Below are 72089 nucleotides of genomic sequence, written 5' to 3' on the forward strand. Positions count from 1 at the left end.
ACTCATTCACATGTGTGGATACATAGACAAAACACTATCCCTAGCAAGCCTCTAGTTGGCTAGCCAGTAGATCAACGATAGTCAGTGTCTTCTGATTATGAACAAGGTGTTGTTGCTTGATAACTGGATCACGTCATTAGGAGAATCACGTGATGGACTAGACCCAAACTAATAGACGTAGCATGTTGATCGTGTCATTTTATTGCTACTGTTTTCTGCGTGTCAAGTATTTATTCCTATGACCATGAGATCATATAACTTACTAACACCGGAGGAATACTTTGTGTGTATCAAACGTCGCAACGTAACTGGGTGACTATAAATATGCTCTACAGGTATCTCCGAAGGTGTTCGTTAAGTTAGTATGGATCGAGACTGGGATTTGTCACTCCGTGTGACGGAGAGGTATCTCGGGGCCCACTCGGTAATACAACATCACACACAAGCCTTGCAAGCAATGTGACTTAGTGTAAGTTGCGGGATCTTGTATTACAGAACGAGTAAAGAGACTTGCCGCTAAACGAGATTGAAATAGGTATACGGATACTGACGATCGAATCTCGGGCAAGTAACATACCGAAGGACAAAGGGAATGACATACGGGATTATATGAATCCTTGGCACTGAGGTTCAAACGATAAGATCTTCGTAGAATATGTAGGATCCAATATGGGCATCCAGGTCCGGCTATTGGATATTGACCGAGGAGTCTCTTGGGTCATGTCTACATAGTTCTCGAACCCGTAGGGTCTGCACACTTAAGGTTCGACGTTGTTTTATGCGTATTTGAGTTATATGGTTGGTTACCGAATGTTGTTCGGAGTCTCGGATGAGATCACGAACGTCACGAGGGTTTCCGAAATGGTCCAGAAACGAAGATTGATATATAGGATGACCTCATTTGATTACCGGAAGGTTTTCGGAGTTACCGGGAATGTACCGGGAATGACGAATGGGTTCCGGGAGTTCACCGGGGGGGGGCACCCACCCCGGGGAAGCCCATAGGTGTTGGGGGTGCCGCACCAGCCCTTAGTGGGCTGGTGGGACAGCCCAAAAGGGGCCTATGCACATTGAGAAGAAAATCAAAGAGAAAAAGGAAAAAAAAGGAGGAGGTGGGAAAGGGAAGAAGGACTCCACCTTCCAAACCAAGTAGGACTCGGTTTGGGAGGGGAATCCTCCCCCCCTTGGCTCGGCCGACCCCTTGGGGGTTCTTCGACCCCAAGTCAAGGCTCCCCCCTCTCTCTCCTATATATAGTGGGGTTTTAGGGCTGATTAGAGACAACTTTGCCACGGCAGCCCGACCACATATCTCCACGGTTTTACCTCTAGATCGCGTTGCTCCGGAGCTCGGGCGGAGCCCTGCTGAGACGAGATCATCACCAACCTCCGCAGTGCCGTCACGCTGTCGGAGAACTCTTCTACCTCTCCGTCTCTCTTGCTGGATCAAGAAGGCCGAGATCATCGTCGAGCTGTACGTGTGCTGTACGCGGAGGTGCCGTCCGTTCGGCACTAGATCGTGGGACTGATCGCGGGACGGTTCGCGGGGCGGATCGAGGGACGTGAGGACGTTCCACTATATCAACCGCGTTCACTAATGCTTCTGTTGTATGGTCTACAAGGGTACGTAGATCACACATCCCCTCTCGTAGATGGACATCACCATGATAGGTCTTCATGCGCGTAGGAAATATTTTGTTTCCCATGCGACGTTCCCCAACAGTGGCATCATGAGCTAGGTTCATGCGTAGATGTCTTCTCGAGTAGAACACAAAAGTTTTTGTGGGCGGTGATGTGCGTTTTGCTGCCCTCCTTATCTTTTCTTGATTCCGCGGTATTGTTGGATCGAAGCGGCTCGGACCGACATTACTCGTACGCTTACGAGAGACTGGTTTCATCGCTACGAGTAACTCCGTTGCTCAAAGATGACTGGCGGGTGTCAGTTTCTCCAATTTTAGTTGAATAGGAATTGACTGAGGAGGTCCTTGGATGAGGTTAAATAGCAACTCATATATCTCCGTTGTGGTGTTTACGTAAGTAAGATGCGATCCTACTAGATACCCATGGTCACCACGTAAAACATGCAACAACAAAATTAGAGGACGTCTAACTTGTTTTTGCAGGGTATGCTTGTGATGTGATATGGCCAACGATGTGATGTGATATATTGGATGTATGAGATGATCATGTTGTAATAGATAATATCGACTTGCACGTCGATGGTACGGCAACCGGCAGGAGCCATAGGGTTGTCTTTATAACTAACGTTTGTGCTTGCAGATGTGTTTATTATTTTGCTAGGATGTAGCTTTAGTAGTAATAGCATGAGTAGCACGACAACCCCGATGGCGACACGTTGATGGAGATCATGGTGTGGCGCCGGTGACAAGAATATCGTGCCGGTGCTTTGGTGATGGAGATCAAGAAGCACGTGATGATGGCCATATCATGTCACTTATGAATTGCATGTGATGTTAATCCTTTTATGCACCTTATTTTGCTTAGAACGACGGTAGCATTATGAGGTGATCTCTCACTAAAATTTCAAGACGAAATTGTGTTCTCCCCGACTTTGCACCGTTGCTACAGTTCGTCATTTCGAGACACCACGTGATGATCGGGTGTGATAGACTCAACGTTCACATACAACGGGTGCAAAACAGTTGCGCACGTGGAACACTCGGGTTAAGCTTGACGAGCCTAGCATGTGCAGACATGGCCTCGGAACACATGAGACCGTAAGGTCGATCATGAATCATATAGATGATATGATTAGCATGGGGATGCTTACCACTGAAACTATGCTCAACTCACGTGATGATCGGACTTGAGCTAGTGTAAGTGGATCATGAACCACTCAAATGACTAGAGAGATGTACTTTTTGAGTGGGATTTTAGCAAGTAATTTGATTAAGTTAAACTCTAATTATCTTGAACATAGTCTAAGTCCACTTTGAATATATTTGTGTTGTAGATCATGGCTCACACGACAGTCACCCTGAATTTTAATACGTTCCTAGAGAAAGCTAAGTTGAAAGATGATGGAAGCAACTTTGTAGGTTGGGCTCGTAATCTTAAGCTAATCTTACAAGCTGGGAAGAAGGATTATGTCCTTAATGCTGCGCTAGGAGATGAACCACCCGCTACGGCTGATCAGGATGTTAAGAACGCTTGGTTAGCACGTAAGGAGGACTACTCAATAGTTCAATGTGCAGTCTTGTATGGCTTAGAACCGGGACTTCAACGTCGCTTTGAGCATCATGGAGCATTTGAGATGTTCCAGGAGTTGAAGTTTATCTTTCAGAAGAACGCCCGGATCGAGTGGTATGAGACCTCCGATAAATTCTATGCTTGCAAGATGGAGGAGAACTCGTCTGTCAGTGAACATGTGCTCAAAATGTCTGGGTACTCAAACCGTCTAGCTGAGCTGGGGATTGAACTCCCGCAAGAAGCTATCACTGACAGAATCCTTCAATCACTGCCGCCAAGCTATAAAGGCTTTGTGTTGAACTACAACATGCAAGGGATGAACAAGTCTCCCAGCGAGTTGTTTGCGATGCTGAAAGTCGCAGAGTCTGAACTCCGTAAAGAGCATCAAGTGTTGATGGTGAATAAGACCACTAGTTTCAAGAGAAACGGCAAAGGCAAGAAGGGTAATTCGAAGAAGAGCGGCAAGCCTGTTGCCAATCCGACGAAGAAACCCAAAGCTAAACCTAAGCCTGAAACAGAGTGTTACTATTGCAAGGGTATGAGTCACTGGAAGCGCAATTGCCCCAAGTATTTGGCTGATTAGAAGGTGGCCAAAGAAAAATCAGGTATATTTGATATACATGTTATTGATGTGTACTTAACCGGCTCTCGTAGTAGTGCGTGGGTATTCGATACCGGTTCTGTTGCTCATATTTGCAACTCGAAACGGGAACTGCGGAATAGACGAAGGCTGGCGAAAGATGAAGTGACGATGCGCGTGGGAAATGGTTCCAAGGTTGATGCAATCACCGTCGGCACAGTCTCACTTCAGTTACCATCAGGATTAGTTATGAACTTAAATCATTGTTATTTAGTGCCTGCGTTGAGCATGAACATTATATCTGGATCTTGTTTATTGCGAGACGGTTACTCTTTTAAGTCAGAGAATAATGGTTGTTCTATTTGTATGAGTAACATCTTTTATGGTCATGCACCCAATGTGAGAGGATTGTTCATATTGAATTTTGATAGTGATACACACATACATAACATTGAGACCAAAAGAGTTAGAGTTAACAACGATAGCGCCATATTTTTGTGGCACTACCGCTTAGGTCATATTGGTGTAAAGCGCATGAAGAAAATCCATGCCGATGGACTTTTGGAGTCACTTGACTTTGATTCACTTGACACGTGCGAACCATGCCTCATGGGCAAGATGACTAAAACTTCGTTCTCCGGAACAATGGAGCGTGCAAGTGACTTGTTGGAAATCATACATACCGATGTGTGTGGTCCGATGAGCATAGAGGCACGCGGCGGATGTCGTTATTTTCTCACGTTCACTGACGATTTGAGTAGATATGGTTATGTCTACTTAATGAAGCACAAGTCTGAAACATTTGAAAAGTTCAAGCAATTTCAGAGTGAAGTTGAAAACCATCGTAACAAGAAGATCAAGTTCCTACGGTCTGATCGTGGGGGTGAATATCTGAGTTTCGAGTTTGGTGCTCACTTAAGACAATGTGGAATTGTTTCACAATTGACACCGCCTGGAACACCACAGCGTAATGGTGTGTCCGAACGTCGTAATCGTACTTTATTAGAGATGGTACGATCTATGATGTCTCTTACCGATTTGCCTTTATCATTTTGGGGTTATGCATTAGAAACAGCTGCATTCACTTTAAATAGGGCACCATCAATATCCGTTGAGACGACACCATACGAACTGTGGTATGGCAAAAGGCCAAAGTTGTCGTTTCTTAAAGTTTGGGGATGTGATGCTTATGTCAAAAAGCTTCAGCCTAAAAAGCTGGAACCCAAAGCGGAAAAGTGCATCTTCATAGGTTACCCAAAAGAGACAGTTGGGTACACCTTATATCTCAAATCCGAGGGCAAAGTGTTTGTGGCTAAAAACGGAGCTTTTCTCGAGAAGGAGTTTCTCTCGAGAGAATTGAGTGGGAGGAAGATAGAACTTGACGAGGTTGTCGAACCTCTCATCCCTCTGGATGGTGGCGCAGGGCAAGGGGAAACCTCTGTCGTTGCGATGCCGATTGAGGAGGAAGTTAATGATGATGATCATGAACCACGCAGGTCGACGAGACCACGTGCTGCTCCAGAGTGGTACGGTTATCCCGTCTTGTCGATCATGTTGTTAGACAACATTGAATCTGCAAATTATGAAGAAGCAATGGTGGGCCCAGGTTCCAACAAATGGCTAGAAGCCATGAAGTCCGAGATAGGATCCATGTATGAGAACAAAGTGTGGACTTTGGAGGTACTACCTGAGGGCCGCAAGGCTATTCAGAACAAATGGATCTTTAAGAGGAAGACGGATGCTGACGGCAATGTGACCGTTTATAAGGCTCGACTTGTGGCAAAGGGTTTTTCACAAGTTCAAGGAGTTGACTACGATGAGACATTCTCAACCGTAGCGATGCTTAAGTCCGTCAGAATCATGTTAGCAATAGCTGCATTTTTCGATTATGAAATCTGGCAGATGGATGTCAAAACGGCGTTCCTTAACGGTTTCCTTAAGGAAGAGTTGTATATGATGCAACCCGAAGGTTTTGTCGATCCTAAGAATGCTAACAAGGTGTGCAAGCTCCAGCGATCCATTTATGGACTGGTGCAAGCATCTCGGAGTTGGAACAAACGCTTTGATGAGGTGATCAAAGCATTTGGGTTTATACAAGTGGTTGGAGAATCTTGTATTTACAAGAAAGTGAGTGGGACCTCTGTGGCGTTTCTAATATTATATGTGGATGACATATTGCTGATTGGAAACAACGTAGAGTTTTTGGAGAGCATAAAGGATTACTTGAATAAAAGTTTCTCTATGAAGGACCTAGGAGAAGCTGCTTACATTCTAGGCATTAAGATCTACAGGGATAGATCAAAACGCCTGATAGGACTTTCACAAAGCACATACCTTGATAAAGTTTTGAAGAGGTTCAAAATGGAACAGTCCAAGAAAGGGTTCTTGCCGGTTTTACAAGGTACGAGATTGAGTAAGACTCAGTGCCCAGCAACTGATGAAGGTAGAGAGCATATGCGCTCCGTCCCCTATGCTTTAGCCATAGGTTCTATCATGTATGCAATGCTGTGCACTAGACCGGACGTCAGCCTGGCCATAAGTATGGCAGGTTGGTTCCAGAGTAATCCAGGAGTGGATCACTGGACGGCGGTCAAGAATATCCTGAAGTACCTGAAAATGACTAAGGAGATGTTTCTCGTGTATGGAGGTGACGAAGAGCTCGCCGTAAAAGGTTACGTCGATGCAAGCTTTGACACAGATCCGGACGACTCTAAGTCACAAACCGGATACGTATTTATTCTTAATGGGGGTGCGGTAAGCTGGTGCAGTTCCAAGCAAAGCGTCGTAGCAGATTCTACATGTGAAGCGGAGTACATGGCTGCCTCGGAGGCGGCTAAGGAGGGTGTCTGGATGAAGCAGTTCATGACGGATCTTGGAGTGGAGCCAAGTGCACTGGATCCAATAACCTTGTTCTGTGACAACACTGGTGCCATTGCCTTAGCAAAGGAACCAAGGTTTCACAAGAAGACCAGACACATCAAACGACGCTTCAACCTCATCCGCGACTACGTCGAGGAGGAGGACGTAAATATATGCAAAGTGCACACGGATCTGAATGTAGCAGACCCGCTGACTAAACCTCTTCCACGGCCAAAACATGATCGACACCAGAACTGTATGGGTGTTAGATTTATTACAATGTAATTCACATGGTGATGTGAGGGCTAGATTATTGACTCTAGTGCAAGTGGGAGACTGTTGGAATTATGCCCTAGAGACAATAATAAATGTATAGTTATTATTATAATTCCTGTATCAAGATAATAGTTTATTATCCATGCTATAATTGTATTGAATGAAGACTCATTTACATGTGTGGATACATAGACTAAACACCGTCCCTAGCATGCCTCTAGTTGGCTAGCCAGTTGATCGATGATAGTCAGTGTCTTCTGATTATGAACAAGGTGTTGTTGCTTGATAACTGGATCACGTCATTGGGAGAATCACGTGATGGACTAGACCCAAACTAATAGACGTAGCATGTTGATCGTGTCATTTTGTTGCTACTGTTTTCTGCGTGTCAAGTATTTATTCCTATGACCATGAGATCATATAACTCACTGACACCGGAGGAATGCTTTGTGTGTATCAAACGTCGCAACGTAACTGGGTGACTATAAAGATGCTCTACAGGTATCTCCGAAGGTGTTAGTTGATTTAGTATGGATCAAGACTGGGATTTGTCACTCCGTGTGACGGAGAGGTATCTCGGGGCCCACTCGGTAATACAACATCACACACAAGCCTTGCAAGCAATGTAACTTAGTGTAAGTTGCGGGATCTTGTATTGCGGAACGAGTAAAGAGACTTGCCGGTAAACGAGATTGAAATAGGTATACGGATACTGACGATCGAATCTCGGGCAAGTAACATACCGAAGGACAAAGGGAATGACATCCGGGATTATATGAATCCTTGGCACTGAGGTTCAAACGATAAGATCTTCGTAGAATATGTAGGATCCAATATGGGCATCCAGGTCCCGCTATTGTATATTGACCGAGGAGTCTCTCGGGTCATGTCTACATAGTTCTCGAACCCGTAGGGTCTGCACACTTAAGGTTCGACGTTGTTTTATGCGTATTTGAGTTATATGGTTGGTTACCGAATGTTGTTCGGAGTCCCGGATGAGATCACGGACGTCACAAGGGTTTCCGGAATGGTTCGGAAACGAAGATTGATATATAGGATGACCTCATTTGATTACCGGAAGGTTTTCGGAGTTACCGGGAATGTACCGGGAATGACGAATGGGTTCTGGGAGTTCACCGGGGGGGCACCCACCCCGGGGAAGCCCATAGGTGTTGGGGGTGCCGCACCAGCCCTTAGTGGTCTGGTGGGACAGCCCGAAAGGGGCCTGCGTGCATTGAGAAGAAAATCAAAGACTAAAAGAAAGAAAAAGGAGGAGGTGGGAAAGGGAAGAAGGACTCCACCTTCCAAACCAAGTAGGACTCGGTTTGGGAGGGGAATCCTTCCCCCCTTGGCTCGGCCGACCCCTTGGGGGTTCTTGGACCCCCAAGGCAAGGCTCCCCCCTCTCTCTCCTATATATAGTGGGGTTTTAGGGCTGATTAGAGACAACTTTGCCACGGCAGCCCGACCACATATCTCCACGGTTTTACCTCTAGATCGCGTTTCTGCGGAGCTAGGGCGGAGCCTTGCTGAGACGAGATCATCACCAACCTCCGCAGCGCCGTCACACTGCCGGAGAACTCTTCTACCTCTCCGTCTCTCTTGCTGGATCAAGAAGGCCGAGATCATCGTCGAGCTGTACGTGTGCTGAACGCGGAGGTGCCGTCCGTTCGGCACTTGATCGTGGGACTGATCGCGGGACGGTTCGCGGGGCGGATCGAGGGACGTGAGGACGTTCCACTACATCAACCGCGTTCACTAACGCTTCTGCTGTACGGTCTACAAGGGTACGTAGATCACACATCCCCTCTCGTAGATGGACATCACCATGATAGGTCTTCGTGAGCGTAGGAAAATTTTTGTTTCCCGTGCGACGTTCCCCAACAGTTGCCCCCCGGTGTGAGGAATATGCTGAAGTTATCTATTACAACTGTGGGGATCCAAGACATCACAAAGCTGCATGTCTAGTGCCCAATTCCCGCTTTATCTGTAAGAATGGGGATCATGAGGTAGACAAGTGCCCTATGAGGCACCAGCCTCATCACACAGCCAAGTACATTGGCAGTTCCACAACTGGGTTAGGCTTTTACCACATTGAGCTTTGATGTCAGCTGTGCTTCCCTGGCAACGGCGCCAAGAATAGTCGTGTCGACGGCACCAGGAATCCTTCTGCTGCGGCTACGCCTTAAGGGACTTCCTAGGCAAATATGCAAAGGATTTCCCCCGTGGCCTTGGAGCCTTGCATTGGTGTTCCCTCGAAGCGGAAAGGGTGATGTAGCACAGCTGTGGTAAGTATTTCCCTCAGTTTGAGAACCAAGGTATCAATCCAGTGGAGGAGTATCACAAGATCCTCCACAAACACAAAAGCTTGCTCCCAACGCTACGAAGGGGTTGTCAATCCCTTATAGATTGTTCGCCAAGTGAGAACTGAAAGCAACAAAGTATCAAAGCAAAGTAAAAGCGGAGGTGTAAACGATGGATGTGAATAGACCCGGGGGCCGTAGTGTTTACTAGTGGCTTCTCTCATGGAAGCAAGTAGATGGTGGGTGAACAAATTACGGTCGAGCAACTGATAGAACCGCGCAAAGTCGTGACGATATCTATGGCAATGATTATATCTATAGGCATCACATCCAAAACAAGTAGACCGATACTTTCTGCATCTACTACTATTACTCCACACGTCGACCGCTATCCAGCATGCATCTAGTGTATTAAGTCCAAAAAAACAGAGTAACGCGTTAAGCAAGATGACATGATGTAGATGGACAATCTCATATCAACGACAGAGCCCATCTTTTTACCTTTGATGGCAACTACTTAATGTGTGCCTTGCTGACCCTACTATCACTGGGAAAGGTCACCACATGGTAGAACCCAAAACCAAGCACTTCTCCCATTGCAAGAATCATAGATCTAGTTGGCCAAAAAAACCAAGACTCGGAGAGACTTACAAGGATATCAAATCATGCATATAAGAAATCAGCAAAGACTCAAATATATATCATAGATAATCTGATCACAAATCCACAATTCATCGGATCTCGACAAACACACCGCAAAAGAAGATTACATCGGATAGATCTCCATGAAGATCATGAAGAACTTTGTATTGAAGATCCAAGAGAGAGAAGAAGCCATCTAGCTACTAACTACGGACCCGTAGGTCTGAAGTGAACTACTCACGAGTCATTGGAGGGGCGATGATGATGATGAAGAAGCCCTCCAACTCCAAAGTCCCCTCCGGCAGGGTGCCGGGAAGGGTCTCCAGATGAGATCTCGCGGAAACGGAAGCTTGCGGCAGCGGAAAATTATTTTTGAGGCTCCCCTGATTTTTTGCTGTATTTTAGGGAATATATAGGCCAAAGATCTAGGTTAGGGGCGGCCAGTGAGGCCACAAGCCCTGCCACTGCCGCCTCCCCCTGGTGGCGGAGTGGGAGCTTGTGGGCTCCTTGGAGCCACCTGGCTTGGCGCACAACCCCCCTGATCTTCTTTCGTTCGGGAAAAATTCATTTCAGGGATTTTATTCCGTTTGGACTCCGTTCCAAAATCAGATCTGAAAAGAGCCAAAAACACAGAAAAAAACAAGAACTGGCACTTGGGACTGAATTAATAAGTTAGTCCCAAAAAAGAAATAAAAGGTACATAAAACATCCAAACATGACAAGATAACAACGTGAAACCATCAAAAATTATAGATAGCTTGAGACGTATCAAGCACCCCCAAGCTTAACTCCTGCTCGTCCTCGAGTAGGGAAGTGATAAAGAATGAATTTTTGATGCTTTCATGCTACCTAGAATAGATGTCCTTTGTAACTCCTCTTATGTCACGTGAATGTTCAGATCTATTAGATTCAAAACAATAGTTTTCTATTGACGTGGAAACAATAATAATTCAAGCAAACTAGCAAGGTAATCATGAATTTCAAAATAACAAGGCCAAAAGAAAGTTATCCCTACAAAAGCATATAGTCTGGCTATGCTCTATCATCATTGCACAACGAATTTAAATCATGCACAACCCTGGTATTGGCCAAGTAATTGTTTCACACCTTTACTTTCTCAAACCTTTTAAACTCTAACGGAATACATGAGCATGAGCCATGGTTATAGCACTATACATGGTGTGGAATGTGGTGGAGGTTGCAAGACAAAAAGGAGAAGATAGTCACATTAACTAGGCATATCAATGAGCTGTGGAGATGCTCATCAATAGATATCAATGTGAATGAGTAGGGATTGCCATACAAATGATGCACTAGAGCTACGAGTATGTGAAAGCTCTTAAAGAAAACTAGTGGGTGTGCATCCAACTTGCTTGCTCACGAAGACCTAAGGCAATTTTGAGGAAGCCTATCATTGGAATATACAAACCAAGTTATATAATGAAAATTTCCCACTAGCTATATGGTGGTGACAAAACGAGAGACTCTCAATCATGAAGATCATGGTGCTTAATATGCACAAGTGTGGAAAAAGTGGTAGCACTGTCCCTTCTCTCTTTTTCTCTCATTTTTTTATTTTTTTCGTGGGATCATTGGCCTCTTTTTTTTCTTTTTTTTGGTGGGCTTCTTTGGCCTCTTTTATTTCCTCACATGGTACAATGCTCCATTAATGATGATCATCACACTTTCAACTCAAAACTTAGAGCAACTATGACTCTATATGGAATGCCTTCGGTAGTGTACCGTGGCAATGATCTAGCATGTCATAGACATCAATGGAAACATCATGCTAGCTATCTTAGGATCATGCAATGGAAATGTAGACGTGGTGGCACATGTCATGGTGGTAGTTGCATGGCAATATATCTCGGAATGACTTTGAAAAAGCCATAGTAGGTAGGTATGGTGGCTGTTTTGAGGGAGGCTAATGGTGGGTTTTGTGCACCGACGAAAGTTGCATGTCACTAAGAGATAGTGATGGTGGGAGGTGAAAGTGCATCTAAACCATGGACTCAACATTAGTCATGAAGAACTCATATACTTGTTGTAAAAGTTTTATTAGTAATCAAAACAAAGCATTCAACGCATACTCCTAGGGGAAGGGTTGGTAGGTATAAACCATCGCGCGATCCCGACCGCCACGCAAAGGATGACAATCAATAGAATAATCATGCTCAGATTTCATCACATAGCGGTTCACCATACGTGCATGCTACGGGAATCACTAACTTCAACACAAGTATTTCTAGATCCACAACACCTTACTAGCATGAATTCAATATTACCATAACTAGAACTCAAAACTAATTGAGATGAATCAAACTTTTCTAACTATTCAATGCACATGAAGGTGGAAGTTTTCGTATCCCTTTGGATAACTACCCCTTTTGAGACTACTTTCAAAGCATAGATCAACTACCAAGCCATACACCATTGTGCTCTGAAAGATATAAGTGAAGAACATAGAGCAAAAGTATCTAGCTCAAAAGATATAAGTGAAGCACATGTGAGCTGAATTGTCTACCAAAAGATATAAGTGAAGCTCGACAAAATCACGGTGAGTGCATGTCTCTCTCTCTAGGTGTGCAGCAAGGATGATTGTGACACAACAAAAATAAAAGACTCCTACGATACAAGACGCTCCAAACAAAATCACATTACATGTGGTGAATAAATATATAGCCCCAAGTAACGTTACCGATGGATTGAAGACGAGAGAGGGGATGCCTTCCCGGGGCATACCCAAGCTTAGGCTTTTACAACATCCTTGAATCTCTTGGGGTGCCTTGGGCATCCCCAAGCTTGAGCTCTTGCCACTCTTTATCTCTTTGTCCATAAGAACTTCACCCAAAACTTGAAAACTTCACAACACGAAACGTAAACAGAAACTCGTGATAACATTAGTATGAGAAAGCAAACCACCACATCCTTAGGTACTGTATCAAACTTAAATTCTACTTGTGCTAATGTTGGGATACTGTATTTTCAATCTTCCATGGCTAATACCCCCCGATACTATCCATAGTTTCATCAAAATAAGCAACCCACGCAACAAAAACAGAATCTGTTAACAGCACACCAGTATGTAGCAATCTATATATTTCGTATACCTCTGGTACTTCAAAAATTCTGAAAAATTACGACAGTCTTAAAAATTTGCGTAGAAATCAGAAAAAAAAAGAATCAACTCAAAAGCTCCTACAGAACAAAAATGCAAATTCTTTTCGTGAACGGAAAGTTTCTGTCTTTTCCAGCATGACCAAACGATCATCCCCAAGACTAATGATAACGGTTTTGCTTGGCACAAACGCAAAAAGAAACACAAAAAACACAATCATAACAGAATTATTAAAGTGTGGAAAACACAAAACAGAAACAAAAGGATAGATTCGTTGGGTTGCCTCCCAACAAGCGCTTTTATTTAACGCCCTTAGCTAGGGAAAAAGTGATGGAATCACGTATAGTCATCTTTGGTGCTCAAACCATAAGTAGCGTGATCATTTATCATCTTAAGATCTTCATCTTTATTGGATGAATCACCACTAGCTTTAGGAACAAAAACATGCTTGAAGGACTTTTTGAGAGTGAGATTTGGAGTATTTTGCACAGCGGCAAAAGCGGAACCCAAGTTGGTTATGACATCTTATAATTTGCCAATTCTAGAAGAATCATTAACTATAAGTTCCTTCTCCCTTAAATTTTTCAAAAAGTTTTCCACTTTGGATCCGTACTAAGTAATTTGATTGTGAATCTTTCTGTCCAAACCCTCAATAAGTTCAACTGCGGCAATTTTCTGTTCAATAGCGTCAAGCCTTTGCATCACGTGTTCCAAGGTCAAGATAGTTCCATTAACCATGAGCGGGGGTGAGCCTACCAAATTCATGATAGCTCTATAGGAGTCAACAGTATGGCTCCCCAAAAAGTTCCCGCCTACAATGGTATCAAGGATATACCTATTCCAAGGAGAAATTCCAACATAGAAACTGCGAAGGAGGACGGTAGTGGATTTCTTACGAGTAGATCTACTTTGAGCATTGCAAATCCTGTACCAAGCGTCCTTCAAATTTTCTTCCTCATTTTGCATGAAATTGAGAACTCCATTTTCAGGGGTGTCGTTTGGAGCGGTGGGTCTAGCCATTGATGGACTATCTCACAAACAAACGAGCGGGAAGAGAGAGTGAAACGGGCAAAAGAAAACGGCAAAAGAGAAAGGCAAAGGAGAAAGGCAAATGAAAACGGAAAATGTGAAGTGGGGGAGAGGAAAACGAGAGGCAATTGGCAACAAAAGTAAATGCAAGAGCTGAGTTTCTGAGACCTACTTGGATAGATCTTGATCTCTCCTCCCCGGCAACGGTGCCAGAAATACTTCTGATGTCAGCTGTGCTTCCCCGGCAACGGCGCCAGAAATACTTCTGATGTCAGCTGTGCTTCCCTGGCAACGGCGCCAAGAATAGTCGTCTCGACGGCACCAGGAATCCTTCTGCTGCGGCTACGCCTTAAGGGACTTCCTAGGCAAATATGCAAAGGATTTCCCCCGTGGCCTTGGAGCCTTGCGTTGGTGTTCCCTCGAAGCGGAAAGGGTGATGTAGAACAGTAGTGGTAAGTATTTCCCTCAGTTTGAGAACCAAGGTATCAATCCAATGGAGGAGTATCACAAGATCCTGCACAAACACAAAAGCTTGCTCCCAACGCTATGAAGGGGTTGTCAATCCCTTATAGATTGTTCGCCAAGTGAGAACTGAAAGCAACAAAGTAACAAAGCAAAGTAAAAGCGGAGGTGTAAATGATGGATGTGAATAGACCCGAGGGCTGTAGCGTTTATTGTGGCTTCTCTCATGAAAACAAGTAGACGGTGGGTGCACAAATTACTGTCGAGCAATTGATAGAACCGCGCAAAGTCGTGACGATATGTATTGCAATGATTATATCTATAGGCATCACGTCCAAAACAAGTAGACCGATACTTTCTACATCTACTACTATTACTCCACACGTCGACCACTATCCAGCATGCATCTAGTGTATTAAGTCCAAAAGAACAGAGTAACGCCTTAAGCAAGATGACATGATGTAGATGGACAATCTCATATCAACGACAGAGCCCATCTTTTTACCCTTGATGGCAACTACTTAATGTGTGCCTTGCTGCCCCTAGTGTCACTGGGAAAGGTCACCACATGGTAGAACCCAAAACCAAGCACTTCTCCCATTGCAAGAATCATAGATCTAGTTGGCCAAACAAAACCCAAGACTCGGAGAGACTTACAAGGATATCAAATCATGCATATAAGAAATCAGCAAAGACTCAAATATATATCATAGATAATCTGATCACAAATCCACAATTCATCGGATCTCGACAAACACACCGCAAAAGAAGATTACATCGGATAGATCTCCATGAAGATCATGAAGAACTTTGTATTGAAGATCCAAGAGAGAGAAGAAGCCATCTAGCTACTAACTACGGACCCGTAGGTCTGAAGTGAACTACTCACGAGTCATTGGAGGGGCGATGATGATGATGAAGAAGCCCTCCAACTCCAAAGTCCCCTCCGGCAGGGTGCCGGGAAGGGTCTCCAGATGAGATCTCGCGGAAACGGAAGCTTGCGGCAGCGGAAAATTATTTTCGAGGCTCCCCTGATTTTTTGCTGTATTTTAGGGAATATATAGGCCAAAGATCTAGGTTAGGGGCGGCCAGGGAGGCCACAAGCCCTGCCACCGCCGCCTCCCCCTGGTGGTGGAGTGGGAGCTTGTGGGCTCCTTGGAGCCCACCTGGCTTGGCGCACAACCCCCCTGATCTTCTTTCGTTCGGGAAAAATTCATTTCAGGGATTTTATTCCATTTGGACTCCGTTCCAAAATCAGATCTGAAAAGAGCCAAAAACACAGAAAAAAACAAGAACTGGCACTTGGGACTGAATTAATAAGTTAGTCCCAAAAAAGATATAAAAGGTACATAAAACATCCAAACATGACAAGATAACAACGTGAAACCATCAAAAATTATAGATAGCTTGAGACGTATCAAGCTTCAAGACCAATCTGATGTCAGGTTATGTGCTATCAAGAACATATGTTTGGTCTACTTGTAAACTCGGGAGATCACCAAAGAGGAATTAGACAAGGAGTTGAGGATCATATATAAGACCTCCTGGCCTTGGCTCATCAGACAGCTGGATGCTTGGACTTTCCTAGTGAACTTCCTCCCACGCATCAAAGTTAAAGATGTAGCAAATTACCTTTGCTTTGGTCTATTAAATGTGGTAGTTACAGTGAATGTCTCTGTATGGGATGGACAAATGGATGCTTTTGCTGACCTACCAGAAGTGTGGCTGCAGCTAAGAGGGCTCCTGCTAGAATGGTGTGAGTGGGACACCTTGGACCAAGTCACTTCTCCTTTTGGGCTGCTGTTAGATGTAGATTGGTAAGGGATGTTCCAGAGCTTCTTTGAGGTTGTCAGAGTTAAGATCACGTGCAGAGACATCTCCAAAAATTCGAAAGAAATGTTATTTGGATTTGGGTCAAAACTTTACCAGATCCAGGTTCATGTGGAGGAAGCAAATGTTGAGAGTGTTGCTTCAATTTCCTCCCAGAAAGACCTCTCTAAACTTGGAGGGCGTGAAGATAAGGACCTAGCTGACAAAAACAACAAAAATAAGGCTAAATCGGGACAAAAGGAATGGATACTGACAATGGTGCCAACAAGACTACAGGTCTAGGTACCACATCTCACAAAGTATCACTCAATGGTGCTAGGCAGGCCTGTGACCTACATGACCAAGTGGAGAAATCTATTGAAGATGTGAGCGCTGATATTGCTTCTTGGATCAATTCTACTGAAGAAGACAAGGACAGGTACTCAGATCTTTTGCAACAAATGGAACTGGTGGATAAGATTGATTAGAATGCCTCCTATGACTCTGATCTCTCCACACATTTAGAGGTTGCACGGCCAGCTAAGGACCCCGCAATCAACAAAAGGGAACCTAAAGATGATGTTTCAAAGGAAATGGAAAACAAGAAGCAGAAGAAATTGGGCCATGTCCAAGCTCTTAGACACAGCAATAGGTTCTTGGGAGGAGGGAAGCCAATGCTAGAAATTGCTATGGAAGGAAAGATAAAACAAAACCTGGAGGTGCCTAACAAGATTCACTCTAAACTTAAAGGTACTATATCACAAAGACCTTTCTTTGCTGAGAAAGAATCTTTGCTTGTTGACATGGCTCTTGATGTAGGAGTGGTTGTTAGGAAAAGTACGGATGGATCAGATGAGGCTAAAGGCCTCTCTAAACCACCTGCCGTTTTCTGGTATACCTGTTCGTGATGGCCATGCCCCCTCTTTGGGGGGGGGGACAAATTTGGGTTAGTAGTAATCATTTGCAAGTTGCACTTCCCTCTACTGTCTGTTCCTCACCTCACACACATGAGCATCTGAAAGATGCGTATGATGGTGTGGAAGATGAAATTTGGACTATGGTCCATAAACATAAAAGGAGCAAGCACCCCAGAAAAAGAGTTTTCCCATGAACTGCCTTTTTTGGAATGTGAGAGATATTGATGCCCAAGGTAGGAAAAGTACATTGATTGATCTCATTAGCAAAATTAAACCTTCTATAATAGATTTTTAGGAAACAAAAAAACCATCTCAGATAGTTTGTCAAATCTATTTCTGGTAGTAAAATATTTTCCTAGAATTCACTCCGAGCTAAAGGCTCTCCTCGAGGCATCCTAATGGGAGTGGATGATGATATTTTTTAGGTTCTCAAATGGCATATAGGATCCTTTTCCATCGCATGCCATGTTAAGATGAAATCTCTTGGTGTGAACTTTAGAGTCATCATCACAGTCTATGGGTCAGCCTACGATGAACATAAAGACAACTTTATTTCAAACTTGCATAGTCATTTTGTAGACAATGATGTTCCCACTCTCATTGGAGGGGATTTCAATATAGTTAGATCCAATATTGACAAGAGCAATGGTAGAGTAGACAATAGATGGTGTGATGAGTTTAACGCTTGGATAGAGATTTGGAGTCTGTTAAAAATTAAACTAGAGAATAGGCAATTTATATGGGCTAATAACTAAGCAGACATGATCATGTCCACAATAGAGAGAGTTTTCTGTTCTACAGATATTGATATGTTATTCCCACTAGCTAGTAGTTAGGCTCTACCCAAAATTGGTAGTGATCATATTCCAATCATGTGGGACTCTAGAGTAGGACTCCAACCTAGAAGTACTGGCTTCAAATTTGAAAAATGGTGCCTTCTTATAAATGGTTTTAGATCTGTAGTGGAAAAAGCATGGTCTACACCTGTGAATGGAAAAAGTTTCATTGACAGTTGGTAAACCAAAGTGAGGGCCCTTAGTAGGCTCACAAAGGGTTGGAGTCACAACATTGAAGCTAAACTCAGACTCACTAAAAGAGAGTGATGGAAGAGTATGATACTCTTGATATCAAATCTGAGACTACTGAGATGCCTCCTGAAGAGCAAAGTAGGCTTGCAGAGATTAGGGTTGAGATGGCTACTATTTGGCTCAAAGAGGAGACTAAGGCTAGACAGAGATCTAGGGATAGAGAGATTTAAGAGCGGAATAAGAACACAACATACTTTCATGTTGTTTCTAACTAGAGGAGAAGGAAGACTATGGCCCATACCCTTCAAGGACCTAATGGCCCCACCTTTGATAACAAGGAAATGCTAGATATTGCGTCCACTTTTTATAAGAACCTGTTTGCCAAGGAATAACAGACAGACTTTTCCTTATCCCATGATTTCTTCTCAATTCTGAGCTAGTAACCCCTGAGGAAAATGAACAATTAACACGTCCCTTATGTGAAGAAGAAGTTAAAACTGCTGTTTTTGGCGCATATTCTGATGGGGCCCCTAGACATGATGGTCTACCGTTCCTTTTATACCAAAAATTATGGGACTTTATTAAGCATGACCTAATGGCCATGTTTTTAGATTTTCATGCTCGCAATTTAGACATCTATAGGTTGAATTTTTCCATGATCATCTTAATCCCTAACTGATGCCTCTGTGATGAAGAAGTTTAGACCTATCACCCTCCTAAACTGTGTGTTTAAGATCTTTACTAAGGTCATTACTAACATATTAGCCCTAATCGCAAATAAGCTTATTTCTTGCAACGAGTCTGCCTTTATCAAAGGTAGGTGCATACTCGAAAGTGTGGTTACATCCCATGAGCTTATCCATTATGTCATTAAATCTGAGGATAAAGGTGTAGTCCTTAAGCTTCACTATGAAAAAGCATTTGATAGAGTGGACTTAGACTTCCTCGATGACTTACTCAAATTGAGGGGTTTTGATGGTAGATGGATCAATTGGATCTGGCAGATCACTCACCAAGGGTTTGTTGGTGTCAAGATGAATAACCTAGAGAGTATTTTTTTCTTACTGATAAAGGGTTCGGGCAAGGGGGTCCTATATCCCCACTTATTTTCAATTTAGTGGTGGATGTGCTGACTAGAATGCTTGGAAAGGCCTCTACCAAAAACCTGGTCAAGGGCATGGGTCACTCCATCACCCCTCGGAGGGTCACTATCTTGCAATATGGTGATGACACCATCATGTTTGTGGACCATGACCTTGCACTTGCGAATAACCTTAAATGGGTGCTCACTTGCTTTGAGAAGGTCTCAGGCACAAGGGTTAATTTTAACAAGAGTAAAATTTGGTAGAGGAGGAGATTCAATCTCTCTCCAATATCTTTGGCTGCCCTTTGGGTAAATTCCCCATTAAATACCTAGGGATCCCTCTTCACCATGATAAACTATCTAGAGAAGACATTCAACCTTTGATTGACAAGATTCTCAAAAGGATAGTTAGCTGGAGAGGTAAACTCCTCTCTTATGCAGCCAAGATTGTTTTGACAGAAGCTTGTCTAGCTAGTATCCCCATCTACCTCCTATCCTTTTTCAAATTCCCTAAATGGGCAGTGGACCTGATCAACACCCAAATGGCCAACTGCCATTCGAATGATTTTGAAGGCCACATGAAAATCCATCTAGCTGACTGGCCACTGGTGTCTATGAAGAAGTAATTTGGAGGATTGGGAATTCCCAACCTTCAAGACATGAACATCTTCTTCTTGGGAGCTTGGATTGGGAGACATAAAAAGTAGAGGCGAGACTTGGAAGGACTTAGTAGACTCCAAGTATAAGCCTCTTCCAACATCCTTAGTATTTCGAATAATGGCGGGGTCTCCACATTTTTGGAAAGGAGTGATCTGGGCCTCTAGAGGTGTTAAATTTGGATACGGATGGGTGGTTGGTCATGGCACAAGTGTGAGATTTTGGGAAGACCTGTGGTTTGGGTCCTCCCCACTCTATGTCCAGTTTTGGGACCTCTACTCCATCTGTACGGAACAAAGCAGCATGAATAGCCAACCGTGGGACGGGGGCACCCTAAAACTTACCTTTAGGAGGTCCTTCAGCCCTACGCTTATGAACTCCTGGTATGAGCTTGAAGGTATTGCCTCAAGTGTAGTTCTTCGTTATGAGACTGATGCACTAGTCTGGCAATACAATTCTAGTGGTACCTATACCTCCAGTTCCCTCTATGATATCATAAACTATAGGGGGTTACTCCAGCCTATATCCCAGCAATTTGGAAGCTAGTGGTTCCCCCTAGGATCCACATCTTCCTATGGCTGGTTGCCTACAATAAAATCATGACTAGAAATAACCTCATGAAAAGGAACCTACAAAAACCTAGTGATTGTGTGTTCTGTTCTGAATGAATCTGTTCAACATTTGTTTTGTGATTGTGTAGTTGCTTTGCAGGTTTGGTAGGAAATTTCATCCTTCTTTAACATGCATATAGGTGCATTTGTCCTTTTCTTTTCCTCTTTTTGGGTTGCTAGAAAAAGACTAGACACCCTAAACACAGTAGTTACTGCTGCTCTTTGGGTTTTGTGGAAACACGGAAACAACATTGTGTTTAATGGGGCACTTTGGTTGTCCATGAAACAGATCTGGTCACAACTCTGAGGAACAATCAGAAAATGGCGGCTGCTCTTCATAGACCACATGCTCGAGAAGATCGACGCATTCTGCCTTCATTTCCAACAATTGCTGAGAGGGACATTGAGGATTGGGTGAGGGTAGATGGCTTCCAGAGTGAGCCACCTACTCTCAAGATGCTATCCAGGGTTGATACCGATGACGTGTTCTGCCCGGCCTTGGTCCTTGAGGCGCTCGATTCCCTTGTGGCGCGCTATGCATGAAGGAGTCTCCACAGAGAAAATGTGCCCTCCCTAGCACATCCCTGAGTTTTCTTTATAGCCTTCCTTAATGTCATGTAATGCTCTCGGACCCGTGTTTGCCTCCTTAGCGTGGCTAGTAGATATCCAGAGCTCTCCTTTTGTGTTGTGTTTTATCTTTCCTTTTACCTTTTTAGACTTGTATCTCGAACCTAAAATTCTGGCTTCTTTATGAGTAATGGAGCTCGGGAGCTCCTCCGTGTTGATCTAAAAATAGAACTTGGTGATCAATATTGGTTTGTCCCGGAGACAAAAGCTGATTAGATTGTGTTGCGCCATCAAAATTGACCACTTGACTGGAACCTTGCATAGCTGCATATGTCTAGGATGATATAAGCATCATACTGTTAGAAGTATAAACGTGATTAGGATATAGATATAATTAGTTCAGACATATCATGTCTTGTCCTGTACTCCAAGCCTCTTCCCACGTTGTACTCCTATATATCTCTACTATTAAAGGGGGATCTACCGTCTGTCGTGATGGTTCGACCACAACAGATCCCCCTCCTAACGCTAGCACTTCCACCGCTAGCAGTTCCACCGATTTTTTTCATCCCTTCATAAACCAAACAATTAAATACAAAAAAACCGGTTCACATGGAAAACCCTCTACGTGACCGCGCACCCACATCCTCAACTGGGAACCGCTCCTCTCGCACAGCCGCTAGCCGCCGCACACACCCCTACGCTGCTCGCCCCCGTCCCCCGTGCCGCTCGGCACTGCCGCTGCCCCCGCGCTGCTCGATGCCGTTGCGCCTCCCGCCGCCACCGCCAGTCTCCATCCCCTCCTCCCCCGGCACACCGGCCGCCATGGTGAAGCGGTGGCTCCCCCTGGAGGCCAACCTCGGCGTCATGAACCAGGTACCCACGCCTCCTCTCCACTTCCTCTATTCACCGGTGTCTCGCCCCGGCCTCCCCTCTTCCTCCCTCGCTCACGGGCCCTCACGCTACGGTGCGCAGTTCATGTGGGGGATGGGGGTCCCGGAGGACGTGGGGTTCTGCGATGTGTACGGGCTCGACGACGAGATGCTCGCCATGGTGCGCTAGCCGGTCCTCACCGTCCTCCTGTTCTACCCGCAGGTGACTCCTCAGTCCTGGCGCGGTGGCGCCTGATTGGCCGTAGAGTTTTTGTTTGAGTTGTTGCTTTTGCCGGCGATGGGGAGGAGCTGATTTGTTTTCCTCCCGCGTGTTGGCGAGCGGGATAAGAAGAAGAAATCTGATGCCTCGACCACCTCCTCCACGGTGGAGACCAAGGTGAGACTCAACTGTATGATTAGTTTGGTGTTAAGTATACTCAGCACATTTTCCCAGCGGAACATCCATTGATTCCCATCCATAAATCCTGGTAAAAAAATAGGTTTGTTCATCTACTTCTAAGAATAATTTCATGAAACATTGTGTTCTTAGGGACGAAATTTGGTGAAATATCGCCATGGTAGTTCAGCGTAATTAATCATAGGACATTAGGACCTAAATCATGTGTATCTGCTTAAATTGTTCACGTGATGCCACACCTTAGCAGGAAGCGAGGAACGGTGGCAGCCATGGGTATGGTTTTAGCTGATTCTTGAAACTCTACATGTTACTTCCAACAGTAGGTCTTTAGCCATTTTCATGGTGCCCCTGATTATGGGGTATTTCGTTGGATACTCGAGTAAAACAAATGCACTTCGGTGGTTAAATTGATTCAATGTTATTGTGCTTGCTAACCACAAAGTTTCAATGTGTTAAGTTGATTTCTACTATTGGTTTATTTTGCACTGCTCACTCGACATGTAACACTTATTTCCCCCAAATTCCAACTTGTGAATCAATTCAGTATAATGAATGTGTCCACAGTGGTTAGCAGCTTATTAGGTATCTATTGTTTCTTCAATATGCATAATCTTATGGCTTCTATACATATTGGTTTTGTGGTTCCCAAATAGCTTGAGATACAGTAAAATATAATTTTTCAACCATTGTTAAGGAACCTATGCCAAGTTTCTATATGCTTATTTCTTCATGATACAAAATATTCATGATGCAGGAACCCAAAAAGAAAGTATATTTTACAAAATAAACTGTTGGAAATGCTTGCGGAACAATTGGTATTATTCATGCAATAGCGAACGCTGTGTCCAAAATCAAGCTAGGTATTTACAGCAGTTTTGAGTTTTAACTTCCTATTGATGTATATAATATTAATCTCTATTATTAAAGGGGGATTTGCCGTCTGTCGTGATGGTTCGACCTCCAGCGATCTCCCTTCCTACCGCTAGCCTTTCCACCGTTTCACCGATTTTTTTTCAATCCCTCCATAAACCAGGCGATAAACCAGCGATTAGTTTAATAAAAAAAACCTCTCGGCTCCTCTTATCTCTGCTTGAAAAGTTGGCCGGAAAAAAGGACCAACGACCCACGCACCCACGTCCCAGCCCCGACCCACGTTGCTCCCGATCCCATCTTGTGTGAGGTCCTAGGGGGCGAATCTACCGGGTGCCGTCGCTCATGGAGGGGATGTGGAGGAAGGCCAAGAGAGCGATGGGCATTAGCTTCTGCGCGCACCTCCCCGCCGTCACCGGCGACCGGGCCGACTGCGCCAGCGAGCGCCGTGCGTCCGATGCCTTCTCGTAGGACTCGGCGACGCCGACGGTGGCGGCCGCGCACGCATCTGCGCCCAATATGCAGGCTGAGGTAGCCGGCGCGCCGCACCACCACCCTCCGCATCTACCCCAAGTTCAGTTCGCCTCGAGCCCTAGCGCTAACCACTCGCCGCCTCCCCCCGCGAGTCCGGCGAGATGGTGCTCGCGCAGCTCGGTGGGAGCCTCTCCCGCGCGCTCACGCGGATGACGAACGCCACGGTCATCGACGAGAGGGTCCTCGGCGACTGCCTCAACGAGATCACCCGCGCGCTCCTGCAGGCCTACATCCAGTTCGACATGGTCCGCGACATGCAGGCCAGCGTCAAGCGCGCCGTCTACCTCGGGGCGCACGCTGCCGGCACCGACAAGCGCCGCGTCATCAAGACGATAATGTCCACAACAACCAGGCCCTCGCCCCGCCCGCCCGCACGAACACGCCCTAACCTGACGCAAATTCTCTCGTGTGATTTCGGGGAGAGGTTTTAATTGAATAGCCTTCCGTGTATGTCGTCGTTGCTGTAGGCCATCTTCGATGAGCTATGCAACATGTTGGATGCCGGGAAGCCCGCCTTCGCTCCCAAGAAAGGGAAGTCGTGCGTGGTCATGTTTGTTGGTTTGCAAGGTCAGTCTGCCCTACCTGCTGCCACGTTATTACTGTATGTCCGAATTCTGTCTTGATATATGATGTTTTAGCAATTGCATCCCCCCAAATGAACATATGCAGTATCTGTTATTCCTTAATTTGGAGGACATTATTTCACGGTTAAATTTCATGAGAATAACATTATCTTTCATAGTGACTTGATTACTTCTGATTAAGCTGTTTACCGGCTTGTTTATATATTCATTTGATGGGGGCAAACCATGGAAACAATAGTCACCTTCAATGTTTTTTTTCACTTTGTCGAGCTACTGGCATGTGATTCTCTCCAGCTGATTTTTTGGTGATACAAGAAGCCATGTAATTGGAGACTTGGAGTTGTAGTGATTAACCATTCTTATGTTCCTTTGCGGTGGATACCTGATGTGTCGCAAATTTTGTTCTATTCTAAAAGAAAGATACACTTTATATTGCATGTTTTCTCATCTTGGATGGGTAGTTTGTAATTAGCGAGTCATTTGAAGGGCCAGTTGTAAGTGATAGATCACATTCTTATCGTACTATTTGGCTTCGGTGTGGGGTTGTTGTTGTTTAGCTGACTGGCTCACTAATGATCGTATATATGTCTTCTGCACTTTAGTTGCATTGCTTATAATATGCTGTTCAGAAATCACAAGGCATCGTCTTGTTCATGCAGGTTCTAGGAAAACTACCACTTGTATGAAATATGCCCATTATCATCAAAAGATAGGATTTAAACCGGCACTGGTTTGTGCTGACACATTCAGGGCTGGTGCTTTTGATCAGCTAAAACAGAATGCGACAAAGATCATGGTTCCTTTCTATGGAAGGTACACTAGCACCTCTTTACCACTTCGACTGCTAATATTATGATTTGCTATCTCTTGTTTTTCCTAATTGTTGTGTCACTGCAGCTACATGGAATCAGACCGAGTAAAAATTGTTGTTGAGGGCATGGAGAGGTTTAGAAAAGAAAATTGTGATCTCATAATTGTAGATACAAGTGGAAGGACAAACAGGAAGCGGCTCTGTTTGAAGAAATGCGCCAAGTTTCAGAAGCAACGGTAATACACTCAAAACCCTTACTTTCAGTTGTAACCTGAACCTAATGAAAAGCTCACCTTCATTGTCATGATATCATGCAGAAACCAGACCTGGTAATATTTGTGATGGATGGTAGCATTGGTCAGGCTGCATTTGCTCAGGCCCAAGCATTTAGGCAAAGTGTTCCGGTTGGTGCTGTAATTGTTACAAAAATGGACAGCCATGTGAAAGGACGTGGCTCACTTAGTGCGTTTGTATTCACTTCCCTTATCTTACACTACCCTCTTGGTGCCATTTAACTGGAGCTCGTTGATGCTCACAGTGGCTTTGAGAGGAAAGCAAGCAAGAGCAGGAAGAAAGTTGCACAAAGAAGAGGGGATTCAAGAGGTTCTACAGATAGGCAGACTAATGAACCTAAGGAAAATTCAAATGCTTCTTTGCTGAAATTACATGAGAAGAGGGGGGGAATTTATGAATTCAACTTCGTATGTACACATGCAATTTGGTTTCTTTTGTATTTCGTTGTAAGAAAAAAGAGACACGATGGTTGCGCAGGAGTAAATAGGCGAACAAAGAATTGGTATCTATTATTTTACTCCCTTCATTTGTATATAAGGTGTATAAAAAAGTAAAAGATACATACCGCTGTCTAATTCATGGATTAGCGACAAGTAAATTATTTAGGCTAAAAAAGTAAGAGATACATACAATTAGAAGAGAGATAGTTTCATTTTTTTCTCTACAAGAAGAGATACCTGCAATCAGGGGAGATATACTTTCTTTTTCTCTAGAAGGTCAAGATGGGAATTATGAAAAACTAGAACAAAAGCATCTTATATTATAGATTTTATAAAAAACAAATGCACCTTATATAAAGGAACGGAAGGAGTATTGATGAATACACATATACACTTTCAAATAAGAACAATTATTTGACTTATTTATTTTTTTGGTCCGTAGCAACGCATGGATAGCCAACTAGTACCCATCAGAGGGTTAAGTCAATATAACTATACAACAACACCAATATTAGCCATCCTACACTTTTCCATATAGTATCAAAGTAGTTAGTCTCACAACGCTGAACCTAGGTTTCTTCCCATTTCCGTAGCGCGCCACCCCCGGGGAGATTAATCTTCTCTCCCACAGGGCGCGGCACCCGATCGATCAAAATATCACATTGGTTCCATAGATTAGATTCATTTTGTAGATTAGATTGATTCTTCAATTTCTAAAATTCCATTAGATTAGTTTTCCATAGCAACCAATAAATAAAACAAACCACAAATTCCGGTGAAAACCAGTGTCAGCTCTCGTCGGATTCGGGTGCCGCCAGCTACAGCAATAACGGCAAAAGAGCAATGACACATTGATGGGCCTCGACCGGAAAGTACGGACGACTATCGGTGTGGGGGCGAAGCACACGCAACACCGAAGTGACCGTGGTCCGCAGAAGAAATATCGGAGCTGCTGATCCGGTCCGGGAGCAGGCGCGTTCATGGTCGGGCGCTGGAGCAGCCGGCCGATGCAAAACACTTGGCATGCACTGCCCAGGCAGCCCGGTAGAGCGGTGCCACCAATCAATCAGCGTCTCTTTCGTCGGGCGAAGATGACGACACCATCGAGTAGCAGGTGAATAACACGGGAAGGTGTAGCTCCCTCAAATATCTCTCTTTCGCGTAAGCATAAGCAGATCTCCGATGCGGCGAGCGACTTCAGTCGTGGCCTCGTGGGCAGAGAAGGCCGAGCAACTGATTCCCGTTTGATCTGGTGGGGATCTACTTCGTCGACACTGAGGATGTGCTACAAGTGTCAAATGAGGCTTTGAGTCCTAAATATTTGGGGATGCCCATCGAGGTGGGAGCCGCAAAAAAATGGATCATTTAAGTATCTAAAAGATTACTTAGAGGGTGCTTGATACGTTTTAGTCCTATGACTAAAAGTAATGAGATTAAAATTTGCTAGCCTCACCCATACTTGGATCCAAATACTAAACAGACTAAAATAAGGTTAATGAGCATTTATTATCCTCCAAACCATTCAATTCAGAACTTGCATGAGGAGTTAAATGAGGAGAGATGACTAAGAGCAAGTACAATAGAGCTGAGTCAGCTGCCTATAAGGAATAAATTAGTATATTTTTGTTTAGTTGGAGGAGAGAGAAGATGAGAGAGAAGGTAAGCGGGCTCTTAGCTAAGAGCCAGCTCTAGCACGTGCTCCTAGGCACTTTGTGAGTATGAAGGTGGACCATATAATAAATAAGTAGTACACTCTTCTAACCAACTATTGTACATGTTAGCTATAAGATAGGCTATAGGTGACATGGCATGAGCTTACAGCCGGCAGCCGGCTCTACTATTGTACTTGCTCTAATGCACATTTTAGTAGGGGTACCCCTGACTAAAATATTTTAGCCTCAAGACTAGTTTTAGAGGGTCTTTGGATCCAAGGGACTAAAACTAGTCTGACTAAAACTAGTCTCTTTAGGAAGCTAAAGTTCCAAGCACCCCCGACTAAAGAGAGGCTAAAACTAGCCTTGAGGCTAAAAAATTTTAGTCACGGGTACCCCTACTTAAATGTGCATTAGTCATCTCTCTCCTCATTTAACTCCTGAGACAAGTTCTGGATTGGAGGGTTTGCAGGATAATAAATGCTCATTAACTTGATTTTAGTCTCTTTAGTATTTGGATCCAAGCATGGGTGAGGCTAGCAAGTTTTAGTCTCACTACTTTTAGTCATGGGACTAAAACGCATCCAAGCACCCTCTTAGCCTCTCTTTAGTGAGGGGTGTTTGGAACTTTAGCCTCTTAAAGAGACTAGTTTTAGTTTCTTGTATCCAAGCAACCTCTTAGGCTGCCTGTAATGGGAGTATCATAGGTAGTATCATGCATGTCAACTAAGCAATTTTGATGAGGTGGCATAAAATTAAATGAAGAAAGAGAGGGTTGTGTATCATATTATGATACCGTGTCATATTAAATGATGTGCTACTATGTGTCTTGCATGGCAATAAATAAACCACCCTATGGTACTAACATATGATACTACGCATTACGGATGTGGTACCATACACTAGTATATGGTACTAACATATGGAGTAAGGTCCAAGGATGGATTGAGAAAACTACTAGGTTTAGAGCAGGCAAGGAAGTCCTAGTGAAATCAGTTGTACAAGTTGTTCAAGTTTTTTCAATGTCGTGTTTCAAGTTGCCTAGGGGACTTTGTCAGCACGTAAACATGTTGATTGGGAAATTTTGGTGGGGTAGTAAAGATGCTCACCGAAAACCAAATTGGGTTTCTTGAGAGGCTATGACTCAAGCAAACAGCATGGGAGGTTTGGGCTTCAAGGATTTTGAATTATTCAACTTGGTTCTTCTAGCCAAGCAATCATGGAGGCTCCTTATGAACCCGAACTCCATAGGTGCCAGAATTTCAAAGGGTGTCTACTTCCCTAATTGCACAATTCTAGAAGCAGTCCTAAGTAACCATCCAAGTCATATATGGTGGTCCATCATGGAAGGACGTGGTGTTCTAAAGCAAGGACTTATTCGTGAAATCAGGAATGGGGAGTATACAAGGATCTGGGTGGATAACTTGGTCCCTAGGAGCGAGATGATGCGTCTTTATGGAAGCCCCTCAAACAATTGATACGTTCCAAACGTATCCATAATGTTTGCTTGTGTCATGCTTGTTTTGCGTCACTGTCTCATATTTCTATTAGTTTTATATCTTTGTGAAGAAATATCTTTGAAGTTTGCAATTGTTTAGTTTTTCATAATTGGTAGTTTCAAAGTCTGGTTTTCTCATTAGAAATCAGTTTGGTTGACAAGGAAGATAGTGTAGAAGTCTTATAATTATGCTGAAAGTTTGTTATAGTTTTCTTGTATCGGTTAACATGTGCTTGTTAAGAACTTGTTAAACCTAACCTTTGTACTGAGCGGGAATGTTGCTCGCGCATCCAAACTCTTGAGCCAAAATTCATGTCATATGTGTTCACCATACCTACCTATGGACGGTATTTAATAGCCATTCCAAGTAAATTTTTCATGTGCTACCTTTAAAACCTTCAAAATTTATTCCTTATTTGTGTCTCTATTTTAGCTTATGAGGAAGTGGTATATAGTTCATTATTTTTCTGTGTTGAACAAAACTCGATCCCTGACTTGCATGCATAACATGCTTGTCCTTAATTTTGCAAAAAGAGCTGGCAAACGGGTGCCCAACCCACTTTAAATGTCATCAAAAAATAAAATAAACTCTCCTTCACACATGGTTCCTGAGAAATCGCACAAACTTTGGCTAGTGATAAACAAAGGAGAAGAGAATGTTCCCGTTCCTCTATGAGAGCCGCTCTTAAGAGTTCTGTTTGGCATGGGAGGTAGTGAATTGTCTATTAACATTTGTTGACATGAATACGCACCTCTCAAAATTGCTCTTACTTCTGCTTTATAAAATAAAAAGTTCTAACACATGATTAATCCCTGCTTCCCTCTCTGAATGGCCTATCTTTTACTTTTTAATGATGAGTTAGTTTTCCTATGTTCTAATCTTCTTCCTCCACCAAAAGCAAGCATCTAGTGTTAACCCTAGGTTCAGGTTGATTATGTTCAAAATTTCTGACTAACTATAATCCTTGTGCATTGAACTTATCCATGAGATACATATGTTCAAAGTGGAAAGCATTGCTAAAACTTTATCTTCCTTTGTGTTGACTAGAATACTTTTGATGAGAGAACTACTTTGGAGCTAACAGTTGTGCTTAACTTTATAGTTTCATGTCTTCAAAGTACTATTAATGAAAGGAATTTACTTAGATGATTTAACTTGGTTATTCTTTGTTTACTTACTTTCAACTATAGACAATTGGTTTGATTCACTTTATTTCAGTTCATGTGCTCTACTTTATTACTTGATAAAGATTGTGTTGGTAGTATGTCACCTTAAAAATTATCTGTGTTATCATTCTCCTACTCGAGGACGAGTAGGAATTAAGCTTGGGGATGTTGATACGTCCCAAACGTATTCATAATTTTTGCTTGTGTCATGCTTGTTTTGCATCATCGTCTCATGCTTTTATTAGTTTATATCTTTTTAAGCATTTATTTGGACTAATCTATTAATGGTTGCAAAAGTGCACAATGTTCTTATTTTACACTTTAGTGTGTAGGAATTACTTGCAAATTGACAAAAATAAAAAAGGAGTCGTATTGGAGTAGGACTCTGACTTTCCTGAAATTTGTCCCGCCTACAGATTTTAGAGATAGTCTGTTTTCGCTTCGAAGATGACATCAAATGGAAAAATAATAGATGCAAAAGTTGTGCGGAATTTTGAGAGGAACGTTCTGGACTAAATATTCGTCCAAATCGTAGTACGGGCGTGGCATCTAGACCCGTTTTACTGAAGGATAAAATCTGATTACGGGAATCCGAAATATTGTGACGTGATTGACTCCAAATCTTTCCAAACTTAGGGGATTCGGCCAAGCCACGACTTTGGGGCCTCATTAGGACTGAGAGAACTCCCAAGGAAGGTTCTAGAGGTGTCCAAGAGCCCTTGTATCAAAGGGGCATCCATCGGAGAGCCAAGAATGATCGTCCCAGCTCATATAAGGAGAGGAAAACCCTGATTTCTAGAGAGCCACCAGGAGCCACGAAATTTCCTCCTCCAGGAAGACGCCTTGGGGTGGAGAACCACCTCAATACCAGCACCATCTCCAAGGAAGAATGGGGGCCAAGGGCCGTGGCCGCCGCCGTGGCTGCTGTCGGCCGACGTCTCCTCTCCGGGTTGCACCTCTCCATCAACCTCTTGCTCACCATGGCCATGTGTGAGTAGTCTCCTTTGGGGCTGAGGGCTCTACATGTAGCTATGTGGTTATCTCTCTCTCCCATGATGTGATCTTGATTATGATCATAGGCTATGTTAATCTAGGGTGATCCCATGATGTTTCCCCTTCTTCTATGTATTGTATTAGTGTACTCACTTGATCTTATCTAGTATAATCTCCGAGACCATGGTGACAGCGGTCTATTGGACATGGATTAGAAGAATATTTTCATGACTGATTTCCGCTTTTGTGAATTGATTGAAGATTGAGAGCATCTTCGTGCTTTTCTTTGACTATCCTTGAGATATGTTGTGGTGATTGTGGTACTCTTTTTGGATGGCCGCGGTGACATTGGGAATTCCATAGATGAGAACTACGAACTCTCAGGTGTGCTTTTGTAGACCTACATAATTCTCGTCCTCTCTTGATCACAAAGGAATGACCTCCGAGTACGTCTCCATTGCATGTTTTAGTGGAAATATCATGTGATTAGACTATGTTAATGTTGTTGGGAGTAGCCACTAGTGAAAGTATGAAGCCTAGGCCTTGTTTTCCACCATTGAACACCGTTTACTTTCAGTTTTCTTTCATGTTTGCTTGCTGCCATTTTTATTTCATATTTACAATACCTTGTTTTACCATCCATATCACTTGTCTTTAAACATCTCTTCGTCGAACTAGTGCACCTATACAACTGACAATTGTATTAGGTGTGTTGGGGACAAAAGAGACTTCTTGTATTTTAATTGCAGGGTTGATTTAGAGAGACCATCTTCAACCTCTACTTCCCTGAGTTCGATAAACCTTAGGTCATCCACTTGAGGGAAATTACTGCTGTCCTACAAACCTCTGCGCTAGAAGGCCCAACATAGTCTAAAATAATAGAAGCGTGCGTAGACATCAACAATCCATTGGAGTTTGCTTCAGACTTGATTGGCACACAACGGCTACCTTGGATCTATCATGATTACAGGATGTATCACTAGTGCAGTTGTGTCCTATACAAAAACAATTTACCCCCTTTCCGCAATGTAGCTCTAAATCAACACCATGCATGTGTGGGCTATGGGGGGCTATCCCACATGACACGGATAAATCTTCGATGATGCCTCCATCTGGTCACACACGGCAGGCAAAAATAGAGCATGTGCACTTGGGAGGGTGTGACAGCCCGAGACCGACGCTCCAAAAGATTCCCCTCTTTTTTGTTGTCGTCGTGTTATTATTTTGTTTGCCGCATCCATCATCGCATCATGCGCATCATCTGCATTGCATCGACATCCCATTGCCGCCACTTTTCAAAACTTGCATCTCCTATTAGTTGCCGGTTCTCTTCGTGTTCGTCGTTAACCGTGCTGAGCCCGACCATACACGCACGTGCCCGCGGCATCGTCAAATATTTGATTTTAAAAGTATGTATAAAAACTTTTTTTGATTGGGTTGAAACTTGGCGTGCGGTCTTATTTAGTTATAGGTGGGCCGCCTGCCAATTTTTGTCGCAATCGGAGTCCGTCTGGTACCCGAACGGTCGACTGTAGCGACACCGTCTTCGGGCTATCGTCGGACGTTTTCAGGGTTTTAAATATCGCGTTTCCGCGCTGCGCTATTTCCATCTCATCTCCGCCTAAGCCACTCTACATGGCATAACCTAACCCTAGGGCATTTCCGGAGCGTCCGATCGAGATCGGAGGGTCTGAAAACGCCCCATTTGGCAAACCCTAGCTACCCCGGCTATAAAAGGAAGGGTCTCCCCTTCCATTTTTGTCTCTCCTCTCTCCTCCTCGAAATCCGCCTGTCCACCTAACCCTAGCCGTCACTGCCTCTCTCTCCTCCTCCCCCAGCCGCCGCCAGGGCCCGTCGGCTCGAGCCAGGCCCACCCGGGCCTGAAGGGAGCCACGCTCGCGAGCTCGGGCGAGGCAGGCAGCAGTCCGAAGAGCTTCTCCAGGTCGCCCGTCTCCCTGCTCCCTCGCCCCTAGAGCGCGCTGCCGCCTGCACCTTGTCGCCGCGCCGTCGAATCCTGTCAGATCCGGCCAGTCTCGCCTGTTTTCGCAGGCCGCCGCCTCCCTGCAACCGCCCCGTCGCCGCGTGTTGTTCTTCTCCCGATCGGGATCGGGAGGAGCGTCGCGCCGCCCCATTGACCGTGAGGCCAGAGCGGTTCCTCGTGGCCCAGGAGTGCCTCGCCTCGCCCGGCCCGCTTCAGCAGGCCAGCAGCGGCCTGGTCGCCCCGGTCAACCGCACCGAGCCGGCCCAGGCGACCCCAGGCCAGCAACAGCCCCACCCAGATCCGGCCCAGCTCGGCCTCGTCTACAACCGGGCCCAGTCCGAGGTGAGAGCACCCTTTGGCTGCTCTTCCCTGCCTTGTGCACCTTTTAGTATAGTGCGCCGTGGTTAAATTTGGCCCATAGAACAGATTCGGCCCGTGTAGGTTTTTATATAATTCCTGTGATTTTAGCATTTTCAGGATATTGCTACATTTTCAAAAGCTTGCAAATATTAAACCGTGTATCAGATCGCGACGTTTTATGTATGTGACTCGTGTAGTTTTTTGCGTAGAATAATATTTTGCAACTTGCATGCATGTTTGGAGTGGTTTGAACCGTCGTATGCCTAGAATTGTGTGTTGTTCTAATAGGGAATTATCCCGTATTTATTTTTGTGCGTGTCCGGATTGTTCCAACCCCGTAGATAAAATGCTCATGTTGTTCAGGACCCTTTGCCATGTATTTAGAGTAGTTGTTTGCATTTTTGCATGTAGGTTCCGTCGCTAATTTGTTATGGCGTGTTTAGGACATAATCTCGTATATATGTGTGGTCCTAGTTTATTTTTCGAACCCCACATATTATATATGTTTTCGGTATAGAAAAATCCATAGAATTTAACTGTGCATTTACTTTTAGCTTTTGAACAAGTTAGTGTGCGTGATATTTTGCCATGTTGCCCACTTGTCTATTTTGTGGGATTTATTCCGTGCATGATATGAATGAGTTGTGAACTAGAGATATGCCCTTGGATATGTAGGCTAGCCTCTGGTATTTTTGGTTGCTATATAAATCCATGTTTAGGTGTTGTTTGCTTGTCGCCAAGATGCTAGGAAATAGTGCTGAATTGGAGATGCTGAAATATTTCTAAGTCTGAAATCTGTTATATTTTGTTTATGTCTTGCCATGAGTTTAGCTAGTGATCTGTAGATCCTTTTGGGTTGGTGCAATGGAGTTAGTTGTAGTCCTTAAGATTCTCTAGCATGATGTGAATTTTCAAGTCATTTGGTGCCCTGTAACATGTAGTTTTGGTGATGTCAATATGCCTTCAGATCGAAAACTGCACTATCAAAAACTGATATTTTCACTAAGTATGAAACTGTGTGTGAGATGCCATTTTGAGAGTTCTTTTCCTAGTCCATGCTTCCATGCTAGATGTTATTAGTAGTATGTTGTAGTGCATATTAACCACTATTGCCTCATGTCTTGTTTGAGCATTTTAGATTCATGCAACTTGTTGTTTTAATGTGTGGAAAATGCCATGTTGTTGTTTTGAGCAGATTGTAGGTATTTCTTGTGTAGCTTGTATTTGTTGAACCGTTGCTCCGTTTTGATAGTGTCCTATATGAAACTTGCTTAGTATCTCGTGTAATTTCATATTATCTTGCTACTTGTGTGGTTTGGATGCGTGTGGCTGTCATTGCATACATATTGCATTCATGCCATCACATCTTGCGGTGATCATATCTTTTGAACTGTAGCTTCGTTGGAGATGTTCTCTATGTGTGAATTGATTGGAACGACGCGTAGAATCACGTAGAATGTGTTAGTTTAGATCTGGACAGAATTATAAATTAACATCTAAGGTCATCTCGGAGATGCTATATGTCGTTTCCGACTTCATTTAAAATGCCTAGATAGGTAGTTTAATTACGCTTCGCCTCTTGCCATGTTGAACCATATTTAATATTGTCGTGTACCTAATCGGGATAGAACTAAATAATTAAAGATGGAGTTTCGTCGATATGCAACTCGTTGCATATTGAACTTCACTTAATGTGTAGTGTTTCATTGTGTGAAGTGTCATGTCATACCGTGCATAAATGTAACCGCTCATGCATCATTTGGGTTGTGCATCGCGTGGTGAATATCGTGTGTTGATTCTTGTTTCCGGTTGCTTCGTCTCGATAGAGTTCCGCAAGCGTGTCGGAAAGTGAGGACCCGTTCGACTACGACGGTTCGCCTGCTTCACGGAGTCGTTCTTCTTCCAAGCGGGATCTCATGGAAGATGACCATCTCCCTAGATACCATTACTATCGTTGCGATGCTAGTTGTATTGTTTTCATCGTCATGTCTCGCTGCCTACTACCTGTTAAATATTAGCCTCCCAACATTTTCATGAAAACCTTCAACATGTTCACAACCTAGCAAACCACAGTTTGGCTATGTTACCGCTTGCTTAACCATGTGATAGCATTGCTAGTTGCAGGTGCAGTTGCTTCCATGTGAAAACATGGGTTCCTTGTTATATGACCATATAAATTGCTATGTAAATTTAATACACCTATATATTTGGTAAAAGGTGGAAGGCTCGGCTTTCTAGCCTGGTGTTTTGTTCCACCTTTGCCCCCTTAGTTTCGGCTACCGGTGTTATGTTCCATAATTGAGCGCTCATAACACGGTCGGGGTTGTTATGGGGACCCCCTTGATAATTCGTCTTAGATTAAAACTGGTCTGGCAAGGCCCAACTTTGGTACTACATTTTCCTAATAACTAATAAAATGCATAGGGACCCGTCGGCACCCGCGGAGTAATTAATCAACCCCCGGTCCGGTGCTCCGCATGAGTGTTGGTCCACCCACCTAGCAGTCAGCGGTGCCACCTCGGGGCAACTCGAGCGTTTGGCTGCCGTCCACTATGCATCGACGGTGTGTCCTGAGAACGAGATACACGGCTCCTATCGGGTTCGTTGACACACCGGGTGGCCTTGCTGGATTAGTTTTACCTTTTACGAAATATGTTGTGCATCGGGATTCCGGTGATGCTTTGGGTAATCTGAGAGTTGAGGTTTTCCACTAAGGAGCCCCACGAGATCGGGAGTTTCGTGATCGAGGATTTCTATGCGGCTTGTGGTAATTTGTGATGTACTAGTTGGAACACCCCTGCAGGGTTAAATCTTTCGGAAAGCCGTGCCCGTGGTTATGTGGCAACATGGAAACTTTGTTTAACACTCGTTCTAGACAACTTGAAGTTAACTTAATTAAAACTTGCCAACTGAGTGCGTAACCGTGATTGTCTCTTTCGTGAGTTCGTTCTCTGGTCGAGGACACGGTGGGGTTATGTTTGACGTAAGTAGGTGTTCAGGATCATTCATTTGATCATCAGTAGTTCACGTCCGCTGTGCGTAGATCATCCCCCACTTTATTCTTGTTCTCGTAAGTTACCCACTAAATAAATACTTAGTCGCGTGCTCCAGCCTCACCACTTAATCATACCTCACCCATTAAGCTTTGCTAGTCTTGATACCTTTGGAAATGAGACTGATGAGTCCCCTGTGGCTCACAGATTACTACAACACCAGTTGCAGGTACAGGTAAAGGGTTACTTGACGTGAGCGCGTTGATTGTTCATTGTAGTTTTTTCTTCTTCTTCTTCATCGATCTAGGATGGGTTCCAGGCCGGCAGCCTGGGATAGCAAGGATGGTAGTCGTTCTTTTCTCGTTTGTTTTCGTCCGTAGTCGGACCCTGCTCTTCTTCATGATGTTTATGTATTGTACTGATGTGACTCTGATGTAGCTTGTGGCGAGTGTAAGCCAATTCCATATATCTCATCTTTTCAGTACATGTACTTGTAACGATATCCATTCTTGCAAAACGGCGAGATGTCCATCTATCCCTGTCAAGGCCCTCGCGCCAAAATAAGGATAGGATCGCATCTTGGGCGTTACAGAGGGCCATCACAAACAGACTTATTTAAGAAGTCATGTGGGATGTGCTTCGCATCCCACACAGGGAATCCCAAAGATACGTCTTCATTCGTACTACACATCTCACACAATTTTCTACATCACATTGTTTGTGATAGAGCTGGCAATCACACACGATAGTCATAATTCTATTGATTGTGTTATTTAATACATCACTCACGGTGCCTAGAAGAAATTTTTTGGCATCGGGTTGTCCATCAGACATGCACTTGTTGTGTGAACACGTTTGTGGTGGGGTGTACTAACCCACACAATTGTCAACCGGAAGTCATGTGTGATTGTTCACTAATCCAACACGCTAACTTTCTATAAACCATGTGGGTTTGTTGAGGTCATCACCCACGGTGTTGTCTTAGAAACCCTCTGTAATAGGAACCACAATTATTAGCCTAATTGCTCTATTATTTATAATCCATTTAGTAATCAAATTAACATTTCATATCAAGCACATACTATATTTCTTATTCGTTTATGGCAACCAGCATTTCATAATTGAATTACATTAGGGTACAATATCATATAGGCATATACTACCTAGCTACCCAATTGCACAACAGGACAAAGTTTCAAATGCAACATCTAAAACCTTTGGAAGTTAAGTATCATCATAGATGGTAAATATACGGATGAGTCTCGTCTAGAAAACTATTGAAGTGGAAGGCGAATATTGAGCCTTCAATGATGTTGAAGGTCCTCGCAACTTTACGCCAGTGCTTGTGGATGATTGCTTGCCCATCCTTCGTCCTCTTGATGAAGACTTCAAGATTATACCGTGGTTGCTATATGAATACCTTCCTCACCTCTTGACCATGCAGGTGGTATGAGATGTAATCATCGAAGAACTACCTTGAAAAGGACTAAAAAAACATATGCATAAATATCTTTTCTAAAATTTGAAATAGTGCGAAGGGAAAAGGACAAGGTGAAAGAGATGGTGCCATCCTATAGTTGACTGATGTCTTCTTCATTGTGCAGACAAACATCTTGTTGTTTTTCGTAGCTAGTTTCTTTATCTTAACAATCTTTCTGGGTTTCTTGATTTGGCTGATATTCAAGGACATCTCTTTTCCCCACTTGCAAAAAGGGTCGAACAGTGGGTCAAAACCTCTTACAGCAAGACCTACATGTGCAAAAACAAATTATTAAAAACCTTAATATTAGAAAGGTTCCTACAATTGCATAATAATGTGCTATTAGCGAAAGGACCATGGATTTGGAAACCTCAATGGTAAACTTGAGTGTCTCCCATTGTTTCCCCATGCAAAATATTTAAGATAGATATTGATCAGGTTATAAGTGACATTTGGCGTACTATCAGTGAAATATGTTAGTGAAAAATAAACACATTGCGGATCCAACAGATCAAAACGAGTCACATGTTAAAGCCGGTTATCTAAACCAAGCGTGCCAAGAACTAGGAATTATAGCAATTGTATATGTTTCACATGTATTTAGTACATCTAAATTCGATTTATTTCTCACATGCATAACAATACAAAATTGTACCAACAACAGTCGAACATCACATTGCAGAATTGAACGAAATAATTAACTGATCACCACAACAAATGAACAAAACAGCTAACTAAGCACCACATTGCACAATAGAACATATACTAGAAGGTCAGATTGCAAGTAGCACTACGTTGGGCATATCACTATAACTTCAAAATGAAAGGCAAGAGTAGCACATGCAACAAGTAAACCAAACATGCTTAACCAGCGTAGCTAGCTGAACATAGGTCCTTAGTGATAAAGCTAAGAAAAACAAGCTATTCATCAAGGTCAGAGATAGCGATGATGATAGGCTCCTTCAACTTGGAAGAGGGCGAGGCCTCCACACTATGGGTACACCCCTCATAGTGGTGAGTGGTCTGATCCTTCCCCAGCACCATCATGACGGCTCTGGAGCCGAGAAAACACATCGTAGTTTTTGTCGAACGCACCGGCAGTGCCCTCAAAAAAACCCACGAGATGTCGCTTATAGCAACCAACCGCGTGGCAATGTCCGTGCGCGAGGCATCGACGGTGGCATCGACGACGAGGTGCTCCTTCAAGATCTGGGGGTCAGCACATATAGCAGCCATCGCTGCCTCATCCACGCGTGCAGCCACAATTTTATTCTTCACTGCCAAATGCTCTGTGAGATCCTCACTATACTGTGTGCAACATGGCTTTTTGCGGCGATTATTTGGAGGATGGGGCGGTGATTTGGGTGGAAGGTGTCGTGTCGGCGGTCAGGACATGTGGGATGAAGGAGGAGGGGATGGGAAAGAAGGGGTATTGGAGAGGTGTCAATTACCTCACTAAATGGACGAGGCCGAGGTGCACGACGGAGCATCGACGGCGAGGAGGCGGCGCTGCAAGCAAGCAGTGGAGGTTTGAACGAGAAAAAGAACGAGGAAAAGGGGGGAATGTGGCTTTTGATTGGTACTGGGGGTGAAGGACGTAGATATTTCCACAATAGCCCAAAAATTTTGTTCGATGCAACGAAAAATGTTGCGGGAAGTATCACCGGACACATTCCCTTATTCAGAACTGTGTGCGATATATAAACATCGCAAACAAAACATTTACTTTACCCTGTGTGTGATGCGTTTGGATGTGAAAATTATTTAGAACAATTTGCGATATATATATACATCACAAATGAAGCATGTACTATAACTTGTGTGTGATAAGCTTGAACATGCAAATTTGCATCTCCAAGCTTCTGACATAAGATTGGATACTACATTGCACACGGTTCGTGCCAACAAATTGTGTGTGATAAACTTGTATTTCATTTCCAATTAGAAGACGTGATGGGGATATGGCGGTAAATTTTGGTCCAAATTTCCTTGGTTACAATGGTCATCCATGTTGTTGCATAATTTAACATCAATTGCCAATTTGGGTACTACACAAAAGATCCTATACCACAACCCGCACTTACTTAATCAAGCAATTAAACAGAGGTGGTTGACCTTAACATTACTCTAACAAAAGAACATCGCTCTAAACAAATACTAATTTTTCGTGTGACGCTCGTCGATCTCCACCGCATCCTTCGATGAACACCATGGAAGGGTGATACGCCTCCATCGTATCTATAATTTTTGATTGTTTCATGCCAATATTCTACAACTTTCATATACTTTTGGCAACTTTCTATACTATTTTTGGGACTAACATATTGATCCAGTGCCCAGTGTCAGTTCCTGTTTGTTGCATGTTTTTTGTTTCACAAAATATCCATACCAACCGAAGTCCAAACGCAATAAAAACCTACGGTGGTTTTTTATGGAATATTTATGACTTTTTGGAAGAAGAATCAACGCGAAACGATGCTCGAGGGAGTCACAAGCCCAGGAGGCTCGCCCCGCCCCCCCCCCCCAGGGCGCGCCTGGCAGGCTTGTGACCAATCCCTAAGGCAGTTGGGTCCCTTCTTTCGCCTCAAGAAAGATAATATCCGGAAGAAAGTCGTGTTAAAAGGACACCTCAATCAGAGTTACGGATCTTCAGGAATTTAAGAAACAGTGAAAGCCAGAATCTGGGAGCGCAGAAACAAAAGGACACAGAGAGAGAGATCCAATCTCGGAGGGGATCTCGCCCCTCCGCCGCCATGGAGACCATGGACTAGAGGGGAAACCCTTCTCCCATCCAGGGAGGAGGTCAAGGAAGAAAAAGAATAAGGGGGGCTCTCTCCCCCTCTCTCCCGGCTGCGCCAGAATGCCGCCCGGGACATCATCATGTGACGACGATCTACACCAACACCTCTGTCATCTTCACCAACACCTCCATTGCCTTCCCCCATCTATATTCAGCGGTCCACTCTCCCGCAACCCGTTGTACCCTCTACTTGAACATGGTGCTTTATGCTTCATATTATTATCCAATGATGTGTTGCCATCCTATGATGTCTGAGTAGATTTTCGTTGTCCTATCGGTGATTGATGAATTGCTATGATTGGTTTAATTTTCTTGTGGTTATGTTGCTGTCCTTTGGTGCCCATCATATGAGCGCGCACGTGGATCACACCGTAGGGTTAGTAGTATGTTGATAGGACTATGTATTGGAGGGCAAGGGTGACAGAAGCTTCAGCCTAGCATAGAAATTGATGCATACAGGATTGAAAGGGGAGCAATATATCTTATTGCTATGGTTGGGTTTTACCTTAATGAACGTTAGTAGTTGCGGATGCTTGCTAATATTTCCAATCATAAGTGCATGGAATTCCAAGTAAGCGATGACATGCTAGCAGTGGCCTCTCCCACATAAAACTTGCTATCGGTCTAGTAACGTAGTCAATTGCTTAGGGACAATTCCGCAACTCCTACCACCACTTTTCCACACTCGTTAAACTAACGTAATTGTTTCTTTATCTAACCAGCCCCTAGTTTTTATTTACGTGTTCTTTCTTTTCTTGCAAACCTATCCTATCACACCTACAAAGTACTTCTAGTTTCATACTTGTTCTAGGTAAAGCGAACGTGAAGTGTGCGTAGAGTTGTATCGGTGGTCGATTGAACTTGAGGGAATATTGGTCCTACCTTTAGCTCCTCGTTGGGTTCGAAACTCTTACTTATCGATAAAGGCTACAATTGATCCCCTATACTTGTGGGTCATCAAGACCTTTTTCTGGCGCCGTTGCCGGGGAGCAATAGCGTGGGGTGAATATTCTCGTGTGTGCTTGTTTGCTTTATCACTAAGTAGATTTATTTGCTGTTCTAAGTTGTTCTCTATCTTTAGTTATGGATATGGAACACGAAATACCAAAAAGATTAGGTGTACTTGCTACTCATGGAGATGGGGAACCTCCTAAAACCCTCGATGCTCGTTATGTGAAAAATATTATGCACTTCTTTAATAATACTGAACCCCATTAAATTATATAATGGGATACACGTTGGATCAACGTGAATACGTTAGGGATTATCGCTTGACTCAAAAAGGGAAACTATTATGGGATCAAATTCATATGTTGAAATGGTATGCTTGGGAGCTATGCTTGAGATATGATGTTACTTGTTGCTCTAGGATGAAGGCTCAACACCTTCCCTTTTCTTGTAAATTTAATGCTAATGAAACCTTGGCTTCTTATGCTAATGGTATATATGATTACTATGATGTGGAACAAATAGAAGAGTTTGTTGCTTTTATGGGTGCTTATGAAATTGAAGCTCTGTTTAAAAGGTGTGATGATAATGATGACGCTACTTACCGATCTGAAAATTTGGTTATGCTTCGTTATTGTTATACTAATTATGAATATAATTCCCATATTTATCGGTTTATGGAGAAATTCTACGCTGCCCAAGAAGAGACTAATATTTTGCAGGAAACTATGGAAGAAGAAAATGTTGAAATTGTTAGCTCATTAGATGAAAAAGATGACAAGGAGAGCGAAGAACAAAAGGAGAAAGAGCGGACTAGCTACCCGTGCCCACCTTCTAATTAGAGTAACTCTTCAACTCATACATTGTTTAATTTCCCTTCGAAGGATGAATGCTATGTTGATTGCTATGATCCCTTGGATTCGTTTGAAATATCCCTTTTTTGATGAACTTGATGCTTGCTATGCTTGTGGCCATGATGCCAATATGAATGATGCTTATGAAGATGAACTTGCTATAGTTCCTTATGTTAAACATGAAATTGTTGCTATCGCACCCACTTATGATAGTCCTATTATCTTTTTGAACTCTCCTAACTACACTATATCAGAGAAGTTTGCTCTTAGTAGGGATTACATAGATGGGTTGCCTTCTACTATTACACATGATGATTTTATTGAATATAATATGCATGTGCTTGCTGCTCCTACTTGCAATTATTATTAGAGAGGAACTACATCTCCACCTCTCTATGTTTCCAATACGATAAAATTGCAAGAAACTGCTTATGCTATGTATTGGCCTTTACTTGATGTGCATGAATTGTTCTTTTATGACATGCCAATGCATAGGAAGAGTGTTAGACTTCGTCATTGCATGATATGTTACCTTGTGCTCACTACTAAATTACAAATCATTGTTAATTAAAATTAGCTTTGATATACCTTGGGATCCTCGTGGATCCAGTACTTGAGCACTTTATGCCTAGCTTAATGGCTTTAAAGAAAGCGCTGCCTGGGAGACAACCCGGAAGTTTTAGAGAATCATTTATTTCTGTTGAGTGCTTTTATTTAGTTTAAAAAACAAAAAAAATATAGAGGGGAACTTAAAACTTTTTCAAAACGAGAAGCGATTGAAAGGTAATGCATTGCGGAAGTGAGGGCGACCTTGAACACTTGTGTTCATGCTCATGGAAACAATGTAGAATTTTTCATGGAAGTTTCTAGAAAAAATAATTATCCCCTTGTATAATTCCATTGTATTATAAAAATAATGTGCCAAGTAAAGCCTTTATGATTAGTTTGGGTGATAGTTGTTTGATCATGCTGAAAAGACAGAAACTTTGCACATACGAAATCATTTCTTATTTCTATACAGAGAGTGATATTGAGTTGATTATTCTTGCTGCTGATTGATATACAAATTTACTTAATTATCATAATTTGTTTCATAATTTTTGGAGTATCAGAAGTATGGTAAATGTTCAGATTACTACAGACTCTTCTGTTTTCGACAGATTCTGTTTTCTATGCATTGTTCTCTTATTTTGATGAATCTATGGGTAGTATCGGGGGGTATTAACCATGGTAAAGTTGGGTTACAGTATATATATAGCTAATATGAATTTGGAATGAGTTCACAACAGTACTTAAAGTGGTGATTTACTTTATTATACTAACGGATCTCACGAAGGTTTTGTTGAGTTTTGTGTGATTGAAGTTTTCAAGTTTTGGGTGAGGCCACGATGGATGAAGGAATAAGGAGAGGCAAGAGCCTAAGCTTGGGGATGCCCGAGGCACCCCAAGTTAATATTCAAGGAAGACTCAAGCGTCTAAGCTTGGCGATGCCCCGGAAGGCATCCTCTCTTTCGTCTACAATCGATCCGTAATTTTATTCGGAGCTATATTTGTATTCGTCACATGATATGTGCAAATGCTTGGAGCGTCTTTTGTGTTTATTTCCCTTTTTCTTTTATGCACCATGCTGGTATGTGATAGTCCTTGGTTGATTTATAAAACGCTCTTTGCACTTCACTTATATATTTTGAGTATGGCTTTATAGAATGCTTCATGTGCTTCACTTATATCATTTGAAGTTTGGATTGCATGTTTCCCTACACATTGAAAACCGCCATTTGTAGAATGCTCTTTTGCTTCACTTATATTTGTCAGAGCGGGGCATATCTTTTGTAGAAAGAATTAAACTCTCATGCTTCACTTATACCTAGAGAGTTAACAGGAGTTGGTCATTCACATGGTTAGTCATAAAATCCTACATAAAACTTGTAGATCACTGAATATGATATGTTTGATTCCTTGCAATAGTTTTGCGACATGAAGATGTGATATTAGAGTCATGCTAGTGAGTAATTGTGTATTCGCAGAAATACTTGTGTTAAGGTTTGTGATTCCCGTAGCATGCACGTATGGTGAACCATTATGTGACAAAGTCGGAGCATGATTTATTTATTGATTGTCATCCTTTGTGTGGAAGTCGGGATCGCGCGATGGTTAACTCCTACCAACCCTTCTCTTAGGAGCATGCGTGTAGTACCTTGTTTTGATGACTAATAGACTTTTGCAATAAGTATGTGAGTTCTTAATGACTAATGTCGAGTCCATGGATTATACACACTCTCACCCTTCCAGCATTGCTAGCCTCTCTAGTACCGCACAACTTTCGCCAGTGCATTACACCCACCATATACCCTTCCTCAAAACAGCCACCATACCTACCTATTATGGCATTTCCATAGCCATTCTGAGATATATTGCCATGCAACTTCCATTGTTCCGTTTATTATGACACGCACCATCATTGTCATATTGCTTTGGATGATCGTAAGATAGCTAGCATGATGTTTTCATGGCTTGTCCGTTTTTTGATGTCATTGCTACGCTAGATCATTGCACATCCCGGTACACCGACGGAGGCATTCATATAGAGTCATATTTTGTTCTAAATATCGAGTTGTAAGTAAATAAAAGTGTGATGATCATCATTATTAGAGCATTGTCCCATGTGAGGAAGTAATAAAAGAGGCCAATGAAGCCCAAATAAAATAAAAGGAGGCCAAAAAATCCCACCAAAAAAAGGAAAAATATAAAAATAAAAATAAAAAAATGAGAGAAAATATAGAAGGGACAATGCTACTATCCTTTACCACACTTGTGCTTCAAAGTAGCACCATGATCTTCATGATAGAGAGTCTCCTATGTTGTCACTTTCATATACTAGTGGGAAATTTTCATTATAGAACTTGGCTTGTATATTCCAATGATGGGCTTCCTCAAATTTCCCTAGGTCTTCATGATCAAGCGAGTTGGATGCACACCCACTAGTTTCTTTTTGAACTTTCATACACTTATAGCTCTTGTGCATCTGTTGCATGGCAATCCCTACTCACTCACATTGGTATCTATTGATGGGCATCTCCATAGCCCGTTGATACGCCTAGTTGATGTGAGACTATCTCCTCCTTTTTGTCTTCTCCACAACCACCACATTCTATTCCACCTTTAGTGCTATGTCGATGGCTCACGCTCATGTATTGCGTGAAAGTTGAAAAAGTTTGAGAACACTAAAGTATGAAACAATTGCTTGGCTAAAACCGAGGTTGTGCATGATTTAAATACGTTGTGTGGGGAAGATGGAGCATAGCCAGACTATATGATTTTGTAGGGATAACTTTCTTTGGCCATGATATTTTGAGAAGACGTGATTGCTTTGTTAGTATGCTTGAAATATTATTGTCTTTATGTCAAATGATAGAGTATTGCTTCAAATCACTCGTGTTTTACTATTCATGCCATGATTAGATTATATGATCAAGATTATGCTAGGTAGCATTCCACATCAAAAATTATCTTTTTTATCATTTACCTACTCGACGACGCGCATGAATTAAGCTTGGGGATGCTGATACGTCTCCATCGTATCTATAACTTTTGATTGTTTCATGCCAATATTCTACAACTTTCATATACTTTTGGCAACTTTCTATACTATTTTTGGGACTAACATATTGATCCAGTGCCGAGCGCCAGTTCCTGTTTGTTGCATGTTTTTTGTTTGGCAGAATATCCATACCAAGCGAAGTCCAAACGCAATAAAAAACCTACGGTTATTTTTATGTAATATTTATGATTTTTGGGAAGAAGAATCAATGCGAAACGATGCCCGAGGGGGTCACAAGCCGAGGAGGCTCGCCCCCCCCCTAGGGCGCGCCTCGCAGGTTTGTGACCAATCCCTAAGGCGGTTGGGGCCCTTCTTTCGCCGCAAGAAATATAATATCCGGAAAAAGGTCATGTTAAAAGGACACCTCGATCGGAGTTACGGATCTCCGGGAATTTAAGAAACGGTGAAAGCGAGAATCTGGGAGCGCAGAAACACAAGGACACAGAGAGAGTGATCCAATCTCGGAGGGGCTCTCGCCCCTCCGCCGCCATGGAGACCATGGACCAGAGGGGAAACCCTTCTCCCATCTAGGGAGGATTTCAAGGAAGAAGAAGAAGAAGGGGGCTCTCTCCCCCTCTCTCCCGGCGGCGTCGGAACGCCGCCCGGGACATCATCGTGTGACGGTGATCTACACCAACACCTCCGTCATCTTCACCAACACCTCCATCGCCTTCCCCCATCTATATTCAGCAGTCCACTCTCCCGCAACCCGCTGTACCCTCTACTTGAACATGGTGCTTTATGCTTCATATTATTATCCAATGATGTGTTGCCATCCTATGATGTCTGAGTAGATTTTCGTTGTCCTATCGGTGATTGATGAATTGCTATGATTGGTTTAATTTGCTTGTGGTTATGTTGCTGTCCTTTGGTGCCCATCATATGAGCGCACGCGTGGATCACACCATAGGGTTAGTAGTATGTTGATAGGACTATGTATTGGAGGGCAAGGCTGACAGAAGCTTCAGCCTAGCATACAAATTGATGCATACGGGATTGAATGGGGACCAATATATCTTATTGCTATGGTTGGGTTTTACCTTAATGAACGTTAGTAGTTGCGGATGCTTGCTAATAGTTCCAATCATAAGTGCATAGAATTCCAAGTAAGGGGTGACATGCTAGCAGTGGCCTCTCCCACATAAAACTTGCTATCGGTCTAGTAACGTAGTCAATTACTTAGGGACAATTCCGCAACTCCTACCACCACTTTTCCACACTCGTTAAACTAATGTAATTGTTTATTTATCTAACCAGCCCCTAGTTTTTATTTATGTGTGCTTTCTTTTCTTGCAAACCTATCTTATCACACCTAAAAGTACTTCTAGTTTCATACTTGTTCTAGGTAAAGCGAACGTAAAGTGTGCGTAGAGTTGTATCGGTGGTCGATAGAACTTGAGGGAATATTTGTCCTACCTTTAGCTCCTCGTTGGGTTCGACACTCTTACTTATCGAGAAAGGCTAGAATTGATCCCCTATACTTGTGGGCTATCAAAGGGCTCCATGGAATCCATTACCACATACTCCGCAAGCATCTCGCAATCCGCATCCGCAATCTCTTTGGAAAAGGCCGCCACGAGCCAGGTGTGGGTGTCCGCGGTCCGGGAGTTGACAGCCTCCATCTTGGCTAGGGAGGCTGCCCACGAATGGACGTCTACCCGAGCGCTCTCGGCGATTGCCAACTCTTCAGACGTAGGTTGCCGACTGGTGTCAGAGAAGTCCGTTGCTATTTGTGTGGTGACCGACACGAGCTAGGCTTGTGCGGCCTCGGCATAGGCGTGGGCAGCCAAGATCATGGCTACGACGGCTGCTGTTAAATGGACTGCTGTTGTGTCGCTCTCGCCATTCGTTATCCCAGTCGCGGATGTTGATGTCGCCATCTCAGCAGCACGAGCTGCCCTTTCGGCTGCTACAGTCGCCCTGCCGGAGATAGCAGTCGCGCTCAGGGATGTTGTGAGCGCCTTCATGGCTGATGCAACCGCAGTCGAGCCGGAGTGGGTCGCCGAAGTTGCCTTCATGACGCGGATCCAATGGTCTTGGGAGCAAGTGTGACTGTGTGGTTAACGCGTCGGTGGTGGACTTTAGTCAATGAAGCTTCCGGCATAAGCCATATATAAGAGCATTGGCCCAAGATCTTTTATACCACATCACACACATTTCATGATCAAGAACTATTTGTGATGTACTTGATTTTCAATTCAAGGTGTTTGGATTGCAATAACATTTATCTGCAGCGAATGTGCAACTATAGGAGTGTGTGTTAAATATGGAATTATTTAGGGTTGTTTAGGCCCTTTTCCACATTTAAAGAGTTTTTTAGACATTTCTTGTGCATAGTTCAAATATGAATTGTAGTTAAGCACATGCTAGAGGCACATGGATGGGTTGGAAATCATATATGTGCCACTCGATACATGTTTTGGTCCCATGCAAGAAATGGAAATGAATTTAAAAGCTCTCGGTATTTTGGCTTGGCTGTAGACATTGAGAATCCGTGTGTTTGAAATTCCAGTAAATCCAACATATCGTCAGAAAATAATGAAACTTTGCATGGTGTCATGTCGTGGCTCATGTGTGTTGCAGTAAAAAATACCAAATTATGACAAGTTTTGGCACAAACCTCTTACAAATCAAAGATTCTCACAAGAAGCCATCTCATTTCGATTGGGAACGTTCACCTTTTCTGTGTGAAACAACATCCCGTGTCTCTTCTCGCCTTGAAAATATTTCTAGAGTCACCATAGAGCAACATGATTGTCGTGCTAAACTATGAAATTTTCTAGAGTTCGGTTGGCCTTTTTATTATAATAATTGAGTTTCTAGGCATTTAATGTGCATAATTAAAATTTGAACTACAATCACAAGGTCCAACGCATGAAAATATGTTGAAAAATCATATATATTTCCCCTGATGCATATTTAGGTCCCACGCAAGAAATGGGAATGGATTTCAAAAATCTCACCGTCTTGGCTCGATCTCAACCATTGGGAAACTTGGTTTTGAAATATGTTCAAATCGAAACCTCGTCAGAAATTCATGAAACTTGGGCATGGTGTCACGACCTTACCCTGTTGTGTGTTGTCGTAAAAAATGCCAAATTTAGGACAAGTTTTGGCACAAGCCTCAACCTGAGATTCTCACAAGAAGCCATGTGATTCCGATAGGGAACGTTCACCTTTTATGTGTGAAACAACATCTGCTCTCTTCTTGCCTTGACTTTATTTCTTGGGTCATCATAGAGCAACATTATTGTCGTGCTAAACTATGAAATTTTCTGAGGTTCGTTTGGCCTTTATAATACATTAATTGAGTTTTCTAGGCATTTAATGTGCATAATTAAAATTTGAACTATAATCACAAGATCCAGCATATGAAAATAAGTTGAAAAATCATATACATTTCCTTGGATGCATGTTTAGGTGCCACGCATGAAATGTGAATGAATTTCAAACATCTAAGTGTCTTGGCTCGCCCAAAAACATTGGGAAACTTGGTTTTTAAATTCCTGTAAATCCAAAACTCATCAGAAATCCATGAAACTTGGGCATGGTGTCATGACCTTGCCCTGTTGTGTGTTGTGGTCAAAAAATTTGCCCAATTTTGGACAAGATTTGGCACAAGCCTCTTACAAACCGGAGATTCTCACAAGAAAGCCATGTGGTTCCGCTAGGGAACGTTCACCTTTTCTGTGCGAAACAACATCCGAGGTCTCTTCGCACCTTGAATTTATTTCTAGAGTTACCATAGAGCAACATGATTGTCGTGCTAAACAATGGAATTTTCCAGGGTTCGTTTGGCCTATTTAATATATTAATTGAGTTTTCTAGCCATTTAATGTGCATAATTCAAATTTGAATAATGATCACAAGGTAAAGTGCATGAAAATTGATTGAAATATCATATACGAGTCCTTAGATGCATGTTTAGGTCTGATGCAAGAAATGGGGATGAATTTCAAACATATCAGTGTCTTGGCTCGGCCGCAAACATTGAGAAACTTGGTTTTCCAGTTCCTATAAATCCAATACTCGTCAGAAATTCATAAAACTTGGTCTGGTGTCATGACAAGGGCACACATATGTCGTGGTAAAAAATTGTCCAACTTGGACATGTTCTATCACAAAGCCTCTTACAGACCAGAGCTTCTCACAAGAAGCTTTGTGATTTTGATAGGAAACACTATGCATGTCATATCTACCCGTGAAACGACATCTGATGCCTCTTCTCTCCTCGATTTTTTTATAGAAACAACATATACAAATAGGTGCAAAGTGCAAAAATATGAATAAATTAAGGAATCGTCTTGCTTTTTAATACATAAATTGAGTTTTTCGTGCATTTAATTTGAACAGTTCAAATTTGTTCTACAATCACAAGGTCCAGTGCACCAAAATGGGTTCAAAAATCATATATGTGTCCCTCGATGCATGTGTTATGTCCCACCAAGAAAGGGGAAAGAATTTCAAACATCTCATCGTCTTGGCTTGATGGCAAACATCAAGAAATTTGGTTTTTAAATTTTGATAAATCCAAAACTTGTCAGAAATTCATGAAACTTGGCAATGGTGTCATGACAAGGCACACATATGTCGTGGTAAAAAAATGCCAACCTAGACATGTTTTGGCACGTGCCTCTTACAAATCGGAGTTTCTCATAATAAGCTATGTGGTTCCGACAGGGAACATGCATGTCTCATCTGGTGAAACGACATCCGATGCATCTTCTCTCCTTGATTTTTTCTAGAAACGACATAAACCAATAGCTGTGTACTGAAAAAATATGTAATTATTAAGGATTCGTCTTGCTTTTTATAAGTTAATGGATTTTTATGTGCATTTAATGTACATAATTCAGATTTGAACTATATTGGGCAAGACCTCGTCATATAGCACAAGTATGTTGTGGTATTTTTCTTGTCCACTTTGAGAGAAGGTGCAAACATTATCAATAGCCAACAAGGGCATTTTGGAACAAAAAGCTAGCACGTTACCATCGCAAACGGGTGTATTATTTATAAATCATGGATGTTCTACTCACCATTTATCTGCTGACACAAACGCACTCTGCAGTGACCATTGTAACACTGACATTTGTCAAATTTCACAGGAAAAAAATCACCATTACGATGCAATTTTGCAATTGAATTCGGTACACATAGATGTCATTCATATATTAAGCAGTGCTTTTTGTACAAAACAGTTCAACTCGGCATGTGAGCCAAACAAACTTTTACCCAATTGTTGCGAACCACGTAGTGAAATTGCTAGTTTAACTATATATAGTAGACAACTGAAAGTATGTGGTACAGTTCAACCATATCTCTAGTTAGATGAACTGAACAAAATAGCCCCTAAATACTACTAGTACTATGGAGGGGCTTTGTACTACTTCTAGCAACCTCTCCTCTATCGAGCGTGTTCAGTAAGAGGCAGAGGAGGAGGAGCCTACCGACGAGCTAGAGGATTCGAATCCATCACCTGCCGCTGCTGCCCTCCATCGCTCCTTACGCGCCTCCTCAAGGCGGCCGGACTCGGTGTAGATCTCCTCATTCCGTGCCACCGTTGCGGCGTCTGCTGCGTCCATGGTGGCGGTGAGCCTCTTTGCATACTCGAACTCGCGCTCCCCCCCCCCTCGTGTAAGAAGTTGATGTAATGCGCAAGGCCGCTGACGCAAAAGCCGAGGAGTTGGGCATTGCCGGTGGCTCCTCCTCCCGCCTTCGGGATGAGGTGGCAGAGAGGGTGATGGCCCCGACGATTGACGATGGGGTGACGGCCAAGGCGGACGATGGTGGGGTGGCGACAACGCTAGACGACGACTGGGTGGCGGCCATGGCGGTCGCCGGCAGCTACTGCCTTCGGGCAACGGTGGCGGAGCGTGTGGTGGTTGGCGTGCACACACCCAACAACGACGCCACATGCACTACACGCTTCCAAACACTTCGCCGTAGGCGCAGTGCAGCCTCCTAGCTGGAGTTGTCCTCTGGCGGAGTGGCGGAGAAACAACGACGGGCGGGTTCCATTGGCGACTGGGGGAGAAGCAAATTAGATAGGTTACATGGAGAGAGGATATGAATCGCTATGTAGAGTATGGCTGTGAGTGTTTATAAAGCAGGCGGCCAGGCATTGGGGGAGGGAAGCTTCCACGGGAACCTGCGCGGTTGTGCAAGAACGGGAAGGACAAAAGAAGCACCTACACGCTCCCGAAGCTTGCACTGGAATCCTCGGGCGGCAACGCGGTGACAAAACGGGACAGAGGAGGGAGAAATGACAATACATAAACGGTTGATAATAATAAAAAGTGTTTATGTTTTATTACATAGAAAACGGTCGTACTGTACGCACTATCTCGAACTGATCTACGCATGAGGCGGCCGGTTGAGGCGGTCGCGGCATGCTCTCCTCGTATCCGTGCGTGCATGCTCTACCGGCGTCCGTTCATGCTTGGGGCGTCATATGCATGCGGCTGCGTCGCACCTGGTGACACCATGCAGTTATACGTGTGCCACCATGCAGTTAAGCGGTGCAAAAACTACCATGCGGAGGTGCCAAAATTCCAGGCCGTCGCGCGCCCATCCATTTATTTCCTCGACCATTTTCCTTCATATCTTGGACCTTTCGATCTCGCCGCACAACACAAGAAGCACACCCACGACGAAAAATAATAGAAAGAGGATGCACATCTCTTCATCGCTTCAACCTTCCTGCACGGATCCAATGGCGGCTGTTGGCGCCGAGCAGTAGTTTACCATTATTGTCAAAGTGGACACCGACATCAAGAAGATGGACCCCAAAGTGGTGTACACCAATGACCCAGATGTTGTGGAGAACTCCATTAACACGTTGGAGCAACTACTTGCTGAGGATGACAACTACAAAGTGGTCAGCTTCGACCTCGAGTACAACGGCGGTCGTGCAGGGCATGACCGGATAGTTATCGTCGCCCAGTTGTGTGTGTGCCATCACGTGCTTGTCTACCACTACTGGATGGCCACAAGGCCTTGCGAGCGTTTCGCCTGGTTTCTTAACAGCCCCGACTACATGTTCGCAACGATGGACACCCCCAACAATCTCAAGGTGCTCAAGACTTTGGGCTTGTCCTGCCAGAAGTTTGTCAACATCCAAGATCAGTACAGGGTCTGGGGCGGCAAGAAGAAGAAGCAGAAGGACTCCATGATTGACCTCGCCGCGGCTATCATCGGCCCCTACTGTATATACATGAAGGTTAAGTGCGAGAAGGACAAGTCTGTCTGGCACAAGGCCTGGGAGAACGAACTGGATGAAGAACACATCAAGTACACGGTCAACAACGCATTCACAAGCTACGAGATGTACAGGAGGATCATTGACATGGGGAAGTGTCTCCTTCCTGCAAACGGCGAGGGACGATATCCACAAGAAGAGTAGTGGTGGCAACCGTCGTCACAAGAACAATATGATTTGGTGATCGTCTACTTCTTATAATTTATACTAAAGAATGTACATGTGTTGTGCAGTCACTTAGGTAATTGGATGTTAAAATTGGTTATGCAACAATAGTGTTGGTGTTGTGTAGACAGAGTATCTTGTGCAAACAGAGCAAATCGCATCTCATACAATTGTTTGACACAAACCGTGTGCCCACAACACACACAGCTTGTCCGGATGAATCGTTTGGGTTATTCTTGGTCTTACCACACGGACTAAACTACGAAACCCGTCGACGATGATTTCATCAATCGCTGGCAAATTGTATACCAGCAAGCGTTTCCGCACAACACACACAGATTATTAGCAAACGACACTTCCTAACGTAGCGTCGGTAATGATTTCGTTAATCGCTGACAATTGTTTGGCAGCAACCGTCTGCCCAGAACACAGACAGCTTGTCGGGATGACCCGTTTGTGTTATTATTGGTATTCCCACACAATTATGATGAATGAACTGTTTGTCAGGTATCACGCACACCTTCTTATGCTAACTCATTTGCGTTCTATTGGATCAGTGCAAATAGTTTATCCGAGTGAACTATATGTCGTACTTTGCACACTTATGTATTTTGTTAACCATTTGTATTATCTTGGCTAATCACAAACAGTTCCTAAGAGCCAATTGTATACCACGCATCGCACACGCAACTCTTTTCTGAATCATATTTGGTGGATCCGTCATCGCACGCAGTTCGGGTCATTGATGACAGAGCTTGAACTATATCATTTGCGATTGGTGGATCGCACACGGTTTCGTTGAAGGGTCTCTAATTGTAGTGTCGTGTTTGGACCATCCTACAGTAATGTATGTTTGCCCATTGATATACCAGTGATTGTCAAAATTCCCCTTTGTATGTTACATGTCCCAGAAACATGGGTGTGGTTGTTTGAAAAGAAAGGATGTTTCACAGTCCGATATGCTTATAATATGTTAGTGGGCAGAAAGAAAAGAACAGATGCTTGGTTGATGGTATGGCACGATACTCTAGTACTTACTCGTATACTAGACTGTGGAAGCCTCTCTCGAAGGTACCAGTACCGAGGAAGATTTGAATGTTCTTCTAGCATTTTGCCAAACTTTCTATTCCCACTGAAGATGTGAGGGCACATAGAAACATGTCTACCACAAGCGCATGTTCCTTATGCGGAGACCAAGATTCATGGCGCCATTCTTTGTTGGAATGCACTATATCAAGATGTGTTTGGGCCATGGTTGAGGGCGAATTAGCTGAGCATTTATGCATGATGAATGAGCCAGATGTGAAGCAGTGGGTATTCAACATGATTGACTCGTTATCACATGAGGCTTTCACCAAACTAGCAGCGACTCTTTGGCAAAACCCCTAAGAGCATCTCTAGCAGACCCTGCAGTTTCTAAAACTGCAAACGCAGTTTGCAGTCCAGTACAAACTTGGTTGCAGTTTCAGAAACGCATTGCGCAGAACAGGCATGACAAACAGAACTTCAAATTTAAACATTCAAACTACGCGGGAGATTAGTTCATCCAATACTAGTTGATCTGTTGTTCGTTAAGATTTACATCGCGGGGGGGGGGGGGTAAACATTGCCACAGATGGCCAAAATGTGCTCGAAGACGTGGCTCTAACCCTAAAGGGACCAAAATTAGCTCACAAGAGCTCGAAGGGTGTGGCCGCGCCGTCGCCGGAGTGCATTCGCTCCTCGTTGGAGTCGTCGTCGATGTAGATGACGACAGATTTTCCCTTCTCGCGCGCCTTGGCGGCCTCCTGCTCGCGATGGAGGCGGTCCTGCTCGAGCAAGAGCTGATCGATGTTGACCTCACGGCAGCGGCGCTTGGCGTCATGTTCGACCTCCTGCGCGGAGCGCGCCACGACCGCACCGGTCACCGTGGCGATGACCTCCTCGGGGACGAAGTCCTCGCAGGTCAATGAGCCCTCGAAGGCAGTCGGATCGTAGATCTCAAAGCCGTCCTCGTCGATGGCGACCTCGTGGGCCGTAGTGTACAACGACGACGCCGTGGTGGAGAGGGTCCAGGTGCCGGAGGAGCTCCTCTCCTCGAACTCCGGCGATGGCGAATCGGGAGGCATCGATTTCGCGGGAGGCATGGGGGCCGGCACGAGACCGTGGCGGATGTCGAACTCCTCGGTCTCCCGTCGGAGCAGCGACGCCGGCACCGGGAGCACCCTCCCCGTCCACTTATGCGACGACCGCTTCCGCGCGGCGTCGGCGGTGACGCACCTGCGTCGCTCCTGCTGCAGATGCGGAGGAAGGGCGTCCATGACGAGCGAATCGGGCGACTGGAGCTAGGGAAGGGAGGGGAACGATGGCGACGAATTCGGCGGCGGAGATGAGGGTTTGGCCCTGTAAATGGGAGCCCAAACGGCTTTTATGCCTACCCCGCGTATATTTGCAGATTCGCGGAAAACGTTTGCGGGTCGGGCTGCAGATGTGGAGTCTGCTCTACGCAGCAAACTGGACCCGACCCGCAAACTCACCGGAACTTTACAGTTTTCGCGTTTTTGCAGTATTTGTTAGAAATGCTCTAAGAGCAAGTACAATAGAGCTGAGTGAGCTGGCTATAAGGAATAAACTAATATATTTTTGTTTAGTTAGAGAAAAGTGAAGAGGAGAAAGAAGGTAAACGGGCTCTTAGCTAAGAGTCAGCTCTAGCACGTGCTCCTAGGCATTTTGTGAGTATGAAAGGTGAACCATATAATAAAGAAGTAGTACACTTTTGCAATAAACTATTGTACATGTTGACTATAAAATAAGTTATAGATGACATGGCAATGACTTATAGCCAGCAGATGGCTATACTATTTTATTTGCTCTAAGCAAATTGTTCCTCCGAATAACAAATTGGTGATGACGACTTGATGTCGTTGTATGACCCGCGTCGACCCTTGTGTAACACATTCAAGAGTGTCACACGACGGAACAGACGGCCATACCAGGTGTGTATCAGTATCACCGCCGCCTTGGAATGCGGGCTGTCATACATGAGGGACAACTCGATCTCCGGGATCTTGTATGACTGCTCCGGCATCACTTCAAGGTCACGAAGAAGCACCGTGCCTTGGTGATGACCATTGTGTAAGATGTTGGAGGTACTTAATGCATCAGGTTGTGGCTCCTAAAAAGTGTAGAATGTGGATCATTTGACCATACGAGGTTCCTCAAGATTCTTGATCTTTCAAGAACTTCCATCGAATGCTTGACATCTCTAGCCATGTCCATGGAACTGCCCCCGCATCGTCCTCTCGGCGGCTCGGGTGGATCCTGATCGCCCTTTTTCGGACGTGCTTTTCGGGTGCTCTGTCTTGGTCGTCGCCGGTCGGCGCCACCGGGATTGCCTGTGCGTTCGACAGCGGCGGCGGGGCCTCGTTTTCGTGGCGTTTAGGCAGTGCTTTGATGGTGTATGCACATTGACCGGATGCCGTGAAGGTGGAGCTTGCGGCGACGGCGTCGGATCGAACGGCGGCTCGGAACAAGGAGTGCACGTATTCCCCTTTTCTTCCGTGAAGGTGCAGGTGCATCACAGGAGTGAGTTGCGGGAGCTACATCCACCATGATGACCAAATCTTGGGGTGCAACGGGTTTAGGCGGTGGCCAAAGCACGTCGCAACCCTCGTCCAAGCTGTCCGTCGGGAGGTGGCGGCCATGGTGGTCTTCTGCTCAGATTCAAGGTTGGAGGCGTCACGGATCTTGTTGTATGTTGTGTATGGCACTGTCCTAGACCCAAGTGGTTGCGACAGCGGCTAGACGGCGTGGCTTGCGTTATTGATCTTCTGATCAGGCGACAAGGCAATTTCTTACATCACATGGTTCATGATAAGGATGACAGAGCTAGTAGGAGCGCGCGGTGGTGTTGTCTGATGCAGATCAGCCATCGACTACTACTTGTGAGGATGGTGCAGGGTCTTCGAAGCATCCCAAAAATTGGGATTTTGGCGGTGCCGATGTCCTTCCTCTCCATCAAATATTTTGTTGTGTTGTCACGACCGGCTCGCACCGTGGCTCCTCAACACGTCGTCAAGACCATGCGCGTATGCCGCTGCTTGGATCAAGGCAAGTGAAGGAGACAACATATGATGACTACGATTGGATGGTCTCGAGCTCCAGGGTGAAAACCCTAGGACTAACCCTTGGTTATACGAGGCAATGATGGCGTTCTCAACGTCGTTACCCTGATGAAGGCATTGCTTGGAGTTTACTCGGACTTGATCTTGAGGGTGAAAATCCATGGTCTAACCTTGATGGTTGGATCGGGGCGACGACGACACATGCGCGTCGTCCTCTTTCTGAAGGCGTCGTTTTTGGAGAATCTCCGTTGTAGTTATTATGTTGTCAAGAGATGGTTGGTGCTAATTGTCACTCGTGTATGTCATCAATCGTTGTTTTCATCGCTTTCGGGTTTTTTTTCCTTCTTTTGTCTCCCCCTATGCATAACTTTGATCTTTAATGACTTTTTTATTTGCCGGCGTGATACTTTGTATACGTGTGTTACTATTTATTGCGTATCGAGAGTGTATTTACTATAATTGTATCCCTTGACGCTATATCTTGTGTCAATTAAGAACATCCTTTCTCATAAAAAAAAGTCCATGGAACTTAACCAATTACTGCTACAAGATTACCGATGTCTCAAGTCTGAGCAAATTACAAGAATAAATGACAATTTGTCTGATAGAATGTTTATTAAGTTTCCTTATGGAGGTTCAGGAAAAGGTCCAGTAAGGAACTTACAAATAGCGGTACGTACGGAGGGGAAAATCTATTTAGCGCCACACGCGTTGGTCGAAGGCAAAATTTGCTAACCGGCGCGTGCAGCGCTCCGCAATGGGCCAGCCCATGTAGAGATCCTTCATGAACTATTTTTTAGACAGTGAACTTATTTTGAAATAAGTGAACTTTTTTTAAAATCGATGAATTTTTTGGAAATTCGTGAACATTTCTGAAAATCGATGAACATAATTTAAAATTTATGAACTTTTTTCAAAATCAATGAACTGTTTTTAAAAATTGATGAACTTTTTTCAAAATTAATGATTATTTTTCGAATTCTGTGAACTTTTTAAAAATCCATGAACATATTTTTCAAAAATTGGTGAAATTTTTTCATAATAACAGAACCTTTTTTACAAATATGATTTTTTTTAATTTTGTGATTTCTTTTTAATTTTTTAATGACCAATGCTTTTTCCTAACCGGCGCTGAAGGCCCATGAGGAGGAGCGCTGCAGGCGCCGGTTTCCCTAACCGGCGCTAAGGCCCCGAATAGGAGGTCCCCGTACGGTGGATCTAGTGGATTGGATTTGGTTGCCTGGTGGACTGACTTTTGAGTTGTCTGACAGGTTTGTCATGAAGGTCTTTAAAGATGTACTCATTTCGTTTTTAAATATAAGTCTTTGTAGAGATTTCACTAGTGGACTACATACGGATGTATATAGACATACTTTAAAGTATAGATTCAATCATTTTGCTCCGTATGTAGACCCTTAGTGAAATCGCTTAAAAGACTTATATTTAGGAACGGAGGGAGTAAACCAGAACGGCAAAACATGCATACATGCAAGTAACGCCAATTTCTTTCAGTCTTTGGATAAAGAATCTCCACGATGGTTAACCTGCTTCCAAGAGTTTCACGCAGTTAGCTCCTCTTTAAAATTTGATCAAACCATGGACAAGGACTTCAGAGCAATGAGGACAAAATTCTCTTACGTGGACGTGCATTCCAGTAATTTTTATCGGTATCTGGAGATAAACTGTGTCAGCATTCCTAATGGTATTGAGGAGGTTCTTGGTCGTGTTGAGCTGATATCATCAAGAACTGTAACAACACATCTAGTATAGAATCTGAATATTGGAAGACTGAGAGCACCACGAGAACTTTGGATAGAGAAATGTCACTAGCTGGACAATCTTTTCTGCCGGGAAAAAGTGGATGAATCGTCTAGAATACGAAAATTGCAGAGTGTATGCATCTCCAACATGTCCAATTTGACACACTTCTCCCAAGGGATGGAGGATTTGACTAGTTTCAGTTGTCTGACGCACTTGCTCCTCGATTGCTGTCCAAGACTGAACTTCCTCTTCCTCTCATCGCTACGCCCGCAGAAGCTTCGTAGTCTCTACACATAGGCATAAAGTTATGTGCTAGTCTGAAGAGGGTTTTCCACGAATCAGTCGCCGCAGAAAATGTTGTCCCGGGGTTTTAGTAACTGCAACTGTGGGAGCTTCCAGAGCTTACCTGCATCCGTGGAGGAGTCCTGCCATCTCCCAAGGGCTTGAAGGTGAGAGGCTGTGCTAAACTGAAGAGGATTCCTGTTGGTGTGACTGAAAACAGCACGTTCATTATAGGACAATAATAATAGGAGAGACGCAGCGGTGGGACGATTTGGTCTTGGACGACGAAGGTGTCGAGCGTTGGATGCTCCTCAGAAACCGGGGCCCCCTGCTACCACATTTTGCATCTGCATTCTGCAGGATGAGCCTTCATTGCTGTACATGGATAATGGATCCAGCGTGGTGCGGACTGGTGGATTCATCTTTATTTCCGGTGGAAGTGGAACCGCACTCTCACTGCTGTCGCACGTGAAGCCTGTAACGCTGCTGCAGCAGTAGCACTACAAGGGGGCAGTCGTGGTTCGTGAATGAACCTTGCACGGTTCATCTAATTGGCATCGTATGCTCTGCGAGTCAATGAACCGAACCACTCGGGCAAGAAATCACGGACACGGCCTTGATCCATCCGCTACCAAATGTGAGAAGGACCCAGCCCGGCCTAGACCCAACACATGGACCAGCCTAGCCTAGCCACAACACGATGTTGCCCCGTACCCCTGCACCGGCTATTCAAGGAACTGTTGCAGTCCACCAACCTGGCAGGCACTGCACTCATGTGGTGCAAGTGGAATCCATCCATCCCATCCGTTTATCTCGAGGGCGCGGCGGACGTGGCCCGCCCACGTCGCACGTAGTACATACGCGCACATATCCATCATGCGCTGCGTGTCTGCGTCCCACCCTCCGTCGAGGCCGACGCCGCATCGGCCGGCCGGTGCACACGCACGACGGCTGCCGGCCGCCTCCGCGCACTCGTCCCTCTCCCCGGTCGTGGTATGGTAGCTCGGCAGGCACGGAAAGTGGGGCGCTTTCCCGCAAGATTGGCATTGGAATAATGGGCGCGCCGGGGCCGCTGCACATGCCATGTCTCCCGGAGTTGGTTGGTTGAGCCGAGCGGATGCGGATTTGCACGCATCGTGCCGGCGTTCCGTTTAATCGTTGGTTCGTTCGTTCGTTCGTTCTTTTCTTCTTCTTTTTTCGACGAGTTGGGGCAGGGTTTTAATGTGGATCTGTACTCTGGTCGATCGGTCCAAACATGTACTACCGGGCCGGCGAGTTTTTGGTGTTGTCGGTCTACTGTGCGTAGTGTGGGGAGACGGAGTGAGCCGGCGACGACGATCCAATGCGTGGTAGCGTAGCGTGGCCCCGTTTTAGCCTAGCCTAGCCTAGCCTAGCCATGTTGTGCAGCGGCGTATACCAAGCTCTCGTGGTCGCGGTGCACACTGTGCTGTCATTATACGGGGAAGCCGGCCGTTTTTTGCTGCCCTTGCAGTGCGTTCAAGCTCTTAGTACTCACAACAACTTTAATCGGACGATCCAAACATACGAGTGTTTTGTTCGTGTTTTATTCGTTTGTATTGACGTGTTCGTTCCTTTTTTAAGTGGATCGACATTGCATCTAACGAACGGACCCAAATCTCGTCATCGCAGCCGGCCAGTATTCATTTTTAGTCACACATTTTCTGATTGGTATTTGCACGTTATTTTTATTTCATCAAAGGCATTTTGGTGCATACATTTTTTTACCAATTCTTTGTTACGAGTACAAGACCAAAGAAAACAAAAACTAAAATTAGACGTTTTAAAAGATGTTCAATTTTGATAATTGTTCCTATCAATTGGACTAATATCTTATCTATGTCTTTATTGTTGATCTGCAAATTCTTGAGCTTAGCAACGTATTTCTTCTTCGATTCTAAAAAAATAGTCGTTTTTTCCCTTTGGTCTCTTCTTTACTCTCATCTATAGCTTCAATTCTAGCTAGAAGTGCACAAACATCTAGCAAATTTTATGAGATCAATAAATCGATGTGTTCTTTTTCTCAATATCAAAAGTTGCATCCCTCCTATACAAAAAAATTAAGCAAATAACCTACCGAAATTGCAGCGAATCAAAGAGCTAAAGGCCGAACGGAAATCACGTACCTGTCATTTTTGCACTTGACGAACACCCAACTAGGATGTTCCGGTGTCCATGAAACGCGCCGGTCGACATGTAACGAACAATCGTCGCACTTTAGAAACGACAATAATGAGCCGGCAAGCCTCTGGGCCAGCTGAGCCAGGGCGACGGTCGGCCATGGCTTTATCGGCGGACCGACAACGATACAGATCCGAACGGCTAGAGGCTGATTGAGCACCTGCATGCGGCATCGAGGCATTGCCCATGTTGGGTGGATCGGTGCCCGTCCAATCCATAACAAGTGTAGTCCGCTGCGACCGAATTCGTCATATCCCACCGAGAGGATACACCAAATCTCACTGTCGCCGTCGCAGATCTACTAATCGGCCTTCCGCACCAAAACGAAGGAGGCACCCCATCGGTGAATGAGCTGTTGGGTCGACAAGGAAGGGGGTGAAGAGCAAGGTGACCGATAAAAATGGGCGTCGGCCTAGGCTTTATTTACTTACGGGCGATGAGTGAGGAAAGGGGATAAAAAAAAGGCGAGACTATGCCATCGACAGCAAGGCGAGGGGAAAGAACACCCGTGTGAGGTGCATGTTCGCTTCGTGTTCGTACCGACATAAATACGGCCTAAATTTAGGCTCAAATGTACCATCGCCGGACAAAAAATAAACACTAGTCTATTTAAAACGTCGCATTGGACTGTGTTTTGTGTTCGTGGCGATCCAAATAAACACGCGCGAATAAAATGATCGCCGTGTGAAGGTGCTCTCAACTGATCGCGAATGATTGGTAAAGGCCAATCGATCCATCATTTTTGTGTTTGCTTCCGTCACGAGTCCATGCGACGGGGTGGTGCGTACGTATCCTTTCTCTTGTGCAATGCCAAGTGCAGCATGGTTTCTGCAATCACGCGTTGCCGAGACGGTCAATGGCAACTGAATGCCTAGTTACTGATTTCTGTGCTACATATAGCCGGAGTGTACCTTCCACTGGAGATCTTGAACGCCTGACAAACCCTTCACAGTGAGGAGAAAGATGTCGTCGGCTGAAAAAGGTAACCTGGCAAGCTGAGTACTTGCATAGGTATCCAAGAAAAAGTTTCACCGGCTATTTGGTCATATATCGGTTTAGTCTCTCGTAAGTCTTGATAAAGATAACATGTACGTGTGTTTATAAAGATGGATGTATCCGCATGCATCAGTGGAAAACGGGCCTTTGGCAGGAACCCTTTAGTCCCGGCCTGCCTAGGACCGGCCACGTCGCCCCAATTCTTAATGTCTCCCTCGAGGCTTTAGTCCCGGCGAGCCTTTAGTCCCGGTTCGTGTCCCAAACCGGGACTAAAGAGCTACGCGGTGAGCAGCCCGCATGTGCGCCACCTTTAGTCCCGGTTTGTGTCTCAAACCGGGACTAAAGTCCTCTGCCTATATATAGCACAACCCCCCTCTCCCCTCTTCCTTGCATTTTTCTTGGATGGAAGAGTGTGGGTGTGTGCTAGCTCTCCATTTTTTTGGATGCACTAGAGGTGTTTGTTGAAATGTGTGTTAGAGCGATGCCGCTTCAGTTCACCGAACACAACTACGATATGAGATGCCCGAGCCACGCTTAAACCTCTTCCTCTTTATTTCTACTTATTCTAAAAGGTTATCAACTATATTTCCTCGTTTAGACCGTGCGGTACTAATTTTTAGGATCGTGATTGTATTTGATATACTGTCGTATAACACAGATGAGCCATCCATGGATGTACGGAGATTGACGCACAGCCGCTTACAGAGAAGGCGTGCATTCTTTTCTAGATGCAGCCGATGCGAACAAGCATGGTGGTGGCTATATGTTTTGTCCATGTGTTGAATGTCGGAATGAGAAGGATTACACTTCCTCAAGAGTCATTCAGAGCCACCTGCTTCGGTCCGGTTTTATGTCGGGCTATAATGTTTGGACCAAGCACGGAGAAAGAGGGGTTATGATGTAAGACGACGATGAAGAAGAAGAGAACGATGATGAGAACTACCGATCTATGTTCCCTGAGTATGTTGATACCGCAATGAAAGACAATGAAGAAGAAGATCAGGATGAAGAACGGGAACCAGATGAGCCCGCTGATGATCTTGGCCGGGTCATTTCTGATGCACGGCGAGGTTGCGACGCAGAAAAGGAGAGGTTGCAGTTCGAGCAGATGTTACAGGACCACAACAAATTGTTGTACCCAACTTGTTAAGATGGCCAGAAGAAGCTGGGTAGCACACTGGAATTGCTGAAGTGGAAGGCAGAGACCGGTGTGACTGACTCGTCATTCGAAAAGTTGCTGGTACTGATGAAGAAGATGCTTCCAAGAAAGAACGAATTGCCCGCCAGCACGTACGAAGCAAAGAAGCTTGTCTGCCCTCTAGGATTAGACGTGCAGAAGATACATGCATGCCCTAATGACTGCATCCTCTACCGCGGTGAGAAGTACGAGAATATGGATAAATGCCCGGTATGCACTGCATTGCGGTATAAGATCAGAAAAGATGACCCTGGTGATATTGAGGGTGAGCCACCCAGGAAGAGGGTTCCTGCCAAGGTGATGTGGTATGCTCCTATAATACCACGGTTGAAACGTCTGTTCAGAAATAAAGATCATGCGAAGTTGTTGCGATGGCACATGGAAGATCGTATGAAAGACGATAAGTTGAGGCACACCGCTGATGGTCGGCAGTGGAGAAAAATCGAGAGAGAGTTCCCGAGATTTGCAGCTGACGCAAGGAACTTATGGTTAGGTCTGAGTACAGATGGCATGAATCCTTTTGGGAAGCAGAGTTGCAGTCACAACACCTGGCCCGTTACTCTATGTATCTACAACCTTCCTCCTTGGTTGTGCATGAAGCGGAAGTTCATTATGATGCCAGTGCTTATCCAAGGTCCAAAGCAACCCGGCAACGATATTGATGTGTACCTAAGGCCATTAGTTGATGAACTTTTACAGTTGTGGGCCGAACCAGGTGTACGTGTGTGGGACGAGCACAAACAAGAGGAATTTGACCTTCGAGCGTTGCTTTTCGTAACCATCAATGATTGGCCTGCTCTTAGTAACATTTCAGGACAGTCAAACAAGGGATACAATGCATGCACACACTGTTTGGATCAGACAGAAAGAATATATGTGGACAAATGTAGGAAGAATGTGTACCCGTACAATCGTTGTTTTCTTCCGCCCAAGCATCCCTTAAAGAAAAAAGGCAAGCATTTCAATGGCAAGGCAGAACCCCGGGGGAAGCCTCTCATCCGTACTGGTGTTGAAGTATTTGATATGGTCAAAGAATTAAAAGTAATCTTTGGAAAGGGTCCTGGCAGCCAACCTGTTCCTAACGGCCCTGATAAGCGCGTACCCATGTGAAAGAAGAAATCTATATTTTGGGAGCTACCGTACTGGGAAGTCCATGAGGTCCGCTCGGCAATCGACGTGATGCACCTCACGAAGAATCTCTGCGTGAATATTCTAGGCTTCCTAGGCTTGTATGGGAAGTCAAAAGATACACCGGAAGCACGGGAGGACCAGGAACGTCATAAAGGAAGAGATGGCATGCATCCAGGGCAGTTTCAAGGGCGTGCCAGCTACGCTCTTACTAAGGAAGAGAAGGAAATCTTCTTTGAAGTCCTTTTCATTATCAAGGTCCCGACTGGCTTCTCGTCGAATATAAAGGGAACCGTAAATATGAAAGACAAAAAATTCCAAAACCTAAAGTCTCATGACTGCCACGTGCTTATGACGCAATTGCTTCCGGTTGCATTGAGGGTAATTCTACCGGAAAATGTTCGCCTGGCAATTGTGAAGGTATGTGCATTCCTCAATGCAATTTCTCATAAGGTAATCGATCGAGAAAGTCTATCAGGGTTACAGATTGATGTGGTCCAATGTCTGGTCAGCTTTGAGTTGTTGTTCCCGCCATCCTTCTTCAATATAATGACACGCCTCCTAGTTCACCTAGTCGAAGAGATTAGAATTCTCGGTCCTGTGTTTCTACACAATATGTTCCCCTTCGAGAGGTTCATGGGAGTCTTAAAGAAATATGTTCGTAACCGTGCTAGGCCAGAAGGAAGCATCTCCAAGGGCTATGGAACAGAGGAGGTCATTGAGTTTTGTGTGGACTTTCTTCCTGACCTTAAGCCGATTGGTGTTCCTGAATCTCGGTATGAGGGTAGGCTGACAGGAAAAGGCACACTAGGAAGGAAAGCAAAAGTATGTATGGACGGGCATTCTTTCTCTCAACCACACTACACAGTTCTACACAATTCCACCGTGGTGGCTCCGTATATCGTGAGACACAAGAATATTCTACGCTCCGAAAACCCGGGGAAGGCTGACTCTTGGATTAAAGGGGAACACGAGAAGACTTTCGGCAGTTGGTTTCATACACATCTCATGAATGACGACACCGTTGGAGATCAGCTGTACTGTTTGGCCAGGCCACCATCTTCGACTATATGTACTTTCCAAGGGTATGAGATAAATGGGAATACATTTTACACGGTTGCCCAAGATAAAAAGAGCACCAACCAAAAAGTGGTGTCCGCTTTGATGCAACAGATGAGAATGGGCACTGTTTGGAAACATATTACGGGTACATAGAGGAGATATGAGAACTTGACTATGGACCTACTTTTAAGATCCCTTTGTTTCGGTGCAAATGGGTGAAGCTGACAGGAGGCGGGGTAGTTGTAGACCAAAAGTACGACATGACAACAGTGGATCTCAACAATCTTGCGTACATGGACGAACCATTTGTCCTAGCCAACGATGTCGCTCAGGTTTTCTATGTGAAGGACATGTCTACAACAACGAGAAAAAGAAATCAGCAAAAGAAGATATCGTCCGATGAGCCAAAACGCCACATAGTTCTTTCAGGGAAAAGAAACATCGTGGGAGTAGATGACAAGATAGACATGTCAGAAGATTATAATAAGTTTCATGAAATTCGCCCTTCAAAGTGAAAACTGACCAAGCATACTACTAAATGATGAAGATTCTCCATGGCTACGACCCAGAAGAAAACAGAAATAATAGATAGGAATATTGGTGCAATAATGTAATAATGTATTAAATCTTTTATGTAATGCATGTATGGAATGTACTAAATTTCAAACACTTTTCATTTTCATAGTTTTGTCAAATTCTCAAATATGCAAAAATAATTTTAATAAACCTTTGTAAGAGATGAGTTCTCGTTCGAAACGTTGATACTTCGAGAGAGATTGTCCGTTTTGTACACGAAGTGCATCCAGTTTTTGTCGTAGCCCTCTCAACTTTTTAACACATGCTATGTGGGTGAAATGACGATAGCATGCCAACTTTCAACATTTTCAGAGTTCATTTGTAGTGCTTTTCAATTGCAGGGTCAACTAGCTCAAAAAATAAATAAGTAAATGCACGAAAAATACCAAATGAAGTTAGAAATTGTTGAAATTTTGTGATGTCCCTTTGAATGGTGCATTTTGAACACACAAAAAGTATGGAGTTCAAATAAGTTCAAAAAAATGAAATCCCTTTGTAAGAGATGAGTTCTCGTTCGAAACCCTAATACTTCGAGAGAGATTGTCCGTTTTGTACACGAAGTGCATCCAGGTTTTGTCGTAGACCTCTCAACTTTTTAACACATGCTATGTGGGTGAAATGATGATAGCATGCCAACTTTCAACATTTTCAGAGTTCATTTGTAGTGATTTTCAATTTCAGGGTCAACTAGCTCAAAAAAAAATAAGTAAATGCACGAAATATACCAAATTAAGTCAGAAATTGTTGAAATTTTGTGATGTGCCTTTGAATGGTGCATTTTGAACACACAAAAAGTATGGAGTTCAAATAAGTTCAAAAAATGAAATCCCTTTGTAAGAAATGAGTACTCGTTCGAAACGCTGATACTTCGAGAGAGATTGTCCGTTTTGTACACGAAGTGCATCCAGTTTTTGTCGTAGCCCTCTCAAATTTTTAACACATGCTATGTGGATGAAATGATGATAGCATGTCAACTTTCAACATTTTCAGAGTTCATTTGTAGTGCTTTTCAATTTCAGGGTCAACTAGCTCAAAAAAAAAGTAAATGCACGAAATATACCAAATTAAGTCAGAAATTGTTGAAATTTTGTGATGTGCCTTTGAATGGTGCATTTTGAACACACAAAAAGTATGGAGTTCAAATAAGTTCAAAAAAATGAAATCCCTTTGTAAGAGATGAGTTCTCGTTCGAAACCCTAATACTTCGAGAGAGATTGTCCGTTTTGTACACGAAGTGCATCCAGTTTTTGTCGTAGCCCTCTCAACTTTTTAACACATGCTATGTGGGTGAAATGATGATAGCATGCCAACTTTCAACATTTTCAGAGTTCATTTGTAGTGCTTTTCAATTTCAGGGTTAACTAGCTCAAAAAAATAAGTTAATAGTTTGGATAGTCAAAATAATTACTTTTGAAAATAAAAAATAGTTTTGCATTATTTATTCAATTTAAAACACTTTTCATTATCATAGTTTTGTCAAATTCTCAAATATGCAAAAAGAATTTTAATAAACATAGTTTTTAATTGAAAATAACAAAATAGTTAATAGTTTGGATAGTCAAAATTCAAAGTGAACTCACTTTGAATTCAGGTTGAATTTTCTCCATAATTTCGAATATAGTTTCAATTTTCAGTGAGTTTAGGCCCGTAAGCCTACTTTAGAGAGGAGCTCGATGGAGAAGCTGCGACGGGGCTTATAAACAAGTGTTAGCCCCCCTCGTTGGGCGAGGTGGGACTAAACTTATCGTGCCGCCGAGGAGGGGCTTTAGTCCCGGGTGGAGCCACGCCCCGGGACTAAAGCCCCTCGCCTGCCGCCTGCCGAGGAGGGGCTTTAGTCCCGGTGTGTGGCTCCAACCGGGACTAAAGGCCCGTGCTTCCCGCCTTCTGGTCTGCCCGGAAAGAGGCCTTTAGTCCCGGGTCGTGGCTCCACCCGGGACTAAAGGGGGTCTTTAGTTCCGGTTCGAGCCACGAACCGGGACTAAAGATCCACCTATATAAGCGGGAGTTAGAAAAATTCCAACCCAAATCGTTCGTTTCTCTTCTTCCTCTCGTTCTGCTGCCCGGCGCGGCACACCGACGACCTCGACGACGCCGTCAGGCTGCTCGCCGTCCTCCTCGCCGCCGCCTTCCGTCCTCCTCGCCGCGCGCCGCCCTCCTCGCTGCGCGCCGCCGTCCTCCTCGCCGCGCGCCGTCGACACCTCCGGCCGGTAAGCCCCCCGCCCCTCCTCCCCAACACTCCGGCCAGTAGAAGAAAAGAAGAAAAAGGAGAAGAAAAGAAGAAAAAGGAGAAGAAAGGAAGAAAAAGGAGAAGAAAGGAAAAAGGAGAAGAAAAGAAGAAAAAGGAGAAGAAAGGAAGAAAAAGGAGAAGAAAGGAAGAAAAAGGGAAGAAAGGAAGAAAAAGATTTTTTTGTCATTTAATTCCTATTGTTATTATGTTTGTGCTAGATTATTAGGGTTAGTAATATTTAGAATTAGGAAAAAGGAAAATAAGAAGAGGAGGAGAAGAAAAGAAGAAAAAGGAGAATAAGAAGAGGAGGAGAGGAGAAGAAGAGGAAAAATAGAAGAAGATGAGAAGTAGAAGAAGAGAAAAAATTAGAAGAGGAGGAGAGGAGAAGTAGAAGAAGAGAAGAGGAGAAGTAGTAGAAGAAGAGGAGAAGTAGAAGTAGAAGAAGAAGTAGAAGAAGAGGAGAAATATAACAAGTGGAAAAAAATTAGTTTAGGGTTACAAGAAGAAGAAATATTTTTTTTGTCATTTAATTTTGCTATTGTATAGTGTATATGTTGGGGAACGTCGCATGGGAAAAAAAAATTCCTACGCCCACAAAGACCAATCATGGTGATGTCCATCTACGAGAGGGGATGAGTGATCTACGTACCCTTGTAGATCGTACAGCAGAAGCATTAGAGAACGCGGTTGATGTAGTGGAACGTCCTCACGTCCCTCGATCCGCCCCGCGAACAATCCCGCGATCAGTCCCACGATCTAGTACCGAACGGACGGCTCCTCTGCGTTCAGCACACGTACAGCTCGACGATGATCTCGGCCTTCTTGATCCAGCAAGAGAGACGGAGAGGTAGAAGAGTTCTCCGGCAGCGTGACGGCGCTCCGGAGGTTGGTGATGATCTCGTCTCAGCAGGGCTCCGCCCGAGCTCCGCAGAAACGCGATCTAGAGGAAAAACTATGGAGGTATGTGGTTGGGCAGCCGTGAGAAAGTCGTCTCAAATCTGCCCTAAAAGCCCCATATATATAGGAGGAGGGAGGGGGACCTTGCCTTGGGGTCCAAGGGACCCTCAAGGGGTCGGCCGAGCCAAAGGGGGGAGGACTCCCCCCCCCAAACCGAGTTGGACTTGGTTTGGTGGGAGGAGTCCCCCTCCCTTCCCACTTCCTCCCTCCTTTTTTTTCTTCTTTTCCTTTGATTTCCTTCTCTTGGCGCATAGGCCCCCTTGGGGCTGTCCCACCAGCCCACTAAGGGCTGGTGTGTCTCCCCAAAGCCTATGGGCTTCCCCGGGGTGGGTTGCCCCACCCGGTGAACTCCCGGAACCCATTCGTCATTCCCGGTACATTCCCGGTAACTCCGAAAACCTTCCGGTAATCAAATGAGGTCATCCTATATATCAATCTTCGTTTCCGGACCATTCCGGAAACCCTCGTGACGTCCGTGATCTCATCCGGGACTCCGAACAACATTGGGTAACCAACCATATAACTCAAATACGCATAAAACAACGTCGAACCTTAAGTGTGCAGACCCTGCGGGTTCGAGAACTATGTAGACATGACCCGAGAGACTCCTCGGTCAATATCCAATAGCGGGACCTGGATTCCCATATTGGATCCTACATATTCTACGAAGATCTTATCGTTTAAACCTCAGTGCCAAGGATTCGTATAATCCCGGATGTCATTCCCTTTGTCCTTCGGTATGTTACTTGCCCGAGATTCGATCGTCAGTATCCGCATACCTATTTCAATCTCGTTTACCGGCAAGTCTCTTTACTCGTTCCGCAATACAAGATCCCGCAACTTACACTAAGTTACATTGCTTGCAAGGCTTGTGTGTGATGTTGTATTACCGAGTGGGCCCCGAGATACCTCTCCGTCACACGGAGTGACAAATCCCAGTCTTGATCCATACTAAATCAACTAACACCTTCGGAGATACCTGTAGAGCATCTTTATAGTCACCCAGTTACGTTGCGACGTTTGATACACACAAAGCATTCCTCCGGTGTCAGTGAGTTATTATATCTCATGGTCATAGGAATAAATACTTGACACGCAGAAAACAGTAGCAACAAAATGACACGATCAACATGCTACGTCTATTAGTTTGGGTCTAGTCCATCACGTGATTCTCCCAATGACGTGATCCAGTTATCAAGCAACAACACCTTGTTCATAATCAGAAGACACTGACTATCATCGATCAACTGGCTAGCCAACTAGAGGCATGCTAGGGACGGTGTTTAGTCTATGTATCCACACATGTAAATGAGTCTTCATTCAATACAATTATAGCATGGATAATAAACTATTATCTTGATACAGGAATTATAATAATAACTATACATTTATTATTGTCTCTAGGGCATAATTCCAACAGTCTCCCACTTGCACTAGAGTCAATAATCTAGCCCTCACATCACCATGTGAATTACATTGTAATAAATCTAACACCCATACAGTTCTGGTGTCGATCATGTTTTGGCCGTGGAAGAGGTTTAGTCAGCGGGTCTGCTACATTCAGATCCGTGTGCACTTTGCATATATTTACGTCCTCCTCCTCGACGTAGTCGCGGATGAGGTTGAAGCGTCGTTTGATGTGTCTGGTCTTCTTGTGAAACCTTGGTTCCTTTGCTAAGGCAATGGCACCAGTGTTGTCACAGAACAAGGTTATTGGATCCAGTGCACTTGGCTCCACTCCAAGATCCGTCATGAACTGCTTCATCCAGACACCCTCCTTAGCCGCCTCCGAGGCAGCCATGTACTCCGCTTCACATGTAGAATCTGCTACGACGCTTTGCTTGGAACTGCACCAGCTTACTGCACCCCCATTAAGA

The 72089-nt window shown here is 44.1% G+C and overlaps 2 pseudogenes; both read left to right on the plus strand.

Moving 5' to 3' along the window:
- The first annotated feature begins 21972 nt into the window (after window positions 1-21972).
- Window positions 21973-23778, plus strand: LOC123441950 (annotated as a pseudogene).
- Window positions 23779-23942: 164 nt separating this feature from the next.
- On the plus strand, window positions 23943-33774 carry LOC123441951 (annotated as a pseudogene).
- Window positions 33775-72089: the final 38315 nt, after the last annotated feature.

Source organism: Hordeum vulgare, chromosome 3H (genome assembly GCF_904849725.1).
Source record: "Hordeum vulgare subsp. vulgare chromosome 3H, MorexV3_pseudomolecules_assembly, whole genome shotgun sequence".
Lineage (NCBI taxonomy): Eukaryota > Viridiplantae > Streptophyta > Magnoliopsida > Poales > Poaceae > Hordeum > Hordeum vulgare.